Source organism: Macrotis lagotis, chromosome X (genome assembly GCF_037893015.1).
Source record: "Macrotis lagotis isolate mMagLag1 chromosome X, bilby.v1.9.chrom.fasta, whole genome shotgun sequence".
Taxonomy (NCBI): Eukaryota; Metazoa; Chordata; class Mammalia; order Peramelemorphia; family Peramelidae; genus Macrotis; species Macrotis lagotis.
In genome coordinates, this window is record NC_133666.1 from 48,031,395 (window position 1) to 48,092,342 (window position 60,948).

A 60,948-nucleotide genomic window follows, 5' to 3' on the forward strand; every position below is an offset into this window, starting at 1 on the left:
CCTAATGACCAGTCAGTTCTTTATGGTTCAAACACTGAGTGATTACAGCAGCAAGTATCCACTCATCACCTTCCCATTTCCTCTATCAGGGTCAGCTAGGTTGTTGTAGTGGCCTTGGAGTCAGGAGAATGGGAGTTTGAATCCAGCCTCACACTTGACCAGCTGTGTGATCTTGGGCAAGTCAACTTCACCCTGATCGCCTCAGATTCAGGACCACCTCCAGTTGTCCTGATTCCTATCTGGCCACTGGACCCAGATGGCTCTGGAGGAGAAAATGAGGCTGAGGACCTAGCACAGTGCACCCTCACTCAAATCCAATTCATGTGCATGTATGACATCAGCTCCCTGATGTCGTGGTCTTTAAAACTGAAGAACAAACATTATTATTTCCTCTATCACTGCCTTCAGCTCTTCAAGGAAAGGTTTCTGACTAACTCATACTAAACTACTTTGATGAAAACAAAGCACAAACCTCATTCTCAGTGTATGTTATTCCCTTCAGCATGTTGAGGTCTGGCACTCCAGACCCTAAGGCTCTTTCCTGAATACCTTTAAGAGGCCTGGGGAATGGTGGACAGCTGCAGGTCCCTAAGGGCTTCAGATGGTCACCTGCTCTATCATTACCTTTTGACTTCATAAGTACCCACCTCATCCTGGAGGTGCAATAGTCATATTGAGATTTTGAAAAATAAGAGATGTGGCCTGTAGTGATATCCATGAAACACTTTGTTTGCTATAACTTTTTTTTAATACTTACCATCTCATTAGAGCCTCCCAACAAGTTTTTCTTTTTAATAGAATTCATTTTCTTTTTTTGTTTGTTTTTTTTTGCTAGGCAATGGGGTTAAGTGACTTGCCCAAGGTCACACAGCTAGGTAATTATTAAATGTCTGTTTGCTTTTTTTAGGCTTTTGCAAGGCAAATGGTGTTAAGTGGCTTGCCCAAGGCCACACAGCTAGGTAATTAAGTGTCTGAGACTGGATTTGAACCCAGGTACTCCTGACTCCAGGGCTGGTGCTTTATCCACTGCACCACCTAACCACCCCTTTAAATGTCTGAGGTTGGATTTGAACTCAGGTCCTCCTGACTCCCCAGCCAGTTTTGATGGCAGGTACTTCAAATATTCCCATTTCACAAATGAGCAAACTAAGGTTACCCTTGATTATACCGCTAGAAAATATTAGAATCAAATTTCAACTATATGCTTTAGGGACTCTAAAGCACTACCTGGATTCTTTCTATGCTGTGTTGTCTCCATCGCCATCCTCATCCAGAAATATTGAATGAGCCACAGAAGGCCCTCCAGTATATTGGGAAGAGTATTTGTAAAGAATTCAGAAAAGGACATGGCTAAGAACAGGTTGGGGGTGCAGGCAATGGATGGGATAGGACTTGATGGGTAGAACAAAGGTGTATTCATGTGCCTGAGAGCACAGATCTACCTCATATTCATTTATATAAATGGATAGGGGTTGCCTAAGAAAAGGAAAACCTGTATGATTCATTTCTTGAACATCTTAGCAATTTCATTAGTTGAAATTGTCGCATTTGTTTTCCTACTGCTAATCCTGGGAATGTTGGGGGAGTAGAAATATTGCTTATAATTCTGAAGGAATGTTCTCAGATAATGATAACAAATTCATTTCTATATCATGCTTTCCTCACCAAAACCCCGTGAAGTAGATTGTGTGACTTTGACTATCCTCATTTTACAAATCAAGAAACTGAGACTCAGAGAGGTCACAGTATCATATTTCAAAGTTCTTTTAATGATCTCAAGTTGCTCACTTTTTACCAAAACCCTCATGTCTTTAAAATCATTATTCTGTTGGAGAGACAATATGGTATAGGAGATAGTGAGCTAGTCTTCTTTGAACTTAAGACCACCTGGATTCAAGTCTAGTTCACATATACACACACAGTCAAACACCTCCATTTTACAGGGGCAACTGAGGCCTAGAACACTGATCTTCCCTAAGGTCATACAGAGCTGGGCTACAGGCCTAGTTTCTCTGACTTCAAATCCAGGGCTCCTTCATCTATATCATAGTGATTCTATGTGGTAACCTTGAGATTTGAAGCTTGGGCTCCTGGGCCCAAGCCAAGGGTTACTTATACTCAAACACACTGCCAGTAGAGAAAGAGGTTTTGAAGATTCTCTGGGTACAGTTGCCAAACTTCTGTCACAGGAAGCCAATAAGAAGGACTGTTTCTGTATTATTTCCTATCTATAACATGGCTAAATGGGGAGTATCATAAGAAGTTTCTTCTAGAAAATGATCAGATATTTTCCCAATGACCTTTGGAGGCATCTAGAGATTACATAGGTATGGAGAAGTTAAACTGGAACACCACCCAAGTTCTAAGATCTTAGAAATTCTCCTCACTGGATTTGGAGGCAGGAGGGCTGAACTGACATTTATTCAGAGTGTGAACTTGGGCATGTCTCTTCAGCTTTCTAGGCCTAGGCTTCCTCTTCAATCAAATGGGGCCAATAATCATGAAGATCAAATGAGATCCCATCTGGAAAGCTCATTTTAAAGAGCATGATGCTGTAGAAATGTCAACTATCATTAATATTCCTAAGATGCAGGCAAAGTCAGAGTCCTGGGTGATCAATCTTCTACCTGTCAGACCCGTTTTCTCCTCAAAAGTTGACCAGCAACAGTCATGTCCTGGTGTGTGTGTGTGTGTGTGTGTGTGTGTGTGTGTGTGTGTGTGTAGGAGGGGCTATGTTTACATGCCTCAGCCCAGTCAGGAAAGTAGTGCAAAGGATCTGTGGATCACTCAATCAACAACCATGTCTTAAGCTCCTATTATATTGCAAGCACTGTGCTAACAAACTAGGGAAATAAAGACAGACAGGCCAAAAGAAATACAGATAAACACATGAAGATAGACACAGATAGACAGAGGGGCAGCTAGGTGGCATAGTGGATAGAGCACTGGCCCTGGAGTCAGGAGTAAATGAGTTCAAATCCAACCTCACACACTTACTTACCTAGCTGTGTGGCCTTGGGCAAGCCAGTTAACCCCATTTGCCTTGCAAAATTCTTAAAAAAAAAAAAGAGACAGCGACAGACAGAAAGATGGAGAGACATTCAGAGAGAAAGACATAGAAAGAGACAGATACAGAAAGATGAGACAAAGACAGACAGATAGAAAGACAGACAGAAAGACAGACAAATAGACAGAGACAGGCAAGCAGACAGACAGAAAGACAAAGACATTGAGATAACATCGAGAAGCTAGGCTTACTTTGAGAAACTCCTGGTGATCAGTAATTTATTTCAATAATTTTGGAGGTAAGTGTATATAAATTTATGGTCTGTACTGTCATTTTTTTCTAAGTCAAAAGCAGGATATTTTTAAATTATCTTGTTAATCCAATTCCTAGCAGGTGGTGGCTGAGGATAGCATTCTGCTTTAGCCCAGTCTCCTTCCTTAGAGTTCTTGGGACAATTTGGAATACCTGATTACAGAATAAGAACTCCCATCCCCAATACCTGAAGGTAAAAAGTGTTTTCCCTCAAAGCAATAATTCTAGGGCTAGGAATATTATCTGCATTTAACAAGAAAGAAAGAAGTGCTTAGATCAAGGAAGTAGTTGCCCAGGGTAACAGGATGCATGTATATAATCTCATTGGTTGCCCCCCCCCCCCAACAACCTGGAGAGATAGGTGGTGGTGTTGATAATATATTATCTTCCCCATTTTACAGACATGGAAACTAAGATGGAGAAAAGTAGTGCTTTGCCCAGGGTCACACAGCTCTTGTCTGAGATTTGATTGGGGTTCTAATGCAGACCTTCCTGATTCTAATTCCAAAGCTCTTACCCATTGCCCCACCTGGCTGCCTCTGATCCTTACAAATACTCTGGGAGGTAAGTTTCTTCTGTTTTTATTTTTTAAGTACCCCCATGTTCCAGATGAGGAAATTGAGGCTTATGGAGATTATATGACTTCTCCAAGATCACATGGCTAGAAAATTCAGGGCCCTTTTTATAGATGCTGTTGCCTTTGACCTTTGTTAAGGATTATTTGAACTAAAGTCGTCTCGGCCTTTTGCAGCTCTTACCAGGCCCTCCATGTGATACAGTTAGTCTGTGGTCTTTCTCTCCCTGAGCAAGGCTGATTATATCTCCTCCTTAGTGCACACTCCTGTATGCTTGCTTCCCTTCCTGAACACTTAGCCACACTTAGCCATAATCACTCATGCTTTCTCACTCATTCATCTTGATCAAACTCATGCACACTCCTCCACACTTGCATGAATCCTGATTTACTCACACAACCATGCATACCCACACACTAGCGAGTAGGTGTACATGTGAGTGTGACAAAATATTCCCACACACTTGCCCACAATCAAACAAATCATACCCATGTGCATACTCACACTCAGATCACCTTCCTAGTCAAACATCATACATACTGATAGATTCACACACTCAGGGGCTCACACTGACACCCTCCCACACATCACATTTTGCATATACATGGATTCACATACTCACACACATTTTTAGAAATTCACCTGGAAACTCCCAAACTCTCTTACACTCTCACATACTTAGGCAGACTCATGCACTTGACCCTCACAAAGACTCATGAGTGTGTGTGTGTGTGTGTGTGTGTGTGTGTATGTGAAGTATGTGTGTGAGTATATAAGTGTGAATTCTGAGGGTATACAAATGTGCTATTTGAGTACTTGAGTGGATTCTCTGAAGGTATGTGAATGTGCTTGTTTGTACTTGTTAGTGCATAAGTGTGAATTCTCTGAGGACATACAAATGTTTGTGAGTACATAAGTGTAAATTCTCTGAGGATGTGCAAGTGTGTGGAATAAGTATATGCTGTAAAATGCAGGAGTGTGTTGGAGTATGTTTGTGTTCATGTATGCATGCGTGGGAAAGATTCTGAAGATCACCTGGCAGGAGAAGATCCCAGACACTGAGGTCCTTTCTCAGCTATACTGCCTAGCATTCCAACATGACTACAGAGAGCACAACTGTAACGGGCTGGACATGTAAGAATGCCAGACACTTGCCAAAAAACTATTTTATGGAGAATTCCCACAGGGAAGCTCTCACAAGGGGGTCAGAAGAAACGATACCAGGACACCCTGAAGGTCTCTCTTAAGAACTTTAGAATTGACTGTGCAGAATGGGAGACACTGGCACAGGACCGCCCAGCAAGGCGTGCCCCCATCAGACTTTTCCTTTACTCTATGAGGAAGACAAAATTGAAACAGCTGAAAGGAAACATGACATCTGTAAGTTTAGAACACCCCAGGTGTTCACATGGACTATTTATGCCTGACCTGTGGTAGACATTCCGAGTTCATATTGGGTTCATCAGCCACAGTTGGATACACTAACTCATCTTGTAACATAGTGATGTCATTTATCCTTTGATAATGAAGGACAAGAACCAACCAAACCAACCAACATGTGGGAACCTGCATGGACACACAAGAGTATTACTAGGATTAGTGTGCGCACTGCATGAGTGTCCATCTGCAAACATAGCAAAGTGGACAGGAGTGTGCATGATGATGTGAATATGTATATGTATTTCGGTGTGATTTCCTTATAAGTGTGAATTCTCTGAGGGCATACAAATGTGTTTGTGAGTTGGTAGGTATGTGCATGTGTGAGAACATGATCTTCATACATGGGATAATTGAAATGAAATGACTTATTTATTCCTCATCATACAGATAATAGAGGCTGAGCTGGGACAGCAAGAAGCCACCTTCCTTCTACCAGCTTGGTCAAACTTTTTCCTTCTTCCTAGTTGAGATATGGGCCATCTGGATCACCATCACCTCTATGGAATCGGCAACAAATGGCAAAAGGTAAGCAGATATCTAGATAGAGATTGGGTTTTCTCAGAAGTTTCTGGTTGTTTTTCCCATTTCTGCCATCCCAGATAAGGAGAAGTGAGAGAGAAAATCAAATAGGGCAAGGAAAGTGAGTAGCTGGCTGTCTTTGTCAGAGGCCTAAGAGCAACATAGTCATTGCTGTCAACCTGGCCTTTGGTGATGCTGACGTCTAGAGGCAGAGCACATGATGACTTTTGTTGAACAAGAAGCAAATGAGAAGGCAGACAAACTATATGCGAAGGCAGAAGAGTTCAACATTGAGAAAGGTCGTCTTGTGCAAACAGAGACTGAAGATAATGAAATATTATAAGGAGAAAAATTGAGCAGCTGAAGAAAATTCAGATGTCCGACTTAATGAATCAGGCAAGATTGAGAGTCCTTAGAGCCAGAACTGACCTTATCTCTAACTTATTAAATGAAGTAAAGCAGAGAGCTCCAGTCTCACATTCCCAAATGTCTTTTGGCCACCTGGAACTCAACATGTCCAAAACCAAACTCATTGTCTCCATCACCCCCTCCCCACTGCCTGCTTCTGAACTGCTCTAGTAGTGTTAAGGGGCACCATTAGCCTTTCAGATGGGCTCTCCAAGTCACTGTCAAGACTCACTGGCAGGACCTGGGCTCCCCCACCCCCATGGTCATGGCTGATCCACTTGTCATTTCTACCTTCACAAGATCTTGCTACGTCCCTCTCTTTTCTACTTACTCTGCCACCACCTTCTTGTCCCTATTATTGGGCCTATTTTACTGCAGCAGCCTTCTTATTAGTCTCCCTGTAGCAGGTCTCTCTATTCTTCAGCTGTCTGCTCTTTTTGCCTATAGCATAGGTCTGCCCATCTCAAACCCTTTTTTCAAGAAAATCTAAAGTTTCATATTAGGAAGGAAACACTTATAAAATACCTACATGTGTCAAGTACTTTACATTTTTTTTGTTTTTTGTTTTGCAAGGCAGTGGGGTTAAGTGACTTGCCCAAGGCCACACAGCTAGGCAATTATTAAGTGTCTGAGGCCAGATTTGAACTCAGGTCTTCCTGACTCCAGGGCCGGTGCTCTATCCACTGTGCCACCTAGCCACCCCAGTACTTTACATTTTGATCCTCATCAACATGTCTTTAAAGTAGGTGTTAGCATTCCCCATTTTACAGATGGGGAAACTGAGGTAGAGGTTAGGTCACACGCTAGTATAATATCTCTGAGGCTGGATTTGAACTCAGGCTGTTTTCTTGACGATAGTCTCAAAGATCTAGCCACAATGCCACCTACCTATTACTCTCCCCTGCCCCCAGCCATATATAAAGTTGTCTCTACCTTTCTAGCCTTCTTCAGCTTCACTCTTCTCATATACCATATCTCATCTTTTGCCTCTATGCTTTTGCACTGTTTATCTTCTATACCTAAGATGTTTTGTCCCTTTACCTTACTTTATGGCTTCCCTACAGACTCTGTTCATATCCTATCTTCTCCCAGAAGCCTGTCCCAGTCCCCCCACCCCCACCCCCATCAAGTTTTCCCCTCTGAGATTCCTTTCCCTCTACTTTTTTTCTTTTGGTGAGGCAATGAGGTTAAGTGACTTGGCTAAAGTCACACATGAGTATCAAGTGTTTGAGGTCACATTTGAACTCAGGTCCTCCTGAGTGCAGGGTCAGTACTTTATCCACCAAGGCACCTTGCTGCCTCTATCTACTTTCTCTATGCTGTATATCTTTTATTTTCTAGGTCCTGTAACTACAAGTTCAATTTTATTGTATGTTGCCTCCACTCCATTCCTAAAATTCTCTGAGTTTATGACTTTCTTGCTTCTGCAGTTAGCAATGAAAATAACATCACAATGCTGGTAAAAGGGAACTGACCAGGGGCGGCTAGGTGGCGCAGTGGATAGAGCACCGGCCCTGGAGTCAGAAGGACCTGAGTTCAAATTTGGTCTCAGACACTTAATAATTCCCTAGCTGTGTGGCTGTGAGCAAGCCACTTAACCCTATTGCCTAGCAAAAACCTAAAAAAAAAAAAAAGGGGAACTGACCAAGAGGGCCAAGACCTAGGCTTCTATTGGCTAGTCCTCTTTCACATTAAGATGAAAAGAAGCAAAAATCCAGAATCACATGTATAGCAAATCAATCAGAAGGGAAGAATGATACATAATAAATCTATGCAGTATATCTTCACTGCACCTATTGGCATGTTGGCTTTCTCATTAGAATTTTAGCTCTCAGAGGGCTTAATACTTAGCACCATACCTTGGCCCATCCAAAGCAATTTTGGATTAGTTGTCTAGCTGTCACTAAGTCTCCTGCTTTTGAGACCTGGCATGGATTAGGTTTAGCTGGGTATGGCAGATTATTTCTCCTCTGGCTTTCTTTCTTTTTCTTTTTCTCTTTTTTTTTGGTTTTTGATAGGCAATGGGGTTAAATGGCTTGCCCAAGGCCACACAAGCTAGGGAATTAAGTGTCTGAGCTTGGATTTGAACTCCTGTCCTCCTGACTCCAAGTCAGTGCTCTGTCTACTGTGCCACCTAGCTGCCCCAAGGACCTGCATTTAAATCTGGCCTCAGACACTTGACACTTACTAGCTGTGTGACCCTGGACAAGTCACTTAACTCTAACAGCCTTATGTCCAGGGCCATCTCCAGTCATTCTGATTCCTATCTGGCCACTGGACCCAGATGATTCTGGAGGAGAAAGTGAGACTGGTGACTTAGCACAGCCCCCCCACTATCTCTCCCCCTCAAATCCAATTTATGAGTTTGTCTTCTTTGGTAATAAAAGACAAGCAGCAGCAGCAGCATCATCATCATCATCATCATCATCACCACCAGCAACACACATATTTACTATTATAGCAGGGGTGGTTACTCTGTTTTTGTATCATGGACCCCTTCTCAGAACAGTGTCCCAAATGCATGAGGTAAAATACAAAATGTTGTAAAAGAAACCAATCTAATGAAATATAGTTAAAATATTTTTTTAAAAAACCCAAACCTATGAGGTCCAGGTTAGGAACTCCTGGCTTAGAGGCTTTCCTTCAATGTACTTGTAATTCAGAAACAGTTAGAATCCTTAGCTTATTAGTTTTATTTATTAAAATAAAAACAGCTGTATCAGAAGGAGGAAAAGAAAGAAGAGGGGAGGAGGAAGGGGAGGAGGAAGAAAGAGGAAGGAGGAAGAAAGAAGGAGGAGGAAGAAGAGGGAAGAAGGAAGAAGAAAGGAGGAGGGATGAGAGGGAAGAAAAAAAGAGGAAGGAGGAAGAAGGGAGGAGGACTGAGGAAGAAGGAACAAGAAAGAAGCAGCAATTGGACACGTGGTAGGGAAGTTTCCATCAGAGACAGAGAAAAAGAGTGTGTCCAGAGCACAGGGCAGCCCTTTGACTCACAGGAAGGCTTTTTTGACCACTCTGATTTCTCTTAGACATCCCCCATAGAGTTACTGTCCTTTCCACCCTCAGAGACAGACTCTATCTTTGGAGGACCTGCCCAAGCTAGTTCTCTCTGACCCAGACTTTGTGAGTCAACAGTCCCTTCTCTACCAGAGAGTGGCACTGGAGGAAGACCTGGATGGAGCCCACTTGGCCCTCCTCACTTGGGAATGCTAGGAGTGGCAGTACCTGAAGGCCTCTCTCGTAAGTGTTTTTCTGCAAGTCTTCCAGACCCAGGACCCAGCCCACCCCAGAGACCTTCCTCTGCTAGTTTTCTCATCCTATAGACACAAGCGTAGCTCTTGAAAGAAGTTTTGGGCTTCTAATAAGCATTTTCCTTCCACAAATTAAGGGAGTTTTGTGCTTCTCACAGCAGAGTAGGAACACTTCAAATGAGAGTGCAGGGGAGATGTAGCTGACCTCTTGTTGGCCTCCCTTCCTCATTTCAATTCCTTTCTTTTGGTCAACTCCACAATTCATTAGTATAGTTTACAGCAAAGGTTCTTAACTTGAAAGGATAGGTTTCAGGGGGGCTGGGAACTGGGAAAGAAAAAAACAGATCTTAAATCTTTATTTTTCACTCTCCTTTGACTGAAAGGTAGCATTTCCATCAGTAATAAATAAAATTTTAATATCTATTCTCTTAGAAGTGGTCCCCAAACTCTGGAATCAGAGTTAAAGGAGCCTGGGTGACCTTGAGCAAGGTTTTTAACCTCTCTGGGTTTCAGTTTTCTCTATCCATCAATGGAGGGGCTGGACTTGATGAGTTCTAAGATCCCTTCCATAAACCTTAGCAAAAGGACAGGATGTAAAAATCCAACCTATTTCCCTTCTCAGGGCAAGTTGCTGACCAGTATTATAAATTGGGATCATCTTTTTGGGTTTCCATTAATCACATTGCCCCTGAGCCCTTCAGGTGCTCTCTGGATGGTGAATCATCCAACAAAAAGCAATGTGGGAACTTGGGCACATTTGGCTTCTGTAAATGAAGGGAGCATGGATGAGTAGAACTGGCTATCCTGCTGATGGCAGAAGCCGGGGGTGGGGGGGCTATTTCCTCCCTTTCAGATCCCTAGGGCAAGAAGACCTATTGTACTGCTTGGTCCCTACATAGGATCATTGAGAAAACAAGGCTATTTGTCTGATTAGACACTCAAGGAGAATGAATGTAGCCCAGTTCAAATCCTGGGAAGCCTTACAATGAGACCATTTTCAAATCATGACTGTCTTTAGCTTGGTGCTAATGAGACCAAACTATCTTGCTACCACTTTTCTCACAGCATTTATGGGCCAAGTAGCCACTCTATTTCTTTTGCCCACTTCAAGTCAGCAGGTGCAGCCTGGAAACCCCGAGATCATTGGCAATGCTTTGTTTGATTGGGGAGGGGGGAATGGGAAGGATGGGAAAGAGATGCTGCAGTTTCAGGCTCTTGGGACCAAAGGGGGATTAAAGTCCTAGGCTCCCATTCCCACTAGCCAATCACAGACGTGGCAGCTGTCTACTTCAGAAGGAGACTTAGCAGTGTTCATCCCTGGAGGGGCAGCCAGTAACTTGAGGTGGAAGCAACCAGCCACATCATCCCCCCCCCCCAACAGAAGCAAAAGAATTTAACTATTCATTTGGGCTAGTGTGACAGCAGCCTTTTGGGGATTCTATCTCCACTCTTTTTCCTTTACCAATCTGCCTTTAACACTGCTGCCAATGGTTTCTTTCATGCACAGATTTGGTCATGTCACTTCTGTTCAAGAATTTCAGGGGCTTCCTACTGCCACTCCACCAAAAATCAGAATGATAATAATGTTTAGTCGGGTCTGACTCATGGTGACCCCATTTGGGGTTTTCTTGGCAAAGAAACAGAAATGGTTTGCCATTTCCTTTGGCAGCTCGTTCTGCAGATGAGGAAACTGAGGGTAAGGCAGGTTCAGTGACTTGGCCAAGGTCACACAGCTGGTTTTTTTTTTAGTTTTTTTGCAAGGCAATGGGATTAAGTGGCTTGCCCAAGGCCACACAGGTAGGTAATTATTAAGTGTCTGAGGCTAGATTTGAACTCAGGTACTCCTGACTCCAGGGCTGGTGCTTTATCCACTGCTCCATCTAGCCACCCCATGTCCTTCCTTTTCCATGACTTGCAAGTGAGGGGGATTTAAGTGAGGTCCTGTGCAAAGTCACCAGCCTCACTTTCTCCTCCAGTGTCTGAGGCCACCTGGATGGCCAATAACAAGTTTGAAAAGGACTTAATGCATATTATCTCATTTGTTCTTCACAGAAACCTTTTGAGCTTGGAGGTTGTTATTATACCTATTTTATAGATTAGAAAGATAAGTCAGAGTTTTCTTGGCTCTAAGGCTCTAAGTCTCTGGTGCTATCAAAGAAAAAAAAAGGATCCCTGTTTTGGGTTGCATGCATATTTGACTTAAAAAACCACAAACGAACATTATCTAGGTTGCATTGTATTTTTATTTATTTTGTTAAACATTTCCCAGTTACATTTTAATGTGGTTGCGCCTCACCGGGGAGTTTGGGTTGGACACCTCAGTACACCACCCTGAATCAAAAAAACCACAAATAGGTTCTTGGCTAGACAAAGCTGACAAGAGCTGGCAAGAAATAGATTTGCCTGCAATGTTGCAAATATTATCAAGAGAGCTTTAAAGTGAAAGCAGAGATAAAACAGAGCCATTCCCATATATCTGCCAGGCCAGCTCCCACACAGTAGCAGCTACAGACCAAAGGAACAGTTGCTCTCCAGAGAGGTCCGATAGGAAAGAGGAAAGTATATTCAAGTGAGGAGTTAGAAAACATGGGAAAAATTCTTTGGTTAAGTGCTTCCTGGGGGCCAGGCATTGTGGTGGTGGTGGTGGGGTGAGGGTGGTAGGGTGTCCAAATCTAGGGAGGCAGGATAGTCCCTGCCCTCAAGGAGCAAGGAGTAGGGAGGTGGAGAGGAGATGTGCACGGAAAAAGACCCCAAACCATATTCAGGACATACATTTAACCTGCATCATCAACATTTTCTGTAGCACACCTTTTAAAGTCTAGACAATTAACAGAACAATAAATCAAGCCTTGATTTGTAACTTTGGTGGATTCTGGAGGTGTAAATGCTAACACTGAAAATTTAACAATCAGTTAGTTCTCCTTGAAACCTGTTTGGGCTGATTCTAGGATACCAGGGAGCTGATCAAGGACCTGTATCTACTAGGGCCTCAACCTCTGCCATGGAAGACAGACTGGTTGTTTCTGCTAAGGGGCAAGGAAATTGGCAGTCCCTTGGCATGATTTCTTGGTAGTCCCAGGCTGTTATTGATTTGGCTTCCTGGTCATGGAAGGGCATATGGAGCTGGGATATGGAGCTGGGCTCTAAAGACTTGCTCGAAATCCCTACACCCTGCCCTGTTTAGCCAAAGGCATTTTTGTTTGGAGAGGAAGCTTTCAATTCTATACTTCGTGTCTAAAGAGGAGGGGGATCTGGGTACATCCAGAGAGAGCCAAGCTCTATAATCCTTATTTAACCTTAAAGGTAGCTAGGTGGATCAGGGTGCTAGGCCTGGAGTCAAAAGACCTGAGTTCAAATTCAGTCTCTGAGACTTAATAGCTGTGTAATCCTATAGAAACCATTTGCCTCAGTTTGCCGCATGTGTAAAATGGGAATAAGAGTACTTACCTCCTAGGATGGATGATGTTTTGTCCTTTATTCTCCAAGAGGACCATGCCATCAGGGGAACTGATACCGTGACAAGCATATGAATTGGTTTTATGTGAGGGAGAGCTGTGCTCCGTGACTTTCTCCTCCAGAGCCATCTGAGCTTAGTGGCCAGATGGGAATCAGGATGACTAGAGATGGTCCCGCATGTGAGGCAATCAGGGTGAAGTGACTTGCCCAAGGTCAACAGCTAGTTAGCTAGCGGCACGTGTCTGAGGCCCTATTCCAATTCGAGGCCAGTGCTGTGTCCATGGCACCTCGTTGCCCTCTCAGAGATGATATCAAAAGCTCAAATGAGATACAGGAGTAAAGCGTTTTGGCACATAGCGGGTGGTGTATTGGTATTAGCGGTTACTGTGGTTACTAGCCCAGCTATTGGCAGCTCACCTTCACGCACTTCATCAGTACTAGGCTTTTTATAAACATCCTCATCCCATCCGACCCTCACAGCAACCCCGGGAGGTTGGTCTTATTATTATCACAGTTCTTTTACAAGTGGGGAAACTGAGGTCAAGTGCCGGGGCTCCCGCAGTCAGCTAGCTTCAGGTCTTGCCTCCCAGTCCCGGGCCCTAGGTATTTCTTCAACTCCTGATGTAGTCCAGAGTCTTTTCCAGAAAAGGAAACTGAGCTCCAGAGGAGATGGGGCTTCCTCTCCCCCTGGGTGGGGAGTGGTCAGGCGGCCCCGGCTGGCTGCTGGCTTCCATCGGGAGCTCCTGGGACGCTCCCCAATGCCTTGGTTTCCCCAGGCGGGGCCGCGGGGAGTCCTGGGAGGTCTTGGGGCTGACCCAGGCCGGGACAGAAAAGAGTCCAAGTTGTCCATCCGCCCACGTGCTGCGCCGGAGGGCCCCCCCCCCACGAAGGGGTTAAGGCAGAGGGCCCTGGAGTGGCAGGGCCCGCAGCCAATGGACCGAGGGCGGAGGCGGGGCGGACGGAGCCCGAGGCCACTGGGCTGAAGGAGCCGGCGGGGAGCTGGGCGGGGCTCGGCTCGGGGTGAGGGGGCATTGGGGCAGGGCGGGGGGAAGGCGTGCTGGAGCCGGGCCGGCCCGGGGCTCGGCGTGGGGCTGGGCTGGGCCGGGCCGGGCCGCGGAGGCGGAAGCGGAGCGCGGCCGCGTGCTGCCGCCGCCCCCAGCGCCCTCGGGCTCTCTCGGCCGCGGGGAGGGCCGGGCCGGGGCGGGGCTGCGGCCCCCGGTGGATGGCCCAGCAGCTCCGGCGGCCCGTCGCCATGCCCTGTCACAACCAGCAGCTGGTCCCCCCGGCGGCGGCGGGAGCCGCGGCCGCTGCCTCCCCGTGCCCCGAGCCGCCACAAGCCGGCGAAAGGCCCGGCCAGGAGCTGGCGGGGGGCCCGGCCAAGCCGGCCGCGGCCAACGGCGCCGTGGTCGGGCCGGCCGGGGACGGCGCCGAGGGCCCCCAGCGGGAGAAGGGGCCCCCCCAGGCGGAGGAGGGCGAGCCGCAGGAGCCCTCCTGCCCGCTGGGCCCGCAGCTCAAGCTGCTCCCCATGAACGACCAGATCCGGGAGCTCCAGACCATCATCCGGGACAAGTGAGTGCCCAGGGGGCCGGGAGGGCGTGGGCGCCCCAGCAGGGAAGGCCGTGCGCCCAGAGCCGCCTCTGCCAACCTTCGGAGGGCACAGCTCGGAGCTCTCCCGAGAGCCGGGACTCAGTTTCCCCGGGTGCCGCCGGGGAGCCACGTGGCACGGGCAGCAGGCCTTTCGGACGGAACGGGTGGGTTTGGGGACCAAAGTTAGCTCTTTCGTGGGCTTTTATCTTCCACAGGAAGCCCGAAACTTTCTCGTGGAGGACGTGGCTCTGTCACGTGGGGGGCTGGTCATCCTCAGGCCCCCCGCTTGGATTGAGAGAGCCCTTCCTCCCCAACCGACAGGACCAGAGCCTTAACACTTTAGTAAAAGAGGTTTGCAAACTCAAGTATATTTCAACTGGGCCGGGCCGCCGGCTGGCTGGGAAGCAAAGAAGTGGAGAGCATCCGAGCCCTGGAGGCAGGAGCACCCGAGTTCAAATTTTGCCTAGCACTGTGATCTTGGGCAAGTCACTGCACCCTGATTGCCTCCTATCCCAGGCCATCTCGGGTCCTCCTGATTCATATCCGACCACTGAATCCATTTCATGGAGGATAAAGTGAGGCTGGTGACTTCACCACAGGCCCCCCCCCCCCCCCCATCCAGTTTACATGCATATCATGGCATCCACCTCCCTGACATCTTCATCTTCTTGGAGCACCAAGGACAAACAATCCCACTGGCCCACCCACTAGCCTAAAACACAGTCTTAATTTTTAACCTTTGCATCTTTCCATTGGATAACATCTGTAGATCTAGACAGATGGTTAATGGAAAGGGTTCACCCATCATCCAGCTCCTCCATGCCCCCCCACCCCCTTATCCATGGGCTCTTCTTGCATTGAACTAATAACTATAAACATTTTCCAAAGGCAGTCTTTGGGAGTGTCTTAACAGTCAAGAGTACCATCCCTAGTCATAATAAAAATAGGGAGATCTAAAGAGGCCACATCTTTCAGACTTTGGCCCGAAGTAGGAACTTGTGAAAGATGTGCTGGGTGACTCACTGCTTCAAAAGGGTGTACTCTGTTTGCTTTGGAGAAGGGCAGAAAACTTGGCTGAAGCTAGACTCCCAGAGCTTATCAGGAAAGCTGACAGATGAGGTTGGAGAATCAGCTAGAAAGGCAGAACCCATTACTTCTTCCTTCCACCAAATGAAGGGTCAAAGTTATCCCTTGCTAGAACAAGCAGAATAGCCTAAAAAGAAATGTCTGCAGACCTATGTGCTAGCTTTAAGTGACTTGCCCAAGGACACACAACCAACACATTTTCTTGACTCCAGGGCAGACTTAGTTAGAATGCTGACCCAGAGGCAGGAATACTTAGCTGCCTGAGTTCAAATCCATCTCAGACACTTATTAGCTGTGCAACCCTGGGCAAGTCACTTTACTCTGTTTGCCTCACTTTTCTCATCTGTCAAATCCACTAGAAGAGGAAATGGCAAACCACTCCAGGATCTTACACAGGAAAAGTTCAAAATGGACCCAGCACAAACACTACTGACCAACAATTTGACTCCAGGCCTGTACTCACCATACCTTTCTAGTATTCTCTTCACTGTACCTACCAGTTGCCTCTGAAGAACCCCAAATATATAGGACTCCTAAAGAGAATCAAGCATTTGAGTCCATTTCTAGGCCATCAGACTGAGCTCAGAAGCACTTGGCAGACACTTCTGGAGGTAGCAAGACTCTGGGAGGTGTAGGGATTCTAGGGATACCATACTCATAACTGACACAACAGCACAGATACTTGTGCTTAAGGTGTTGGTGCCCCATTTCTAGCAGGGCTCTGACTTGTAAGGGAAATGTCATCAAAACTTCCTGGGTAAAGCAAAGCTACTGGGTTTTCCTTCAGGGGATCCCTCTTCTACATTAGGGCTACCAAGATACTCTCAAGGGAGTCCCCATCAATGAATAAGACACCCTGACCCGCCAGAGTAGCATTCCCTTTGAGGCACCTCATAGATCAGGGATCCTAGGGAACAATTGCCCCAGGTTCAAGGTACCCTGGAGGTCTACTCTCCTAGAACCATAGCTCACAAGTCACCACTGATATGTTTGCCTTTTTTCTCTACTCCAATAGTCTCTGTCTCTGTCTCTCTCTCTCTCTCTGTGTCTCTCTCTCTCTCTCTCTCTCTCTCTCTCTCTCTGTTTTTCGCAAGGCAATGGGGTTAAGAGACTTACCCAAAGTCACACAGCTAGGTAATTATGAAGTGTCTGTGTCTGAGGCCCAGTTTGAACTCACATCCTCCTGACTCCAGGGCCAGTGCTTTATCCACTTCGACACCTAGCTGCCCCTCCAATAGTCTCTTATTTGAGACCAAAGAATGGTTCAGTGGACTATTAGTAAGTCCTGAGTTCAAAAGTGGCCTCAGATACTTGATAACTCTGTAATACTGAAAAAGTTACATTTCCTCAGTTTCCTCAATTGTAAAATGGGGAACACAATAGCACCTTAAACTCCCTGGGTTGTTATAAATATCAAATAAGATAATATTTGTTAAGTGTCTGGCACATGGTATTTTGTGGTAATAATGATAGTAACAATAACAATACTCCATTGTTCCCTTTAGATCGAAGCAAAGGCATTTTATGGAATGATATAGTATGAAAAAATGGGAGCAAAACCCTCCCATACCCAACCTTGGCCCACCTTCCCATAAACTTGCGGTATTGGAGGTTAGGGTGAGTAAAGACACCTCCTGGTGTGTGGATTTTCTCCACTGACCCTCCTGGTCATTTTTCTGCTTTTTTTAGATTCCACTGGGAAAACTCTCCTAGCCCCATGGCTAAGTCTCTGAATCTCCCCCCACCTTTCACTCAATTAGCAATCCTCCAGGGAGGTTCCTGGTCCTTTCATATGCAAATATAGCAATCCCAGCGTGAAAGAGGAACACCTGTTTACGAAGTGCAAATGGACCAATCAGAGTTTCACACCCTTGATTAGCTGCAAATGTGGGCCTGGGAAAATTGAGGTAGTGGTTCCCAGAGCTCCTCTCCTCTGTTCCCCACCCCTTACATTTAGAGTCTATAATTTCATCTCCTGGATTGAAGGAGTGTAACTGAATTGGAATCCTTGGATCAACCCTCCCTCTTCCCTACATACACATACCACTGTAAAAACTGTTGTTTAAATACTGGCAGGAATGCATGCATCAAAAGTTTGAAATTCTCAGTTTGCCTATTACAGATTATTGCAGTCAGAGGCAGGTCACTTTCTATTTTGCCAAGCCTCAGATTTCTTTTCTGTAAAATGGGGTGGTAAGAGTTTATTAACTAAGGATCCCCTGCTTCCCATCATGTTGGGAGAAGAGTGGTTTACAAAGCTTCAGGTTTCACAAATCATTTGCCTGAAAATAGCCCAGTGAGGTAATTATTGGAAATCTTATCCTTATCTTGCAGATGGGGAAAACCAGAGAGATAAAGTAATAACTTTTTCGGTGGTGTCTGGACTAGCTGGGATCTGAATGAGGCAGGAGTAAGTCCACCTATCTTGGGGGGGGGGGGATCTTGACCCTCTCCCAGAAGTGGTGAAAGTGACTTCAAGTGGCAGGAAATGCAAGAAGTCTTTGCAATTGGATTCTGTCCTACCCAGAACTTTTTTCCCTAGGACCTTTTGTGTTGCAAGAATAACCCATAAGAATGACTTTAACCACTTAGGAAAGTTGGAGTGTAGTGACTTCTGGTTAGCTTGTTTCCAGAGCCTAGGTGGAGCAGTAGATAGAGCCCTGGCCTTGGGAATCACACACTAGCTATGTGACCTTGGACAAGTCACTTCACCCTGATTGCCTCCCATCCAGGGCCATCACCAGTTGTACTGATTCCTATCTGGCCACTGGACCAGATGGCTCTGGAGGAGAAAGTGAGACTGGTGACTCAGCACAACCCCCACTCCAATCCAATCCATGTGCTAGTCATGGTCATCCTTGAGAATGAAGGACAAACATCAATTCAGAGGTATAGGATCTCAGGCTGTACCCGTTGCAAATATCATGGGCAACAGACAAACACAATAAACCAGAGATCAGATCACATTTCCAAACAAAGTCAATCTGTGCCCAGCAGGGATCCTTCTGGACAATTTAGTGGCCCCATTTCTGTTTCAGTCTAACTGGTGTAATGGACAGGGCAGCAGTCTAGGATTGCCTGTCAACAAGTATTTACTTCAAACAGTCAATTTTTATTAAGAGCCTCCTGTGTGACAGGCCATGTGTTAAACCCTGGGGGCAACAAAAAGAGGCCAAAGACAGCCCCTGCCCTCAAGGAACTCACAGTCTAATGGGGGAGGCAACATGCTTCCAGTAAAAGATGGGAAGAATGGAGGAAGGAGAGCATGCCAAGAAGGAGGAATGGCTAGAGAACTGGGATGTCTTGTTTGTAGAATTGCCAGGAGGTCAGTGTTACTGGATCAAAGAGTATGTCTTTGGAGAGGAAGGTACAAGAAGACTGGAAAGGGAAGAGGGGGTTAACAGGCTGTTGGAGGTGATGAGGACCTGTGCCAGAGGGATACCAGTGTCAGAGGAGAGAAGGGGGCGAAGTGAAGAGATGTGAAGTTGTAATTTGCAAGGTCTTGGCAACATTTGGATGAGGAGGGATGAGAAAGAGAGAGAGGAGTCTGGCCTGACTCCTATGTTACAAGTCTGGGGGACTGTGAGGACAATTTTGCCCTCTATAGGGTTTAGAGGGAAAGATAAGAGTCTCTTTTGGACATATTGTATATAAGGTTTCTATAAAACATCCAGGAGGGCAGTTAGAGATACCCCATTGGAGGTCAGCAGACAGATTGAGGCAGAAATGGTAGATTGAAGAATTGTCAGCATGGAGATGGGAACTGACAAGATCAACAAGTGAATTAGTATTGAAAAGTATAGAGTAGACTACAAGAGAAGAGGTCCCAAGACAAGACCCCTAGAGATACAAGGTGTGATCTGGGTGAGGCTCTGGCAAAGGAGACCAAGAAGCAGTCAGAGAAGGAGGAATAGGACTCGGAGAGAGAGAGGTGTTCTGAAAACCTAGAGAGAAGAGAGTGACAAGGAGGAGAGTGTGATCAACAGTCTCAATGACGACAAGATGTCAAGGAAAATGAGGATTCTGAAAGAGCAATTGGATCTGGCAATTAAGAGAACATGGATAACTTTAAGGAAAGCAGGTTCAGTGGACAGGTAAAGGTAGGAACTAGATCTTAAGGAGTTAAGAATAGGAGTAGAGAAACTATTGTAGATCCCTTTTTCAAGGAATATAGTCCTCCAAAGGGCAGAAGAGATGGACAGTGATAGCAGGGATGGAAGGATCAAGTGAAATCTTTTGCAGAATGGGGGAGACATAGACATATTTGTAGACAGTAGAAAGGAAGAGGTTGAAGAAGAGAAAGAGAAGGGGTGGCTAGGTGGCACAGTGGACAGAGCACCGGCCCTGGAGTCAGGAGTACCTGGGTTCAAATCTGACCTCAGACACTTAATAATGACCTAGCTGTGTGGCCTTGGGCAAGCCGCTTAACCCCATTGCCTTGAAAAATCTAAAAAAAAAAATTGTTCTTTTGGGGGTGGCGCAGTGGATAAAGCACCGGCCCTGGAATCAGGAGTACCTGGGTTCAAATCTAGTCTGACACTTAATAATTACCTAGCTGTGTGGCCTTGGGCAAGCCACTTAACCCCATTGCCTTGAGAAAAAAAAAAAACTAAAAAAAAAAGAGAAAGAGAATTTCTAAAATTCCTTTAGAGAGGAGGAGATTGAAAATCAGTGAAAGAATGGGATGACAGAGTGGCAGTCTGTTGGAGGAGGTGGGATGGAACAAATAGGGGAGTTATCCTTTGTAAAGAGTAGGCTGCATCATCATATGAGACTATTGAAGGAGGAGATGATGGCAGAAGGCATATGAGATAAAGGAAATGAGGAAGAGGGGAGGAGGGAATTCTGTGAGGAATCTTAATCTTTTTTTTCCTGTAAAACATGAGGCAAGGTTCTCAACTTTAGAATGGGGTAGGAGAGCCATGGGAAGCTTGAGGAAGGATGAAAGTCTCCAAATGCTGCTATGGAAAGTGAGATACTGAGTTGATTAGGGAGGTATAGTAGGATTGCCTCCAAGCAGTGAGAGCCCAGTTAAGGTTGGGGTAATGAAAATTTGTAATAGACCCAGTCAGAACAGTTGTGTGATTTCCCCCCCACACTTCACTTTCACTAGCACTTATGTAAAAGTGAAGATGATGAATGATCAAATTGATCCAAGACTGAGGCTTGGCTGAGGGTATGATAAGTGGCTTAGGGATTTAAGAGAGAACAGCGTAGCTTTGCATTGCTTCACCAGGAGGTCAAGATGGAGAAAAGAAAAAGTGGTTAGTTCAGGGGAGCTGGTCTGGTAGAGAATTGAAGGATCAAGGGGTTTGAGGTCATGGTGCAAATGAAGACTAGGGTTTTGTAAGAAAGACAGAAAAGCCATTAGATTCTGGTAAGATTTGAAGTTTTCAGAATTCTTGAAAGTAAAGATGATATATCTGTGGGTGATGGAAAGACCAAGGGTTTGACTATCTTTGTGTGTAACTGGAGTGGAGTGGAGGAATAGCTCCTGGGGGTGAATAGATTGAGGTACTGAGTAGTTAGGATGCTTGAGAATCATGGGTCTTGAAGTTCCATAGTAGGAGGGCAGGAGTTGGAGAGGAGAGAAAATCATCAACCAAGTTCTAAACTCAATGAGAAAGGAACAAGGGTGATCTTGGGGTCTCTAGACAACAACTACCAGGATCTCCATTAGATGATAGATAGGAGTAGTAGGAATCTCAATTATGTGTGGGCCAGGCACTATGGAGTCTACACTATATAAATGGGAGCTAATCTTAGAGGGAAGCATTGGAAGGGGTCAAGGGCAAAGGAGGCATATGGGGAAACTAGGAAAGGCCTCATGCAGAAGTGGGATTTGTGCTGAGTTTTAAACAAGTCCAGGGGAACTACCTGGTAGAGGGGAGTTGGAAGGAGCTGTCTAGGTTTGGGAGATAGCCAGGCAAGGGGCGCATAGAGGTGAGCAAGTAAGCATCATGTTGCTGGATTGTGGTTGGGAAAGATTTCAATGGTCAGAAGACTTGATTCTTTATCTTGGAGGCCTTTGGGAGTCACTGGAGTTGATGGAAGATGGACTATAGAGAAGAGACTTGAGACAAGGAGATGAAACAGCAGGCTGTTACAGTAATCTGATGATGATGACGACGTTTTGTCCTTCTTTCTGGAAGATCATGACATCAAGGAGCTGTTGCCATGACAAGCACATGGATTAGATTTAAGGGGGTGCTGTTTCTCTTCCAGAGCATGTGGATTCAATGGTTTAGATATGAATCAGGTCCTGGGTGTGAGGCAATTAGGGTTAAGTGACTTGCCCAGAGTCACACAGCTAGTAAGTGTCAAGTGTCTGAGGCTGGGTTTGAACTCCTGTCCTTTTGTTTCAAAGAACCCACTGTGCCACCTAGCTGCCCCTTGTAGTAATCTAGATGTGAGGTGATTGAGGGCCTGCACCATGTCAGTGGAATAGAAGGAGGCTTTGAGGTTGGGAAGGTAGAATTTGGAGGTCTTGTTATCAGATTGTTGGTTACATGGGGTGAGTGCAAATGAGAGGTCATGACTGATATCAAGGTCTCAAGTCTGGTAGACTGAGAAGGTGGGAGCACTCTGCACAGTAACAGGGAAGTTGGGAATGTTAATGAGTTCTGTTTTAGACATGTTGATTTTGAGATTTCTATGGGACAGCTAGTGCAAAATGGTCAATAGGCAGTTTGTAATGGGAGACTGGAAATCAGGAGAGAAGCTAGGGGTGAATAAATATATTTGAGAAATTATTTTCATAGAGATGATGATTGAGCCCAATAATTGAGCCGATGAAATCATCAAATGAAATGGTATGGGGGAAGAGATGAGGACCCTAGTGCAGAACCTTGGGGGGACCTCCAGAGTTATTGGGCATATCCCAGAAGAAAATCCAGCAATGGAAACTGAGGCCTGGTAAGAGCTAAGAGGGGAACTAAGAGAAAGAGCGATGCCATGAAAACCTAAAGAGAAGAGAGGATCCAGAAGGGTGATGGACAGTGGCAAAGACAAAGAGAGCTCCAGAAGGGTGAAGCATCAGAAAAGGCCATTAGACTGGACAATGAAGAATTCATTGATTAAGGTGGAAAGAGTAGTTTCCATTGAATGATGAAGTGGGAAGCCAGACTACAGAGAGTTAAGAACAGAGTGAGAGGAGAGGAAGGAGGGGCAGCTATCCTAGATGGTGACTACTGATGGACAACTGATTATATTATAGATAGATAGCATAGAGGGAGTTCTTGGAAATCTGGGCTGCTTAAGGCAGAGGCTTATGTTTCTTTTCACTGGGACCAAGGGCTTTGCTTCCTTGATCCCCACACATTTGCATTTCCCTTTACCAGCAAGGTGTGGCTTGGACTCTGGAGAACCCAAGTCACAGCTGAGTCCTGATTACCTTTGCTGACCTGGGCCTCACATGCTAAGCCTTAGGGTATATGGGCAGAGGAACTAGTTTCGTGAAACTAGTTTCAGAAGATGCTAGCGTTTGTTTTACTCCTCTGGGGCTGACAAACTGCTGGTATTTTGATGTGCCATCATGTATATGGATGATGGTCCTGTCTGCTGGTGTTCAGGTCATTGGAGCATGGCAGCCTCCCTTTTCTATCCCCTGGTCTTTGGGAGCTAGGGAGGGATTAGCTGTATAAATTTGCTTTGGCTCTGGTGACATGGAGAATTGAAAATAGGCAGCCCTTCTAGAATTGTTTGAAAAATGGAGAGGGTAGTTTGGGCTTTTTCAGCTACATCCCGATATAGACCTTGCCTCCAAGATGAGATCTCTTTGAAAGAAAAAAAAAATAGCATGTGTCCTGAAATACATCAAGGGATCTGTGATCTTATCTATATGGGTATTCTTTGCATCACTGCACACGTCTCATCTCATCCATGTCTTCTCATGCTGTATGATCTTGTCCGTGCTCTCTCATAGATCCTCCTGGATGGTCTGTTTTGTTCCGTAAATCTTTGTAGTTGTATTTCCTCTTTCTTTTTAGGGGATCTCTAGATTTTCAATAAATTTTTGGGTCTGGTCAGTGGTTTTTGTTTTGTTTTGAATTACTCCCCTCCCCAACTTTAGTTCCTGAACTGGGGCAGACTCTTTATTTATTTTTGTCTTTGGGTCCCCTGGCTTCCTTCTGGGGTTACCCTAGCTCTCCAATTTTTGAGATTCAGAGCCCTCATCTTCAAGGTCTGCTTTGGCATCTCAGGGCAGATTGTTAGGTACCTCAGAGCTCTTGAGCTTGGGCAGCTTGTCACTAGTTGATGCCCATGCCCCACCCCAAGGCTTCCAGTGTTTCTATCCTGGGGCTTTCTAACCCTTTCTGACCATAGCATTTCAGGCTCCCCATGTGGCTAGTCTCTGGTTGGAACTGAGAACCCTGGGCCGGCACTAGTTTTGCTGGTGGTCACCTTTCCTATTGCCTCTGGACTTCTCCTTGGATTTCTGGGCATTTTGGAGGTGGAAGGAGTAATTTCCTTTGGTTTTTCCCTTGGGTTTCTTGAGGATGATTCTCTAGAGGAGGTATGTGGAAATTCAGGGCAGCCTGCCTCCCATGCAGGCCAGGAACTCCTCCCTGAAATCTTCTCCAGCAGATCTCTCTAGTTGGCCAGTGGCCTCTTCTCACCCTTGCTGGAGCCCCCTGTCTGAGATCCCTTGCTCTTACTATAGGGCCTGGCCTACTCTTGTTTTCTGATCCTTTTCTTTCCTTTCCTGGGGGGTGGTGGTGGTGGAGAAAGTATGTTTACCTACTCATACACTCATATCTATATCTGTAATATCTTTTGAGTAGGCCACATGCAGTGTCTACCTGGCCCACAATGCAGCTCTTCATCACCCTTTGGATCACTATAGTGTTTGTTCAGCTTGGGTTTTTACACCAACCAGTAGCTTGAACTCCTTAAAGGCAAAACATTTCTGTGGCCTGCTCTCATTTCCCTAGGTCCTTGGGTCTGGAGTCGGAAGGGACCTGAGAGGCTGTCTGGTCCGACCCCTTGATTTTACAGATGAGGCAGTCTGGCTCAGAGGTAAGATCTGAACCTAGGCCCTCCAGCTCCAGGTGCCCTGTACCACCCTGCCTTTAGCTGGCCTTTTTAATCAGGCCTTCCATGAAAAGAGGGAAAGGAGGCTGTGGTTGAAGATTGAGACCCAACTCTGAAACTAACTAGTTGTGTGACCCTCAGTTTCCTGATCTGTAAAAGGACAATTTGTGCCATCTCCCATAAAATGCTGCATCTTAATGCTCTTACCGCCTCATTGCAGGGGATCAGCAAGGAAGTGGCTTTCAAAGTAGGGAACATTGATTTCCAGTTCTTTGTTCTTATAGATAAGCTTTCTTCTGGGGCCTAGAGAAAAATCTGCATGCAATGCCACGAATGTAAGCTTTCCTTGAGCACCCTTGATAGTCTTTGTAGCTGAAGGTCTGGTCCAGTATGATAAAAAGCCCTTTCCTCTAATTTTTAGCTCTCCCCTTTTTCTCCTGAAGCAGGAGGTGAAGTATATTTTCATGTTAGCAGCACTTCCTTTGTCCTTCCCTCCTAAGTAAGACTGGAGGGTTCTGCCAGCACTTAGCCCCTACAAAGCTCAGTGATCTTGGAGTGTTTGAAAGACAGTGAAATGGAAGGGAGAACTCACTCCGCTTGGTGGCATCCTGGGCTTATTTCCTCTCTCACTCTGGAATGGAGAAGATCAAAAAACAGTCCATTTTGAGCTCAAAGGGACCTTCAGGGTCATCTGATCCAGCCCCTGCCAGTTACTGTTGAGGACTTGGCCCAAGGTTGAACTGAGAAGCAGATTTGGAAACCAAGTCCTCCAACTCCAAAGGCAGCAACAAGTATCATTTCTACTGCAGGGGGCTGACCTCTAAGGAGAAGCCAGTCCATTCAGCCCCCCATGTATTAAGCTTTTATTAAATTGCTTCAGTCTCTCTCTCGCTCTTTTTTGCAAGGTAGTAGGGTTAAGTGACTTGCCCAAGGTCACACAGCTAGGTGGTTGTTAAGTGTCGGAGGCCGAATTTGAACTTGGGTCCTTCTGACTCCAGGGCCGGTGCTCTATACATTGCACCACCTAGCCGCCCCGGGTTGTTTCATTCTCAAAGAGGAAAGTGGCATCTGGGAGGTGATACTGTGACATGCAAGTGAATTGTGTTAAGTGAGGTAGGACTTTGCAGAGTTACCAGCCTCACTTTCTCCTCTGGAGCCATCTGGACCAACGGCTAGAAATGTTTCAGGCCAACTGGAGATGTCCTACTACATGAAAGGCACTGGAAATAAAACCAAACCTGCAAATGAAACCATCAATATCTGTCCTCAGAGAACTTGTAAAAGCAACTTTGGGAGAGTTGATCAAGTTGCTGCTTTTTGTATTCTAACACTCCAATGATCTAGCTACATGAAGGGCAATTGGGAGGAAAGGAACAACAGTAGTTACCATATATTTCCTGAACACAGCTATGTTGGACCCTGAGGGCCTATAAAGTTTCACTGAATGTAACTTCCGGTCTATTAGGGTGACAAGACTCAAACTTAGAGCTTTAGTATTCATTATGATATGATAAGCTAGGTAAACTGGACAGAGAGAGACCATTTAAAATTTTTTTTAATATATTATTTTTTCCAATTACATGTAAAAACAATTTTAAATATTCATTTTTTTAGTTTTTTTGCAAGGCAAATGGGGTTAAGTGGCTTGCCCAAGGCCACACAGCTAGGTAATTATTAAGTGTCTGAGATCAGATTTGAACCCAGGTACTCCTGACTCCAAGGCTGGTGCTTTATCCACTACGCCACCTAGCTGCCCCTAAATATTCATTTTTTTAAAGAAAGTTTATTTATTTTGAGTTTTACAATTTTTTCCCCATTCTTGCTTCCTTCCCCCCCACCCCCCACAGAAGGCATTCTGTTAGTGTTTACATTGGTTCCATTGATCTCAGTTGAATGTGATGACAGAGAAATCATCCTTAAGGAAGAAAAATAAAGTATGAGATAGCAAAATTACATAATAAGATAATGCTTTTTTTTCTAATTTGATGGTAATAGTCTTTGGTCTTTGTTCTAAGTCCATAATTCTTTCGCTGGATACAGATGGTATTCTCCATTACAGATAGTTCACAATTGTCCCTGGTTGTTGTACTGAAAGGGATGAGCAAGTCCATCAGGGTTGATCATCACCCCCATGTTGCTGTTAGTGTGCACAATGTTCTTCTGGTTCTGCTCATCTTGCTCAGTATCAGTTCATGCAAATCCTTCCGGGCTTCCCTGAATTCTCATCCCTCCTGGTTTCTATTTTGTTTTTAGGTTTTTGGAAGGGTTAAGTGGCTTGCCCAAGGCCACACAGCTAGGTAATTATTAAGTGTCTGAGGTCAGATTTGAACTCAGGTACCCCTGACTCCATGGCCAGTGCTCCATCCACTGTGCCATCTAGCCATGCCCCTCCTGGTTTCTAATAGAACAGTAGTGTTCCCCCCCCCCCCACAGAATGCACTCTGTCAGTCTTTACTTTGTTTCCATGTTGTACCTTGTTCCAAATTGGGTGTGATGAGAGGGAAATCATATCCTTAAAGAAAAGAAGTCTAAGAGGTAACAAGATCAGACAATAAGCTATCTGTTTTTTTTTCTAAATTAAAGGGAATAGTCCTTGCACTTCGTTCAAACTCCACAGCTCCTTATCTGGATACAGATGGTACTCTCCTTTGCAGACAGCCTGAAATTGTTCCCGATTGTTGCACTGATGGAATGAGCAAGTCCTTCGAGGTTGAACATCACTCCCATGTTGCTGTTAGGGTGTACAGTGTTTTTCTGGTTCTGCTCATCTCACTCAGCATCAGTTCATGCAAATCCATCCAGGTTTCCCTGAAATCCCATCCCTCCTGGTTTCTAATAGAACAATAGTGTTCCATGACTTACATATACCACAGTTTGCTAAGCCATTCCCCAATTGAAGGACATTTACTGGATTTCCAATTCTTTGCCACCACAAACAGGGCTGCTATAAATATTTTTGTACAAGTAATGTTTTTACCCTTTTTCCTCATCTCTTCAGGGTATAGACCCAATAGTGGTATTGCTGGGTTAAAGGGTATGCACATTTTTGTTGCCCTTTGGGCATAGTTCCAAATAGCTCAACAGAAGGATTGGATGAGTTCACAGCTCCACCAACAGTGTAATAGTGTCCCAGATTTCCCACATCCCTTCCAACAATGATCATTATCCTTCCTGGTCATGCTGGCCAATCTGAGAGGTGTGAGGTGGTACCTCAGAGAAGCTTTAATTTGCATTTCTCAGAAAAAGAAATTTAACAAGCCATTATTGAACTCCCTAAAAAAAATCTCCAGGGCCTGATGGATTTACAAGTGAATTCTACCAAACATTTAAGGAAAAATTGGTTCTAATTCTATATAAACTCTTTGGAAAAATAGGGAAAGATGGAACTCTGCCTAACTCTTTCTATGAAACCAATATGGTGCTGTTACGTAAACCAGGAAGAGTTAAAACAGAGAAAGAAAATTATAGACCTATTTCCCTGATGAATATAGATGCAAAAATCCTAAATAAAATCTTAGCAAAACGATTACAACAAGTTATCACTAGGATAATACAGTATGATCAAGTAGGATTAATCCAGGAATGCAGGGTTGGTTCAATATTAGGAAAACTGTCAGTACACTCAATTATATCAACAACAAACCCAACAGAAATCATATGATCATATCAATAGATGCTGAAAAAGCTTTTGACAAAATACAGCATCCATTCCTATTAAAAACACTAGAGAGTGTAGGAATAAATGGACTGTTCCTTAAAATAATTAGCAGTATCTATTTGAAACCATCAACAAGCATTATATTCAATGGGGAGAAGCTAGAGGCATTCCCAATAAGATCAGGGGTGCCCATTATCACCACTGCTATTCAATATTGTATTAGAAATGTTAGCATCAGCAATTAGAGAAGAAAAAGAAATTGAAGGAATTAGAATTGGGAAGGAAGAGACAAAACTCTCACTCTTTGCAGATGACATGATGGTCTACCTAGAGAATCCCAAGAAATCATCCAAAAAACTACTGGAAACAATTAGCAATTTTAGCAAAGTTGCAGGTTATAAAATAAACTCTCATAAATCCTCAACTTTTCTATATATGTCTAGCAAGATACAGCAGGAAGTACTAGAAAGAGATATCCCATTCAAAGCAACCTCAGACAATGTAAAATACTTGGGAGTCTATTTGCCAAGACAGACTCAGAATCTTTTTGAAAACAATTATAAAACACTTCTCACACAAATTAAATCAGATTTAAATAACTGGGCAAATATCAACTGCTCATGGATAGGTCGAGCTAATTTAATAAAAATGACAATTCTACCAAAACTAAACTATCTGTTTAGTGCCCTACCAATCAAAATTCCAAAAAATTACTTTAATGAGTTAGAAAAAATTGTAAGTAAATTCATATGGAGAAATAAAAAGTCAAGAATTGCCAGGAGCTTAATGAAAAAAGTGCAAAAGAAAGTGGCTTAGCCCTACCTGATCTAAAATTATATTATAAAGCATCAGTTATCAAAACTGTGGTATTGGCTAAGAAATAGAGTGGTGGACCAGTGGAATAGACTAGGTGTAAAAGCAGGAGATGATTATAGTAATCTGCTGCTTGATAAACCCAAAGAGTCCAGCCACTGGGATAAAAACTCCCTCTGATAAAAATTGCTGGGAAAATTGGAAGTTAGTATGGAAGAAACGTGGATTAGACCAACACCTCACACTCTTTACCAAGATAAGATCCAAATGGTTACAGGACATAGACATAAAAAACAATACTATAAGCAAATTAGAAGATCAAGGACTAGTCTACCTGGCAGATCTATGGAAAGGGGAGCAGTTTATGACTAAGGAAGAGTTGGAGAACATCGCCAAAAAACAATTAGATGATTTTGATTACATTAAATTAAAAAGCTTTTGCACAGATAAAACCAATGTAACCAAGATCAAAAGAAATGTAGTAAATTGGGAAACAATCTTTACAACTAATGATTCTGACAAAGGACTCATTTCTAAAATTTACAGAGAACTGAGTCATAGTTTTAAAACAAAAAGCCATTCCCCAATTGACAAATGGTCAAAGGATATGCAAAGGCAATTTATAGATGAGGAGATCAAAGCAATCCATAGCCATATGAAAAAATGCTCTAAATCATTAAGTATTAGAGAAATACAAATTAAAGCTTCGCTGAGGTACCACCTCACACCTCTCAGATTGGCCAATATGACCAGGAAGGACAATGAACATTGTTGGAAGGATTGTGGGAAATCTGGGACACTATTACACTGTTGGTGGAGCTGTGAACTCTTCCAACCCTTCTGGAGAGAAATTTGAAGCCAAGCCCAGAGGGCAACAAAAATGTGCATACCCTTTGACCCAGCAATACCACTACTGGGTCTATACTCTGAAGAGATGAGGAAAAAGGGTAAAAACATTACTTGTACAAAAATATTTATAGCAGCCCTGTTTGTGGTGGCAAAGAATTGGAAATCAAGTAAATGTCCTTCAATTGGGGAATGGCTTAGCAAACTGTGGTATATGTATGTCATGGAACACTATTGTTCTATTAGAAACCAGGAGGGATGGGATTTCAGGGAAGCCTGGAGGGATTTGCATGAACTGATGCTGAGTGAGATGAACAGAACCAGAAAAACACTGTACACCCTAACAGCAACATGGGAGTGATGTTCATCCTTGAAGGACTTGTTCATTCCATCAATGCAACAATTGGGAACAATATTGGGCTGTCTGCAAAGGAGAGTGCCATCTGTATCCAGATTAGGAGCTGTGGAGTTTGAACAAAATGCAAGGACTATTCCCTTTAATATAGAAAAAAAAACAGTTATCTTATTGTCTGATCTTGTTACCTCTTAGACTTCTTTTCTTTAAGGATATGATTTCTCTCTCATCACACCCAATTTGTATCAAGGTACAGCATGGAAACAAAGTAAAGACTGACAGAGTGCTTTCCGTGGGGAGGTGGGGGGAGGGAAGCAAGATTGGGGGGGAAATTGTAAAACAACTCAATATCTTTAATAAAAATAAATTTAAAAAAAAGAAAAGTAAGTTAAAAATAAAAAGTATGCTTTGATCTCTCAGTCAGACTCCATCAGTTTTTTTCTCTGGAGGTGGATGACACTTTTTTTTTAGGTTTTTGCAAGGCAAACAGGGTTAAGTGGCTTGCCCAAAGCCACACAGCTAGGTAATTATTAAGTGTTTGAGACCAGATTTGAACCCAGGTACTCCTGACTCCAGGGCAGGTGCTTTATCCACTATGCCACCTAGCCACCCCTAGGAGCTTTGTATTGTTGAGATACTGAAGTCATTCACATTTGATCCTTGTACAGTATTGCTGATATTGTGTACAGAGGTCTTTTAGTTCTGCTCACCTCCTTCTCAGGTTTATCTGAAAGCATCCTGTTCCTCATTTTGTATAGTACAATAGTATTCTGTTACATTCATGTATCACAGCTTGTTCAGCCATTCCCCCCAATCGATGGGCATCCCCTCAATTTCCAATTCTCTACCACCACAGAAAGAGCTGCTAGGAATATTTTTGTATATACAGGTCCTTTTCCCTTTTTTCAATCTCTTTGGGTTACAGATCTAATAAATGGTATTGATGGGTCAACAGGTATTCACAGATTCATAGCTTTTTGTGTATATTTCCAAATTGCTCTCCAGAATGGTTGGATCAGTTTACAATTCCACCAAGAGTTTTTCCACCTCCCTACCCAACATTTGTCATTTTCCTTTTCTGTCATTTTAGCCAATCTAATAGTTCTGAGCAGAGTTGTTTTAATTTACCTTTCTCTAGTCTAATCAGTAGTGATTTGGAGTATTTATTTCATCTGACTATAGAGAACTTTGATTTCTTCATCTGAAAATTACTTGTTCCCCATTTATATTTTATTTTCTGGGGAATGGCTTGTATACTTATAAATTAGACTCAGTTCTTTATGTATTTTAGGAATGAAGCCTTTATCAGAGAACCTTGCTGTAAAATCCCTCTCCCCCAGTTTCTGGCCTCATTGGTTTTATGTGTGCAAACCATTTTTTTAATGTTATTTTATTTTATTTTTTCAGTTCAGAGAGTAGTCAACATTCATTTTTTGGTAACCTTTTGATTTCCACATGATAGCAAGTAATCTGACATAGATTGTATGTACAATCATATTTAGGTTGTACGTTCATATTTAACATAATTCCGTATTAGTAATGTTGTGAAAGAAGAATCAGAATGAAAAGAAAAAAATGAGAACAAGGAAACAAAAACATAAAACAAGGCAAATGCTTTTGAATGTAATATAATCAAAATCATTCATTTTACATCCTGTAATGTTCTCTATCTCTTGTTTCATCATAAGTTCTTCAGAGAGGCAGAGTAGTAACTAATCTACAGGAGTAGAGGGAGTTTCCACACTGGAAATATCTTTCTGCCATAAAATTAAACATCCCAGACCTTTGAGGTTTTGACCAGACCTTAGGCCTTAGGGGATGACCGTTTGGAAAAGGGTTTACTGACTGGTTCTGGGATTGTCCCCAGTCTAGGTGAAGCAAGGAAAATTTGGTTGGCCTTCCCCAACCTCTCTTTAATTATTTCCCATTTAACCTGTGTATAGCTTGCTTTATTTCTATTTGTTTGTATGTTGTCTTAACCATTAGATTGAAAGCTCCTTGAGGGCAGGGGCTGTCTTTTGCCTCTTTTTGTATCTCCCCCCCCCCCAGTGCTTATCACCTTGTCTAGCACAGTACAGTGGCACTAATGAATGTTTGTTGATTGATCTGAAGACCCCAGGGGTACAAGGGGACCTTTCTGAGCTTTGCTTTTCCCCATCTGTACCTTGTGGGTATTGGACTAGTTGTCTTTCAAGGTCCCTTCTGCCTTAAAATATTTGTGTGACTCTCAGGATCCTGTTGTGTTCCCCCTTTGGGTGGGCTTCTCTCTAATTCCTACCTCATTCCTTTACTCTTATGTCTCCCCCCCCCAAAAAAAAACTCAAATAATTCAACTAGGAGCTTTAGTTCATTTAACTATGGTTATTAGTTTGGGTTTTGTGTACTTTCTGACTGACTTTTAGGCTTATGACAATGTCACTAAAAACTCCTTAAAGTTTATAAGACATTCTCCTCTCCAGTTTGTAAGTTCTAGAGGGCAACTATTTCTCATTAGCATCATTGTGCAGATGAGAAATTCATATTCCCAGAAGTCAAGTGACTTAGTAGTAGCAAAGTTGGCATTGCTGCCTTGGTCCTTGGAGCTACTTTTTCCATTAAACCAGGCTGCTACTTGTGGAAGAGATGTAGAAGAGGTCTCTGAGGAGATATTTTGGGCAAGTACAAAGAAGCCATTTTGCCGGGGTTTTTTTGTTAGTTGTTCTTTCCCTAATTTTGAGTGTTTACACTGGGCCTGGCCATACTGGCTAGTGCAAGTAAAGAATTAATGTTAGTTTACTAATCTGTGATCTGGAAGACTTGACAGGTAGTAACAGTTATTTTTGTCTGACTTTCACATCTGATTAGGTTTGCCAAAATCCACTGGGGCGCTTTTATGAGGGTGAGGGAAGGAGGAATCCCATAAATATTTATGAACAAACAGTCCACGATGGCCTTTGAAACAAACCAAGAGTGAGCTTTTTGGAGTTCTGATTAAACTTGAAATGAAACGTTCCTTTGATTTAAACAAGGAAGCCTATTTTTCAGTGCCAGGAGGAAGGCCTTTCTGATGGACCTTCCTTTAACCTGTTGTGTTGGGAAGATGTCTGCTTTAGAGCACCGTCTTTAAGGCTCTGGCTTTTTTCCTGCCCCATGACTTGCTGAAATGATAACAGCTCACTTGTCTATGCTGCTTTTTTTTTCTTTCCAGTGTACAGAGGGCTTAACATCCATTATCTCATTTGATTGTTCCACCAACCTTGCACTGGAGGTAATGATTAGAAATGGGAGCAATTATTAGTTAGGGTTTTGCAGTTTCCCAAGGCTCCTCTCATCATAGCTCTGTCAGCAGGGCAGACATCTCATCCCCGTGCCAGGCCCCATGGGAGGAGACTCTTCAGGTGCCTTGGTGAAGCTCTCGTCTTCTGATGTTGGGTTGGAGGCCCCCCTTTCCTCTCCTCCCAACTCAATGTTGGGTCATCTTTCGGAGAGGGACAGTCATGGGATGTGATGGTTAGAAGAAATCTGGTGGAGTCTGACAAGTTGGTGAATCAGGAGTTCTTCTACAGCAGATTTAAGTGACTCTGTGGGAGGGAGAACCCCCGGCTCCTAAGGCAACCCTACCTACTTCTGGACAGCCTTGGGAGGGAGGAAATTGTTCTTGGCATCAAACCAGCATCAGTCTCTCTGCACCTTCTGCCCATCGTTTGTGGTTCTGTCCTTTGGGATCAAGTAGAACAAGTAGAAACTCTCTTTTCCAGGCTAGTCCTAATCTTCTAAGACTTGAGGATAAGATACCAAGTTCTTCCCCAACTCTGCTCTGTCTTAGACTGAACATCCCTAGTTTCTCCAAATGATGTTGACATGACATGATCTCACCCTATAACATCATGATCTGCTTTCCCTGAATGTTTTCAAGCTTTATGAAATGCCACACCCCAAACAGAATGCTAGATCTGGGCTGATCAGGCTGGAGTACAGTAGAGACATTGGTTCCCTGGCCTTCTCTTAATACAGCCCAAGCTGACATTCACTCTCTTGGCAGCCATATCCCACTCATATGGTGCTTGTGATCTACTCAAACCCCTAGACATTGTTCAGATGAACTGCTGTCTAGCTAGTCCTTGCCTGTCTCATCCTTGTGACAAAGCAAAATTTTCCCATTAGACTTCACAGGGACAAACTTCTGAGCATAGCCTTGAGTGATCTGAGAAGTAGAGGAGGGAGGAAGAGAAGAGAAAAGGTGTTTTTTTTTAAAAAACTAAATGGAATGTTTTAACAGAGATTTTGTTTTTCTTGCTTTCTCAATGGGGGTGAAAGAAAATGGATCTTCATAAAAAAATTAATTTAAAACTCAAATGAAAGACTTGAAATTTAATAGGGATAAATGCAATACTATCTGATTTGGATCAGGGCCCAAGGTTGTTAAGAATCCTGCCTTTGGCATCCTGGGTGGAAGTTATCCTTCACTCCCAGCTCTGTGTCTTCTATGACCTTGATCTGGGTGCCCCCTATGCCTTTATCCAAGCCATTGATAAAATGCTTTGATCCTTTCTTAAACAAGACAAGGCCAAGCATAGATTCCTGGAACTGATCCACTAATGATAACTTTTTTGGGTGTAATCTTTCAGCCAGGTCCCAAGCCACTGAGTTCTCTTGTCTAGTGAGTTGTCCCTGAGTTGGACCTTGGAAGGATGCTCTCCCAGCTTATACCACCACTGGGATCTCTTTGATGTCATACAAGTTTTGGAAATACAGTCTTGTGTAGATATTGCCTGGGCAAATTTGATTGAAATCAATTTGATTTAATTCACTCTCTTCAGGGCTTGATTTCATCAGTCTTTAATCAGTTTCCACAAAGGAACATTTTTGCTTGCTCTAGCTTAATATGTCCTCTTCATTGCTTAGATATGATTTGCAGATCAGCTCACACCTGAGAGGAATCACTAATGCTTCATTTGGACCTGGCAGAGAACATGCCTTGGTCGCCCTGCTCACATTTACCATGTGGGTCAGTCATGTCCCCAGGTAGAACAAGATCATTAGGATGTTCCCACAGGGCCGAGTAACCCAACTCTTCCTTCCTTCCTCCCCCACATCTCAGATCACTCAAGGCTATGCTCAGAACTTGGTCCTTGTGAAGACTGATGGAAATTCTGCTCCACAAGTGTCTTTTGATTTTGCTGCCCTTTGAGGAACATTAGTATTGGAGTCAGGGGGACTGAGTTCGAGTCCTCCAAGTCATTCGAACTGCCTAGCTAGCTCTTGGTGGCCCTGGTTTCCTTTACTGTCCAATGGCAGTTGTTAGAGTGGCTGCTGGCCTCTGAGGTCTCTTCTAGCTGGGATCCTTTGCCTTTTGGCCTGCCATCTGGTGGCCCCCACCACAGTCTGATGGCCCCAAGAGACAACTCAGTAAATAATGGTTGAAAACCCTAACAGAGGATCATGTCCTCCTCAGCAGATTTCTTTTTACTTTTAAAGAGAAGTAGAAAGAGATCTAGACCCTGCCGATAAATTTTGGAATCTTTGAAGAAATGATCTTTTATCCCCTAGACCCAGGTTCTTCTGGTCTGTCTCCTGGGCCCAAGCTCCTGGAGGGCAGGGTCCATGCTTTTGCCTAATAAAAGCTTGTTAATCAAATGACTTCTAGGGCTACTACTATCTAGAGGAGGGCTGGGCTCCTGAATCCGCCTTGTAATTATAATAAGGATATCTCAGCTGTCCTTCTTTGTCCTTGGTGCCCCCCTTTCTTTTTTTTTTCTTTTTTTTTAAATTTATTTAAGGCAATGGGGTAAGTGATTTGCCCAAAGTCACAGAGCTAGGCAATTAATTAAGCATCTGATGATGCATTTGAACTTGGGTTCTCCTGACTCCAGGACCAGTGCTCTAACCACTGTGCCACCTAGCTGCCCCCCCTTCTTTTAAATGCTTTTTGATGCTATTTTCTTTGTTTCCTTCACAATGGGGGACATCCCCCTCCCTCCTTGCATCCCAGCCTAGCAAAACATATCAACCTTGGAGACATTCTTTGCTTCCTCCAAACCCTTTTCAGACTCAGTCCTCTGGTCTGCTAAGAATCACCTTTGAGCAGAGTGACTGACTACCCTAGGTTTACTGGTTGTGAGATGGTACTTTATTCTGTTTAGTAGCAGTGATGTTCATCCTTCCTTTTTGAAGAAGATGATTCCATCAGGGAGGTGATGCTATAACAAGCATATGAATGGGATTGGAGTGTGTGTGGGGGGGGATGGGGGTTGTGTTAAGTCACCAACCTTACTTTCCCTTCTGGATTCAGTGGCCAGATATGGATCAGAACAATTGGAGATGGCCCTGGATGGGAGGCAGACAGGGTTAAGTGACTTGCTCGAGGTCACCCAGGTAGTGTCAAGTGCTGAGTCCACATCCTCCTGCCTCCCAAGTCCAGGGTTCTATCCACTGTACCACCTTGTCACACTATTTAATAGTGTGAGACTTGGGATTAAGTCCCAACTCTGCCATCTCTACCTGGGTGACCTTTCTCAACCTATTTCCTTGATTGTAAAGTGGGAATAAGATGTGTCATATGCAAAGATCAAATGAGATAGCAGCTATAGTATTTTACAAATATTAAATATTAAAAGTAGAGTCTAACACTGTAGCATGGCATAATGTGGAGAGAGCTTCACAACCAGGAAGACTTATGTTCGAGTCTTGTTTCTGCTCTGTAATAATGTCTGAGTGGCCCTGGGAAGTTACTTTTTTTAATGTTTCATTTATTTTTCCAGCTACACGCAACAGTAGCTTTCTTTTCTTCTTAAACAGTAGTTTTCAATAATCTTTTTTTTGCAAGGTTTTTAGTTTCACAATTTCTCCCTCTCTCCTTTTCCCTTCCCCCTCCCCAACAGAAAGCAATCTAATAGACATGTATAATCATTACCTTGGCAAGTTACTTAACTGATATTCCATAGCACTAGGACCTGTAAGTTGTGGAGAAGGGGCTGACCTGCAGCATCACCTGAGAGTTTCCTTGACAACGAAATCCTGAGTCTAGTCCCTGTGCCTCACATTATTAATCAGAGGGACCATTAATTCCACTGACAAGAGTCTGGGCTTATACTGGTCTCTATAGTCTCTAGTGCTAAATTGATAATTCTATGATCCTATTTCACTCAGAATTCAAACAATACCCCCTCCTCATCTAGGCATTTTAAAATATAGTGAACAAACCTCACGATTTTATAGACTTCAGTCCTGTTGTTTTTCAATTTTTGATTTTTTCAGGCTGAAGAAACTTTGACTTTTTATTTTTTTATTTTTGGGGGAGGTTTTTGCAAGGCAGTGGGGTTAAGTGGCTTGCCAAGGCTACACAGCTAGGTCATTATGAAGTGTCTGAGGCCAGATTTGAACTCAGGTACTCCTGACTCCAGTGCTTTATCCACTGTGCCACCTAGCCACCCCTGAGACTTTGGCTTTTTAGAAAGTTCCTTCTAGCCCCCCCCCCCCTTTTCTTACCCTGTGCTATGAAAGCTTCAGAAATACATGTTAGAAAAAAAGCTTTATGAATAAGTTACAACAGACCATGAATGGCTATGTAGAAAAATGGAAAGAACACCAGATTTTGAATCATAGGACTTGGGTTCAAACCTTGCATCTTTCACTTATTACTCGTGATCTTTAGCAAGTTTCTTCTCCTTTCTGAGCCTTAGGGCTGAACTATCTGGCCTCTGAGGTCTTTTTTAGCTCTAAATCTCTTTCCCTGTCAGTCAGTTGCAAGTCTTCTCATCTCTCTTCTTCCCACTGCCATCCCAATCCTTACTGCCACCCAGCTGGCCCATTGCCACAGCTTTCTAATTGCTTCTCCACACATTATTTTGTTGGCTGTGGGTAGTATGTCGGACCAATGTCATTAGATTAGAGAGTTGGAAGGGACCTCGATGGCAATCGACTTCACTCTGTACCTGAAAATGGGTCCTGTAGCTAGGAAGCATCCCTCCTGAGACAACTCTTTCCACTTTTGCATAACCCTAACACTTAAGAAATTTTTTCCTTCTTAAAACCTAAATTTGTCTCTTTGTGCTTACAACCTTGCATTGTGGGGCCATACTAAATTAATCCAACACCCTAGATTCTCCCCAAAGTCTTCCTTAGACCAAAGGTCCCTAATTCCTTTACCCATTCTCACATGGGATGAACTCAAGACTCTTCACCATCCTGGTTGCCCTTCAACTCTCTTGAGCTTATCAAAGCCTATGTTCTGTCTAGAAGGGAATACAATTCTCCTGATGTAGTCTGATAGAGCAGTGCAGAGCAAGTCTATTTCCTTCCTTCTTCTAGAACACTACAGCTGCTTCTTTTAATCACTCTATTCTGACTCCTTCCTTTTGGTCTTCAAACATTCCTTATCCCTCAAAAATTCCTATCATTCAATGGCTTTCTTCCCTTTCTCAGTGAAACTTTTAGAAAAAGTTGTCTACACTTGTGTCTATACCATTTTATCTCCCCTCACTTCTCAGGAGTTTGCAATCTGGCTTCTGACCTTACAAGATTGATATTGCTCTTGCCAAAGTTACCAGTGATTTTTTTTGTTTGTTTTTTTTTGGATTTTTACAAGGTAATAGGGTTAAGTGACTTGCCCAAGGTCATACAGCTAAGTAGGTATTAAGTATCTGAGATTGGATTTGAACTCAGGTACTACTGACTCCAGGGCTGGTTGTTTTTCATCCTTTTGGACCTCTCTGCAGCATTAGACATTGTTGCCCACCATCTCCTCCTGAATACTTATCTTCTCTCTGGGTTTTGGGGACACTGCTCTTTCTGATTCTCCTACCTTTTGGCTTGCTCCTTTTTAGGCTCCTTTGCTGATTCATCAGTCACATCATTCCTCTGTTGGTTATGCCAATGTTATGCCCTGGGCCCTCTTCTCTCCCTTCTCAGTCTTCTCCCTCAGTGATCTTATCACCCTCCCTTGGATTTAACCTTCACAGATGACTCCTCAGAACTGTAGTTATCTCTCCTTCAAGTTTTAGTTGCACATTACTCCATGTGCATTGATCATTTCCAAATGGAGGGCCTAGAAATATCTCAAACTCAAAATGTTCCAAACATAACCTGCTATCTTTCTCCCTAAGCCCTTCCCTCTCCTATGCTTCTATTTCTCTCTTTTTTAAAATTAAAGTTATTTATTTGTTTTTGAATTTTAAAATTTCCCCCTAATCTTGCTTCCCCTCCCTCACCCCCCACAGAAGGCAATTTGGCAGTCTTTACGTTATTTCCATGTTGTACATTGTTCTAAGTTGAGTGTGATGAGAGAGAAATCATGTCCTTAAGGAAGAAACATAAAGTATAAGAGATAGCAAGATCAGACAATAAGCTAGCAGGTTTTTGTCTAAATTAAAGGGAACAGGTTTTGTCTAAATTAAAGGGAAAAGTTCGGACTCCACAGTTCTCTGGATACAGAGATACTTCTCTATTTCTCTTAAAAAGCATCACCATCAGTTTAGTGCTTCAGGTTCCTCATCTCAGTGCTGTGCTCAACTTCTCAATTTCCTCACATTTCAATCTTCATGACATGTCTCTCATTTGACCCCTTCTCTCTGCTCACTCATCTACCTTAGTTCAGGTGATCATCACCTCTCACCCAAGTTATTGCATCAGTATTCAGTCTCTTATCCCTCCAGTCCATCCTCTGTACTGCTGCCCATTTGACTCATCTATTCAGTAAGCCACTGTAGCTCCTTCCTGCCTCTGGGATCAAATAGAAACTCTGCAGTTGATCTCTTTAAGCCCTTTACAACTTGGCCCAGGAGAGCCTTTCTTCCCCTCCAGCATCGTGTGATTTGGCCCCATGGACTTTCTTTGTGTTCTTCCATCTTGTGTCTCTGTTTGTTTCTTTACATTGTCCTCCCCCCTCTCTCTATGTATAATGCACTCCCTTCTCACCTATGTTTCATAGAATTATTTATTAATGATAAAGATTATTATTAGATAGTATCCTCATTTTTCAGATGAGGGAACTGAGACAGACTGGTTATGTGACTTGCCCAGGGACACATGTCTGTAACAGGATTTGAACTTAGATTTCCTGACTCTAGGTTTTTTGCTCAAGCACCATCTTCTGCAGAAAACCTTTCTTCTTATTTCCTGCTGCTAGTGCCCTTTCTTCCAAGTGGTCTTGTAGTTCACTTGGTAATTATTTGTATTTAATCTCTTTATGCTTACTCTGCATATACTTACATATGTCCTTATTGTCTCCCTGATTATAATATAAGCTCCTTTCCATTCATTGTATTTGTGCCTCCAGAGCCCAGCACAGTACCTTTGTTGGATACTATATCACACAGCTGACTCTTATTGAGCTTGCAATCCCCTAAAACTTCTCATTTAGACCTTTTTCAAATGGCCTGCTGTGTAACTGGGCCTTTCCTATCTTTCCTACCCACTACTCCTAGGTGGTGCAGTGGATAGAGCACTGGCTGGCCTTGGAATCAGGAGGATGGGGGTTCAGGTTTTGTTTTTGTTTGTTTGCAAGGCAAATGGAGTTAAGTGGCTTGCCTAAGGCCACACAGCTAGGTAATTAAGTCCACCTAACTGCCCCATGGGAGTTCAAATCTGGCCTCAGACAACTGACACCAACCAGCTGTGTGACCTTGGCCAAGTCACTTCACCCTGATTGCCTGGCATCCAGGGCATATTCAGTCTTCCTGATTCATATTTGGCCACTGGACCCAGATGACTCCAGTGGAGAAAGTGAGGCTGGTGACTTAACACCCCCCCCCCCCCCCAATTCACGTGCTTGTAATGGCATCATTTCCCTGATGTCATGGTCTTCTTCAAGAATGAAGGATGGGGGTGGCTAGGTGTCGTAGTGGATAAAGCACCGGCCTTGGAGTCAGGAGTACCTAGGTTCAAATAATTACCTAGCTGTGTGGCCTTGGGCAAGCCACTTAATTCCATTTGCCTTGCAAAAACCTAAAAAAAAAAAAAAACAAAGGATGAACATTATTATCTTAGACTTGGGAAGTCGATTTTTCTTTGGAACCCAAGTATTAGACTCTACTTTTATCCCTATTAAAATTCAGCTAATTTGATTCCTCTCAATATTCAAGTCTTCTGACTGTGCCATACAATGTGTCCAACTTTGTGTTAATCTGAAGATAGTTAAGATTTTCATGTCTGCCTTTATCTAAGGCGATGATAGAAATGTTAGCACAGGGTCAAGCAAAGATTCCTGAGCCATTCCACTGGAGACCTCTTGCTAAGGTGACATAAGATCATTAATAACTATTCTTTAAGTCTGACCAACTCTGAATATATCTAATTGGGTTCTTTTCTCAGCCACATCTTTCTGTCTATTCCCCAAGAATCACATGCTGTGCTAAAATTTAGGCAAAAGATGTCTGTAACATTTGGATCATCTGCCAGTTTAGTGACCCTGTGAAAGAAGGACAGAGGGTTAGTTTGTCATAACCAGTCTTTGATGAAGCCAAGCTGCTGCTTTGTTATTGGTGTAGATTGAGGGAGCATTGCTTCTTCTTCTCTTCCTCATTATTATCTGACCTCCATTCCTTTAATAACATGTTCCAGAATTTTGCCAGAAAGAGAATTTGGGCTCACTGACCCAGAGTTCAGCCTAAGTTGTTCTAGTCTCTTTTTGGAAAATGGTTACGTTTGTTCTTCCCCAGGCCCACTGAGTTTTGTAAAATAAGGAATGTCAGGGGTGTCATTGGATGTCTGAAGTGGAGGGGCCTTTGGCATTGTCAAGCTCTGTCTGCCTCCTTTTACAGAGTAGGGAACTCTCTCTGAAACAGTGGTCCCTTTTCTGGATTAGTAATGAAGGGCTCAGAGCCCTTATTTCATATGTAAATCCATATACTCATGTGTGTTATCTCTGGAGACATGAGTCCACACAGGAACAGAAATGGACCATTGTTTTGCTAAATGGGATTTTCTGTGCACACTCTGAGCATCAATAATTTTTGGTTATTGTCATTTTCTTTCACCTTCCAAACCTATAGGGGGCCCCCTGGGAATCCTTAGGTTTGGGACTCTAAAGTAGTCTCTGGCCAGTTGTAATTTAAGGGAGAAAATTGGTCTGTTCTCTAAAAAGTTTTTCTAAATTTTTTCATATTATTTTCTCTTTTAACAAAATTGAACATTGTTATTTACAGTTCTAAATTTTCTCCTCTCTACCACCACCCCTACTCATTGAGAAAGCAAGAAATATGATATCTATTATGTCTATAAAGTCAATTTCATATTATTTTCAAGGGGAAAATTTCAAGAACAAAACTTACACATGCCAGTTCACTTAAAAACAATCCAATTAAAATATTGAGTCTGATAAAAATCTGCTTTGGGGGTTTGAGTAAACATCTTAGAAGAGTATTGTTATTTTGTTTTTATTTGCTTTGATATTCCAAGATCTTGGGAGTTCTACATTTTAGCTCTCTGGATTTCTTATAAGGCACATCTATTTTCTAATAAACCCACAACTACAAGCATCTTAACTGCTCTCTTCCGAGTTTTGAATAATTGAACAAGAGTTCCTTTTTGAGAAGGGAAGAGGCCCATTTACCAACCAGGGGAGCCCCAAAGCTGCCATCGGCTTAGCTCTCGGACTCGGGAGTAGCCAAAGAAATGTGAGGCGCTTTCATCGCCAAATGGCTGCCTTTGCCGTTCCACTTATGCCTGCATGTGGGGCTCCGGGAATTAGAGGCAAACGGAGTATTTTCAGTGTGGCTGCTGTGCCTTCATCAATCAGGATGTACAATTGAAAGGGCACTCGGCTTAAAGTTTAATTTGATTTCCATGCTATGAATTATGAGTGTCTGGATGTTCTTGTCTGTTTAAATATTAGGCAATATTGAAATGGTTTTGAGCATTCTGGGTGTGTATCTTGCTTTGCACTGGATGTTCTCTGGGTTGCCTTTCAAATAGAAGATGATTAAAATGTCTTTTTCAAAGCTTTGGTCCCAGTAGGAGAAATGCAGTTTAGTGATTCCAAGGCGAAAAGGAATCGAGTTAAGCTTTTCCTCCAAGGTTCGGTGGCTAATGAGGCCTAGGGTTAGTTTTCATAAAAGCATCTCCATTAACAGAAGATCCATACCACAGCCAAGCTTGGAACTGGGCAAATAGAAGGTAAACAGTTGTTGATTGATCAGCCAGACAAATCTGTGGCTCCACTCGGTTTAACAGTGTTGGCCTTAGCAACACAGCTCAGAATATAAATGGAGGTACCGAAGGTGACTGTGGATTTAAAAAAAATGTAATCAACTTATTGTCTTCTATCTATATTTGAATTCCGAAATTGATTTAAACTGAAACGGAGCTGATCTGGAAAGCAGCAGGGGATAGGCCAGCGAGAACTGTTTGAAGCAGGCCGCCTTGCCGCAGCTGCCTCCTGATTTCAAAAGCTCCATGATTTCATCTGCATGGGCGACACAGAGCAGGCTCTTCATGCTTTTGTCAATGGTTTCAAGGCATTGCTGTGGCCAAAGAAATCCTCACCCGTTGGCCTGTCTTCTGGTGATTAACCTCTCCCCTCTCACTTCTGAGATGACAGAGGCTGATGGCGGCACCTGAGTCTATATCCCTTGGTTTCTTGGGCTCAGGAGGGGCTCAGGAGAACCTGGCCATGCCGAATCCTGCTGCCCCGGCCTTCCCAGAGGTCAAGGTCCCCACCAAGAGGCTCACAGCAGATGTGCAATAAATACTTGTTGATTGATCTGTGTGTTTATGAAGTTTGGACCAGGAACAATAGAGCTATGGATTTAATAGAGATGTTGGCCATTACTGTGGGTTTTAAAAACTGTAATCACCTTGTATCCTAGCTATATGTTAATTTCTAAATTGATTGAAAGTGAAGAGCATAGATTTGAAGTCTGGAGAGCAGCAGGGGATAGGCTAGTAATTACTTGAATTACTAGTGATTATATGAAGTAATGCCGACTTGGTACGGCACAAATAAGTCTGCTTGTAGGGCCCGTCAGGGCCTGAAAGACAGCAAGACTGTTCTGAGCTCTGAGCCCGCATATATGTGTGTCTGTGGGGGGGGGGGGCAATGCAGAATGGGTTGTTTTTATTTGGAGGATGGGGAAAAAAAAGGGGTTTGTTCTCAGGCTCAATGAAGTTGCTATTTCCGGGTGAAGGAAGGAAAAAATTCTAATGTAAAAACAAAAGATTTGTGAGTTTTTGGTAACTCGACAGAATGAGAGATGATGAACTAGAGGAAAGGGAATATGGAAATAGATGGATCAAGGGCAAGGGATATCGTCACCCTATATACATTCCATGTTTCTTTAAGAGAATTATAGAAATTATTTTTTTAAAGACTCTCCATTGTCTGGACAGGGCTATGTTGTTAGTAAGAATTCTTCCTTAGAAGCCAGTCCAGACCCCAGCAAATAGAGCAAGGGTGCTGCACATTAAATTTTTTTTCACTGTCCTTTCCTGCCTTAACAGAAATGTTTTAAAGCTAGATTATAGAAATGAAAGACGGCAAGGTTTAGCATGGCTGTAGAAAGTCGATACTTGATGTGGGGCTCTGATTCCGTGTGTGTGTGTGTGTGTGTTGTGTGTATGTGTGTATATGTTTTCAGGTCCCTAGGGTGAGAAGCTGAAGGTTGATTATGAATATATGACCTATATTCTTGTATATTGATTGTTTTATCATAGTTAATATTGTAGAAGACTTATCTAAACAGTTTTGTTCAGTGTCATTAGGAAATTAGTGAGAAATTTGGATCTCCTTCAAGAAACAGGAAATAAATAAGAAATCATCTCTTTAGTACTTGTTTTGTGGATACCCTTCCCCAATGAAGACTCCCTCTCCCCACCCTCAGGCTTCCTGTAGCCTGGCAAAGGCTCCCCTTGGTGACTGAGCATCTGCTTAGTGGTGAGCCAGCCTGGGCGTTTCCAGAGTGACAGACCTACCCTAGTTCGACTCTGAGAATCTAGGCTTACCTCATCAGAAGAGGACTTTAATGAAGGGAAAAAAAATAGGACTTTTTTTATATGTGTATGCCTATATGCATACCTGTTACTTGCAATATATATTTTTTTTAAACAGATGTAAGTTTACTACTGCATAACACTTGTTGGGTTAATTTATAAAGGGGATTATTGTTCAGATTGGGGTTGTGACTGGTTTCTGAAATTTTTTTTAGGCTCTGTAATTCTTTTAATTTGCTCCAAAATCTCTTTGACTTTTCTCTGAACATTATCAATAACCCTAAATGTCCTCCCTCCCCTTCCCCTGGTTCAACATTCCTGTGGTCCATCCATAGATTTCAAGCCCCAAAGCATCCTGGGGCCCTTGCAGTGGCTTCGTAGACCTGTGCAGCATTTCCCTGCTTCTCCCAGTGATAGGAAGTGACCATGGTTTCTACCGCTGGCTAAACATAAATGGCATGCTTGACATATGTCCTTTTGGGCATCTCGGCCTGTGGGTTTAGGGACTCCTATGGACAGGACAGTTGGGGGTTTATAAATACACAGAATGAAAATCAATTCCAAGAGTCACTCACAGCATGGCTGTTTAGAGAGAAGCCAGTTCAGTGGTGAGGTGGGGCTCCAGCCACAGATTATGAGAGCAAGTTTTGACTCATGGCAATAACCCGACCTTTCATTTGGACTTGGGCCTGCCCCGGTCTAGACAGTAGGAGGGCAAACCTCGGTTGCACCATGGGTCAGCACTGCAGGTTGAGAGAACAGAGCAACATGAAAACATTTCTTATGAAATGAAGGGTTTGGTTTTGAGGAAAAGATGGGGCACTTATTTATTGGGGAATGGAAGGTTGGTTTTGGAGCTAAAAGCTCTTGAAAGGTATGGGCCAAAGGAGGCCTTTGTTTATTTCTTGTTGAAGGCTTTTAGGAAAGAGGAAGAATGGAGGAAGGCAAAGGGGGAGCATTCCAGTTTTATTTGGATAGTTTTCTTGACAATCTGTTTTCTGCATAGATTGAATGATGTTGCATGATCTTAGGCAGCTTTTTTTTTTTTAACCAAGAATGGGGACTTGAATTCCATATTTTTCTGAGTATACTGGTCAAAACATTTTTATAGTGCCATTTATTCAATAAAAATGGTTTCCTGGACATTTGCACATAGGAAATTTTAACTGGGGGGGGAGGGAGGGAGGGAGAGAGAGAGAATGAACACGAGTGAGAAGGTGTTGCAAGCAGTATTATGACTATATGTATAAATTCATATTTTACCCTAAAGTTATCATTGAGACTAAAATTGTCCTACTTTCTTTTAGGACAGCCAGTCGAGGGGACTTCATGTTTTCTGCGGACCGTTTGGTAGGTAGATGCTGCCCATTTCCATTTCATTGTTGTGAATCAGCGACACGTGCCAAGTGTTGCCCAAGGGGGAGGGGGAGGGATTGCCAGTCAGTTGCCAGCCTGGTCAGTCTCCTGAAGTTTTGCTTCTATGGTTGAAGGAAGATTTGGCCTTTAGACCCTTTCATCCTAAAGCCCTCAGGGTGAACTCATTTCCTGTAGCACTGAGTAAGATGTGACTTTGAGTCTTGGCTCTCTCACTCTTTGGCTTTGAGGCCCCTTCCCCTCTCTGGACCTCAGTTGGACTTCTCTGTAAATTGAGGCTGGGCTGGCTCCTTCCTCAACTGCCAGGGAGAACCATGGAGCTGGGGATTCAAAGGGGGGCCGAGAGTAGCCTAGGGAGACTAGGACTAGGACTAGCTAGCTAGTCCCCAGGGATCAAGACCTTTGTTTAAAAGACAAAGGTGGGGTTTGATGTTGGGAGAGAAAGGGCTTTAGCTCTGTGTATTTCTCTCATCTATTGGGGTTTTTTGGAAGGCATTTGGGATGAAGGGACTTGCCTAAGGTCACAGCTAGTGACTAAGGTCAGATTTGAACTCAAATCCTCCTGACTCCAGGGCTGGTGCTGGTTCATCTGTTTTTTTAAAATTGTATTTTTATTGGACTCTGTTTTGTTTTTTAGGGGGTTTTTTGCAAGGCAAATGGGGTTAAGTGGCTTGCCCAAGGCCACACAGCTAGGTAATTATTGTTAAGTGTCTGAGACCGGATTTGAACCCAGGCACTCCTGACTCCAAGGCTGGTGCTTTATCCACTGCACCACCTAGCCGCCCCTTGGTTCATCTGTTTTTCTCAAGGCTATGTTGAATATAGTGGGTTGAAATAGGTTGAATAGCAGATTAAAATGCTTTCCCAGTCCCATCCTTCTAACGGGGAATTATTTCTCTTCAGTGATTTTACTTGAAAATCCTAGCCTGGCCGAATAACTCTGATTTCATATGGAGAAGTGTTTCTTAGGCAACAGTTGTCTTTTGCCTTAACTCTTCTTCATGTGACCAGATTGAAAGTTGGGAACTCCTATTGGGTTGAGAAAAGCAAGGGGTGACGATTACTTAGCATCCATCAGCAAGCATTTTGGACGTGTCCTCTGAGGTGGGGGGGCGGGGCAGCTGGCCAGGGCCTTCTGCCAAAGATGCTTCTTGGATGCCAGGACAAAGATGCTGGTGGTAGATTAAGAGAAGCAGCAACACAGGGTGTTTTAGCTTCTTAATTTTAACCAGATCATAGACAGTAAAACTGACTTTGCTTTAAAGATTACAGCCAGGGCAGCTAGGTGGCACAGTAGATAGAGTACTAGCCCTGGAGTCAGGAGTACCTGAGTTCAAATCTGGCCTCAGCCACTTAATAATGACCTAGCTGTGTAGCCTTGGGCAAGTCACTTAACCCCATTGCCTTGGGGGGAAAAAACCTAAGAAAACAAACGATTACAGCCCCCTATCCTCTCTTGTGATGTTACTTACTCTACTTGAGATTTACTCAAGGCTAAAAGAGCACAGTCCACTTTGCTGCATTTGGCCTCAAAGGACCTGGTTTGAAATCCTGTGGGACCCTGGCAAGGGGCTCACTGAGCCTAAGTTTCCTCAGATGTACAAGGGGTCTTTCTAAAGCTTGGGCCTCCAGGAGCCATCTCAAGCCCCACCAATTGTAGTTGATGTCAGTAGTGTTTCTCAGTGCTATCAGAAATCAGCTCAACTGTCTTCTTTTTTAGACCTTATACGAAGAGAGTCTAAGTGCAGGATACTGGGAGGAAGCCAAGTGATCCCTAAGGAGAAAAGGGGCTCCTCTCTCACCTGCCTTCGTTTTTTCCTCCAAGTCTCTTTCCCTGCAAAGTCCAGGCCACATTCATTGGGAAATAGCTTCAGGGACAGGCATACTGTCTCCCAGAGGAATGATCTTGGGAGGGAGAATGACTGAGGGCAAGATCTTTGGCTTCTTCCCATGTTCATCTGAAGTTTCTTGGGAAGGTGACCCCTGTTCCTAGTGAGGAATTCTAGTAGCTTCTGGATCAATGAGAGCCCCCGCTAGCAAAGTGTCTCCTGGCTTTGGGCAGCTGCCTTGGCCATCTTAGTCACAGTACTCGACTCTGACCAGGACCTTCCACAATTTGTTTGTATCCGGTTGAGCTTGGTGTGGGGGGGCACCTTGGAGAACTGCAGAGAACCCTGGGCTCTTCAAAGAAGAGAAGTCTGGCTTTGCCTTCTCATTTGCTCCTATGAAACAGACATTTTCCTCGAAAGTGGTGGCTGGAGGCTGTGACATCCTGAGATCCTGGGGTTTCGGGCCCTCTGCCTAGCACTCAACATTGATCATTTTAATGGCTGCTCAGCCTTCCTTGGGCTGACATAATGGAGCCTAAGCCCAGGTTTGTCTCTGGTTTTTCCTTTTCAATCAGTAGTGCTATATTGATTGTAGAAAATGAATGGTGCAAACTCTTAACTGGCTTTTCTTGCCAGAAGTTCCCTTCGGGTAGCAGCTGATCCCCTTTGTGGAGACTCTTCTCAGTCTTTTCTCCCACATCTTTTATAATAGTCACCAGGAAGCCTATTGGGATAGAATTGCCCTCCTCCTCCTCTCTTTACACAAACTGTGTGTGTGTGTGTGTGTGTGTGTGTGTGTGTGTGTGAGAGAGAGAGAGAGAGAGAGAGAGAGAGAGATGGATGAGAGAGATGAGATGAATGAGAGAAAAGAGAGAAGAAGGGGAGAGAGGAAGGGGGGAAAGAAGAGGGAGAGAGAAAAAGGAAAAAGAGGAGAGGGAGGTAAGAGAGAGGTGGGCAAGGAGAAAGGAGAGAGAAAAGAAAAGGAGAAGAGAGAGAGGGGAGAAAAAAGGAGAGAGAGGAGAGAGAAAGGAAAAGAAAAAGGAAGGAGAGAGGAGGGAGAAAAGAACAGAGATTGTTTGAAGTTATCACCCAGTTGCCATAAAGATTACTTAGTCCAAATCAGGACAGTGTACCAGCAGGTTTGGGGCCAGAGGACCCAGGTTCAGATTTTGCCTCTGCATGAGCTTGGACAAGTCACTTAGCTTCTCCTCAGTAAAATGAGAGTGTGTGGTGGGATGGACTGAGCAGGGCTCTGAGCCTCTTTGCCTTCCTAATGTTCTGTGCTTCTAAGAGCAGAGAGGAGTGGGCCCATGTTGGGCCCTCCCCCTTCCTCCCAGCTCCCCCACAAAGGCTCCTGGTGTTCCTATGGATGGTCCTGAGGTGATGCCTGACCTTCAGTGCATGGGACCCACGTCTTCATTCTGTCTAAACGAATTCTTTCCTTTGTTCTACAGATTAGGCTTGTTGTGGAAGAGGGACTGAATCAGCTGCCGTACAAAGAGTGCACAGTGACCACTCCGACAGGTGAGTCTGCCAGGATGGGGGCGAGGAGGGGGGACCAGGAAAGGAAGAAATCAATGCCCACAAGGAGGCATCTCTCTGGAGCTGGCCTTTTTAGCGTCTTAATGAACTCTGTGAGACATTTAACGCCATGACTTTTTCTTAATGGTTTGCCTGTCGATCCGAGTTAAAGGTTAATAAATATCCTTGGCTAGGCAGGTGTTGTCTCCCCAATGGCCCGTGGGGACATGGCTAAGACTCACACCTTGGTGGGGAAGCCACCGGCTGGTAAATGGGGGAGACTGGCTCAGCATTTTCAATCAAATGCATTAGGTAGAAGAATGATAATTAGACAAAACAATGAAGTTGGAGAGAGCTGAAAAGGTGCCTTAGTTCCCCCCACTTGCCTTCCTCTGGAAAAGACAATTTAGCAATTTAGGGCTCTGGGCGGTTTAGGGCAGCTGTTGACCCTGGCTTACCTTGTGAAGGTTGGGCACCGAGCCCTGAGCCCCCACAGGCCACTAAAGTGCTCTTCACACCTTCAGTCCCTGGATAAATGCTAGCCATTATTCTGATTGTTGATCTTGGCGGTGGGTGTGGCGGCAGTGCTGGGCACTGGCCTGGTAATCGGAGGTTTCCATGCTGGGTCTGCAATTTCCTGTAAAGTCAAGGGCAGAGGACTGGAATATTCTTGCTATAGTTTTCCTGAGTGTGGCTGAAGCTGATTAAATGTAATGGGGCAATAGCGAGCAAAATAAATAAAAATCCAATAGACTATAGGACATATTCATTTGGGGTTCTTGAAGTCCTGCGGCTGCAGAGATCCTTGTATATGGTTCAATGGCCCAGCTTTTACTCGAGTTGGACAAAACTGGAGAAGGCAAGTTGGCCCCTGATTCTTGCTGAGCCTCAGTTCCCTGTCTCTCTAACAGAATTGAGATACTCCGGATCACTATGGGGCAGGGTTGTTGCTCTCTGATCAGAGGGGCAGCTAATGGGCCTCATATTGGCTATTACTTCACAGCCTTGTGGTGAGGAAAATACTTGGGGAATTGTCAGGTGCTTTTAGGAGGCAAAGTTGTCTTATCAAGAGCAGCCTAGACATCTGGCCAAGGTAGTGAGGGCTGGGAGGAGGGCCCAGCAGTTGAGTTGACCGTGACGATTGCTTCATCTTCTTCGGATTTGCACCATTGGGCCTGTGTTCAAGGTAGTTTAGCTGGCAACCTGAATAGACTTGTTGTCATATTCACTTTGGTGGGGAGAAATGACAAAGAGGGACTTGTGGGATCCTCGTCAGTGGACAGGAAGGGTGTTGGAATGCCATTGGGAGGACCAGTGCTTTTCCATTTAATTCACTTTCAAAGAAAACAGGTCTTTTCCTCATGTTCTAACACTGACAATGAATACCTATAGGGCTTTAAACTTTAGAAAGCTCCTTATAGCCACTTGCTGATCCTTAATGAGCCTTATGTGATTTATTTGAGCCTTAAAGTGGGCCTGTGAGGTCAGTACTATGAGTATTAGCATTATTGCCATTTGTGGATGAGAAAACTGAAGTTCAGACAGCTTGAGGTGGAATTTGAACCTAAGTCTTCCAGATTCCTAGTCCAGCCACATCACTATGAGAAGAAATCCTGTCTATTCGATGAACTCCCCAGGGATTTATGGTGGAAATTTGAGCTATTATCCTAAGAAGTTCTACTGTTTTCATTGTCTCATGTAGACGGATCATAATAAATAGGCTTTAAGACTTGAATGGCTCCAGGTCAGCTTATTGGTTTAGATCTCAGGCTAGTCAGGTCCTGCCTTGAGGCCTTCAGAAAGGTCCTAGAATGGAAAACCAGGTTGCATCTTGGCCTGTCTGGCCCTCTCTTCGTTATCACTTTCACTCCTTAAAGCAACAGATGATCAGACCCTGCTTCAGGCAGAGGGCTGGACCCCAGTGCTGACAAACCATGTTTGGAGAAGGCAGCTGCTCGTCTTTTTGCTCCCCCAAACCAGGAGGGCCTTCTCCAAGAAATAATCTGCTTCATCAGTAAAATCTAACACTCTCCACCCCCCCTCCCGTTTTTTTTCTGTGACAGGTTATAAGTATGAAGGAGTGAAATTTGAGAAGGGGAATTGTGGGGTCAGCATAATGAGAAGCGGTAAGTCTGCGTGGGGTTGGGCCCCCTCCTTCCCTCCCCCAGGGTCCTGTTTGTCTACTGTAATTGCAGCCTCCCCGAGCTCTCCCTCCTCTCCTGGAGCCTCTGCAGTCCTGGCCGGCATGCTGCCGAGCTGGGCTAATTTTAGAGGCAGTTTCTTCCCCAGGGGCCTGTCTGCCTGTGCAAGGTTGTGTTCAAAGAGGAGCAGGGGAAGATGGGAGGATGCTGGGGTGGGGACTGCGGAGGCATGGAGATGGTGATGGAGGGAGATGCATGCTCCAAGCCTGCAGAACTCAGCCCCAGCCTGGAGAAAAGGTGGCACCTTTTGTTTTATTGGGGGGGGGGGAGAACAATCCCATGCAAGCCATACTGGATGACTTGTTGGGTCTTTCTCAACACTGAAATGATTCTGTGACCATGGAAGCAGTAGCCTTTATTTCCCCCTTGCTGGGCCTGTCGATGCTGTATTCATCCATAAGTGCTCCCTCCCCAGAACCGGCCTTGAACCATGGTCTCCGGTACTGTGCCTCTCGCCTGTCTCTCCCCCCCTTCCCCCCAAGGGAGCCCATGGAGTTTTGTCAATTCCCCCATGGCTTTTCTTCACAAGGAAGGGCTAGAGGATCTATGAGCAGTTTTCACAAAAATAGGAGGCTCAGATGAGATAATGAACAGAAAGCACACTACAAATTTCAAAGGGCCATATACATGCACGATGGTGGTATTGGTGTTGGCCTTGTTGGCCGCCAGCTCCCAGATCTCTGCTCTGGTGATGGCTCCTTCTCTGAACCTTCTATTGCCCTCCTTCTGAGCTCAAATTCAGGTTTGTAGAGCAGTGAAAGGGTGTGCTTGTAAATGTTTAACAGTGGGATTTGGGGGGGGACTGGAAATGTAGCCTCACACATATTACAACACTTTTAAGTTAAATTAGCATTGTTACTCTTTTCTTTTTTGTTTTTGTTTTTCAGTTGCTATTTTCTTTTCTTTTTCCAGTTACACGTTATGAAAGTTTTTGAATATTCAGCCATGCACATGTATAGTTTTAAGTTAATTATTATTTTCTTAAGTCCAGGTAGTCCTAGGAAATCAAGTTCTGATTTGTTGAGGTTACCAATTTCTGAGGTAACTAAGGTGGTCAACTGACAGTTTACCAGTTGGCCCTCACTGGTTCTAAGTGGTTGTCTGATCGATAAGCCATTACTGAAGTAACTTAAGCTGCCATTTTTGTAGTCTGTTGTTGAGTCAGTGAATCTGAGAGAGGAAGGCTTGTCCAGTGTTATTCATTCCACAATCATGAAGAGTCTTGTCCTGGGCAAGACTCGGCCCAGTAGCTCAGCTCCTTTTTTTTTTTAAGGCTTCTGCAAGGCAATGGGGTTAAGTGACTTGCCTAAGGTCACACAGCTAAGCAATCATTATGTGTCTGAGGTTGGATTTGAACTCAGGTCCTCTTGACTCCAGGGCTGGGGCTCTATCCACTGCCCTCACCTACTTTTTAAGTTTGTTTTTTGTCTCCCTGATTTTGGATAACAGCATTTTCCTTTAAAAAAATTAAAATTCCAAAATGACTTTTGGCTCCCAGGCAAAGGTGATGACTGTTGGGGGGTATTCTATTTCTCCTCCATCCCCCCAACAGCAAACACAATAACAAAAAAGCTGAGCCGCCAGTCAGACGCTCCTTGTTCACTGTGTTCTAGGAAAGCTTCCTCAGCACTAAATTAATTCATTGCTGCATCGAGTGACAGTCTTTATGACATTGTGTTGTAAGAGCCAATCATCTTTGGTCTCTAACACCCATTCCTTTCCCAAGAATCTTTCATTCTTAACCTTAATGAAAAGGACATTGTCACATAGATGAAGTGCCAGTTTTTAGTGATTTAAGCATCTGATTTAAAATAATGGAGGAAAAAAGTGTTAGGAATATCACAGAAGCTCACAAGCCCAGAGAATCCAGGCCTTTTTCTGCTTTGCTAACCCCAGAAGCACAGTGTTACTAGACAGGAGAACTAAGAAATCAATCCTCTTTTTATAGCACTTTCAAACCTTATGACCCCCCAGTGAGGGCAAGGTTTATTGCCTTCATCTTAGAGATATGGGAACTGAGGCATCACAAGGTAAGCATCCTGGCCAGATCCCCACACAAGGGCATCAGAGCTAGGCAATGAACTTAGGCCCTTTGGACTCTAGCACCTCATTTCTTTCTTTTTCTTTAGAAATGCTTTCTTTTCTGGCAGGCTGAGACACTGATAACCAAAAGGGTTCCATCCTAGAACATTCTACAATGCTGATCTTTGTTTTTTGGAGCTCTTGCTCTGGGCAAGGCACTGGGAGACTTCTTAGACCATGGCAGGGGAGGTCTTTCTATCTTGTATTTGTATCTTCTGTATTTGCAGTAACAGCAGGGGGGGGTACTTTTTCCATCTCATCTTGTTTTTCTCATCTCTGACCCCAGGAGAGGCCATGGAGCAGGGTTTGCGGGACTGCTGCCGCTCAATCCGAATCGGAAAGATTCTGATCCAGAGTGATGAGGAGACCCAAAGAGCCAAGGTCTATTATGCCAAGTTCCCCCCAGACATTTATCGGAGAAAAGTCCTACTGATGTATCCAATTCTAAGTGAGTGCTTGCTCATTGTGCCCTGAAACTTTTGGTGGGGGAAGGCTCATTTTGGTGAAGGACTGCTGGCTGGGAAACCCTCCAGGCAAAAACAATACCAGCACTTGATACTCTCAGGGCTTCTGGGTTATCATGAATAGTGGTTCATGTGGGAATTGATTGCTCAATATTAGAATATACAGTAGTCAAACTTCATTAACTCCAATGGACATATTGAGGCAAGGGATGTTATTAGGCAAAATCAGTAGCATGCAGAGAACATTGCACTGTCCTCCAGTCCAATGAAGAAGGTGGCGGGGGTGGGGGTGGGCGGAGCTTTCAAAGATTTCTCTTTATTGGTCATCTTCGTGATCCCTTGTTTTTCTGGTCTTCACATTTTCAGTCATTTTGCTTGCAACATGGACCAGTGGGCTTCTGCAGGGTGACTTTGGGAGGGAGATTCTGAAGTTACAAAGTGAGATCCTGCCCCTTCCAGTGTAATTTTGCCCTAGGTCAGGGGACTGCAGAGGCTCCTTCAGAGGAATTAGGTGACCATCAAAGGATTTGAATGACCTTGGGTTCTATTTTATTTCAGGCACTGGAAATACTGTCATTGAGGCTGTAAAAGTCCTTATAGAGCACGGTGTTCAACCCAATGTCATCATTGTCCTTAGTCTCTTTTCTACTCCTCATGGTAAGTCCTGACTTGGCTAATGCCTGGGGTTCCAGATGAGGTACAGAGTGGGGAAATCTGATTAGCTTCTCTTATGGAAAGCCCTGGTTTTATTTGCTTCATTGTTAAGACTGTCCCCAGTGGGTGTGTTTAAAATAATGGTGTGTTAAGTGCCTAGCCACCAGAGGAACCAGCACTTGGAAATGGAGAGCCAGATTCTGCTGTAGCAACCTGTGATTCAGCTGGGTGTTGTGGAAAGGACTCTGGGCTTGGAATCAGAGATCTGAGGGTTCCGTCCTGGTTCTGCTGCTTGGTAGTCTCTTGGAGTGACCTTTGGGGAGCATTCTACTTTCTAGTGCTTACCTCAGAGAGTTGGAGGAAAAACTTTGTGCAAACTGATCTTCTCTTAGGATGTCTGTGTTTCTGGCAGCTTGGCCATTACCTCTGTTGCCTCTCTGCCTTGCAGGTGCATTCTGTGAAGCTCTGAGCAATAGAACCACATCAATCTTTGGCTAGCCTAGAGATGAACCTCTTACCATTTGCCTAGGCTGCTAGTCCATTGTTGGACCTGACTTAGAAGCTTCTCTAGCTTGGTAGGACCTACCAGAACTTGCCTAAGCTCATTTCTAGGACACAATGACGATGCATTGTTGGGGGGGGCGTTGCAGGGAATGGTGCCAAGGAACACTTTGTCAAGGACAAAATACAGAGTGCCCTGTCAATGTGAGCAGCAGGGATTAATACGAGTTAATTTGAGGACCGGAGGCATTATTTTGAAATCCCATAGCAAGGGAGAGAGAAGTTGATGGTAGTGGGCAGGTGGAGGGAAGAGATTGCTGCTGGCTGGCAGACTTCTGGAGATATATGGTGGAGGACAATGACCTTGGAAAGTCAGCTCCCTCTCAGGATGAAGAAGGCAGTGTTCTGATAACTTTATGTTTCATTTGATTCCAAACCTGGAAATATTGTCATTGAGGCAAGTGTTGATCCCATTGTACTGCACTTTGGTGTACAGCACTGCATTTGCTCATCTGGGTCAGAACACTTAGAAATGAGGGGGAGATACAGATGCTGTTCAGTGAAAAATGAGAACTCCACAGGGTTTACCAGCAGGAAGGTTCATCCATTTCTAAGAAGGCAGCATTTCATTCCATCAAAAGTAAAGTCCAAGTGAAGCTTAGAGAGATGCAGGCCTCTTGGCTCAGCAAGAAGGCAATCCCTTTTTGTGCAGATAGTAACATTCTAAAGTACTCTTATGACATGCTGAAGGCGATTTGAGGACCCAAGTTCTAAGGTGCGTCTCAGTTCCTCAGTGCTGATGGAGCTGTACTGATTAGTGAAAGGGACAGGATCCTGGCGAGATGGGCTGAACACTTCCATACTGTTCTTAACAGACTGTCATCAATCAATGCAGAAACCATTGACTGGTTCCCTCAAGTTGGAGTCAATTCATCCCTAGCTGAAGTTCCAACTGAAGAAGAAGTTTTGATTGCCATTAGACTCCTTTCAAGCAGCAAATCATCTGGCGCTGATTGCATTCCAGTTAAGATCTACAAGGTGTGTGTGTGGGGGGGTCCATTGCTCATCCAAAAGCTGATTCAAATTTTCCAGGTTATATGGCATAAGGAGGATATCCCCCAAGAATTCAAGGATGCCTCCACTGACCATCTCTATAAAGGTAAAGGGAATAGATTGTCCTGTGACAATCACAGGGGTGTTTCTCCTTTAATCATCGCTGGTAAGATTCTTTCCAGAGTCCTCCTCAATAGGCTGATCACCTGGAAGATGATAATCACACTGAAAACCAGTGTGGCTTTGGAAAGGTTAGAGGTGTTTGCTGCCCAAGGAAAAATATCAGGAGCAGAACCAGAGGTCTACAGACAACATTTGTACATCTGACCAAAGCCTTTGATACTGTCAGTTGCAAGGCTTTATGGAAAATTATGTCAAAATTTGATTACCCAGAGAAGTCCATCAGTATTGTACATTACTTTCATGATAGTGTGCTTACCTGGGTTCTGGATGGTGGACAATGCTCTCGAGATTTCCTGGTCACCAGTGGAGTAAAACAAGGCTGTGTCCTTGCTCCTATACTTTTTCGAATGATGTTCTCATCCATATTATCAAATGCCTTCACTGAGGATGAACATGGCCTCAAGATCAGCCACCTCTTTGGTAGCAAATTCTTCAACTTGAAAAGGCTACAAGCCAAAACTGAAGTGGAGGGAGTGTTGGTGCATGATCTTCTGTTTGCAGATGATTGTGCCTCAGTGCAGCCTTTGAAGCTGAGAGTAACAAAAAATGAATCGATTCTCTGCTGCTTGTGCTCATTTTGGTCTTACAATGAACACCAAAAAAACCCAGCCAGCACCACACCATCCATATGTGAAATCATCGTTTACAGCAAATGGAGAAGTTTTGAGTCCTGTGGACAAGTTCACTTTCCTTGGCAGTGTCCTTTCCAAGGAGGTACACATTGACCATGAGGTTGACACACGCATTGCTAGAGCTAGCTCAGTATTTAGGAGGCTCCGAAAGAAAGTATGAGAGAGAAGAGGTATTAGAATGACTACCAAGCTGAAGGTCTACAAGCCATTGAGTTGACCTCGTTGCTGCATGCCTGTGAAATCTGGACAGTCTACCAGCACCATGTCAGGAAACTGAATTGCTTCTATTTGAATTGTCTTAGGAAGTTTCTGAAGATCACCTGGCTGGAGAAGATACCAGACACTAAGGGCCTTTCTTGAGCTAAACTATGTAGAATTCCAACATGACTACAGAGAGTGCAATTTGGACAGGTTGGGCATGTTGTTAGAATGCCAGGTGTAAGCTTGCCCAAAAGACTATTTTATGGAGAACTCACACAAGGTAAGCACTCACAGGGGGTCCGAAGAAGAGAGATAAGGGGACACTCTGAAAGTCTCTCTGAAGAACTTTGGAATTGATTGTGCAGCATGGGAGACACTGGCACAAGACTGCCTAGCATGGTGCGCCCTTATCAGAGAGGGTGCTGTGCTCTCTGAGGAAGGCAGAATGGAAGCAGCTCAGAGGAAACGAGAGATACGGGAGTGTAGAGAACCCACAAATAGTCCACTATTTGTGCCCATCCTGTGGTAGAGAATGCTGAGCTTGTGTTGGTCTGATCAGCTACAGTCAATTCAGTACTGTAACTCATCTCTAACATAATGATGTCATTTAGTCATCTTCAATGATGAAGGACAAGAACCAACAATCCCATTTTACAATTACAGTTTTGCAATAATTTACAAGTATTTACCCTGAGGCTCAGGGGGAAAAATGATTTTTCCAGACTGAAGTAGCCAGTGAGTTATCAGGACTCAAACTTCCTGTACCATTCTTTGCTAGCCCATTGCTCTGCCCTCTCCCTCAAACCAATCAGTTCACTCATTCTTGGTATAATACGGTTTTTCTTTGTTTTTTCCTTTTCTCAAGGTGCTACGTCGATCATTCAGGAGTTCCCAGACATCACCATTTTAACCACAGAGGTCCATCCTGTTGCACCAACACATTTTGGACAGAAGTATTTTGGAACAGATTAACTTCAAGGAAAACTTAGTTTCCCTATATGATATTATAAGAGTGTACCGAGTTTCCTCTTGTCGCATTTTGGTTGGGGAATGAATGGGATGAGACAATGCAAATGGAGGGGCTATTTAAATGAATTTCTCTTTCTGGGCCAAACAGAAAATATTGGTGGTATCTTCATTTAATTTGGGTTTTTTTGACCATTGGAACCAAGTGCAGTAATAAGGCACACTCAGCTCTTAGAATTGATGGGAATTTTAATAATGTGCTTATGCAAATTAATGGACTCTTCAATGAATTAATGTATTCTCTAGTTTCTGAACTGCCCTGCTCTGAAGTTTCTTGTAGTTAGAAATAAAACCAAAAAGAGTCAGTTCTCTAAGACCCATTGGGATTTGCTTTGTGTTCTGTATGCTTTTTGCTCCCCTGAGGGGGCGTGTGTGTGTGTGTGTGTGTGTGTGTGTGTGTGTGTGTGTGTCTGCACACGTGTGTATGGGCTAAGCCCACTTTCCACCTTCTTCTATTCTTCACTTTCCCAGTTTTGGCTTTTTCTGGTGACTCATAAACAAAACTGAATGCCTCTGGAATTTTTCATTTTCTTTCCCATCCAGCTGGCAGACCCAAGATGTCAGCCCTAGAATGTGTGCTTGACTTTTCAGTTGGTCCATTTTTTCTCTCTGTGGCTCGCTTCCCAAGCAATGTGTACCTGGCTGGGTAGTGAAGGAAAAGGGGACCATTTTGGCAACTGGGCTGGAGCAGTGACCTCCCCCCCCCCCGCCACTGACCAGCCCAGGGAAGACAGAATGGCGACACAGGAGGGCTAAATACAGTTAAATACCATCCATCCAGAAAAAGGAAATGATGGTTGGGTGTGAGTGGGGCAGGGTAGGGGGTGGTGACAGACAGAATGGTTTTTTGCTTGGTCTTTTAGCCAATAAGTAAATTAAAATGATGTGATTCATATTGATGTTTTTTAACTAGGAGACTAGGACTTGGAAAAGTCCTTTGGCAAGTTTTGTCGATTGTAATGTGCCGAAATGGGACAAAAGAAGGTCATGCTTTGTATAATCCCAATAATTTGTGGGTGTTGCTATTCTGGCTTCCCAAATGGAGAAGGAATCATTTTTGAAACAAAAGCTTCTTGGTCAATTGCTTGTAAAAACCTGTACCCTATTTTGCATTGATATTAAAAAAAACAATTCTAACAGCAGTGGTTGGCTGGTTACTTGACTCATTAGGGATTTGTGGGAACACAGGCTGAGGTGTGACCTGCTGCTTTTCTGAAGTGGAAGACTTAATCTCCAAAAGAACTGAGATGCTGAGAGAAATGTCAGCCATGGCTGACCGAGAGGGAGGGGAGGAAGGAACTGTTGGGCTGTGGGAGCAGGGAGGGCTTGAGAACCAGTGCACAGTGTGAGTGTGGAGGAAACTTGCTTGCAGTCACATGGGTAGAAAGCAGCAGAGACTATATCTGAACCCAGCTCCTCTGACTCCAAATTCATTGCTTCTCCCATTGTACCACCATGATTCTGTAGCAGAAAGGCAGCAGTCCCTTGGGATGGGATGCCTCTGATGGCCAATCAACTGGGATATGGGGAAGGAACATGAGATGGAATTGAAAGACCTATTACCTATTATTACGTATTAATCTTTGTGTGCCTCAGTTTGCTCATCTGTAAAATGGGGCTACTACCTGTGCTTTACTTCACAGGGTGTACCTTGTTAAAGGCCTGGGTCAACTTGTCAGTCATCATAACTGTCACTTGAATACATCGATATGTTCAGGACTTTGGTTCAGGATTGCTTCAGGGAAGATGGGAGCCAGCAGGGTTACAAAGCAAGACCAGTGATGTTTAACTCTTCTTCATTGTGGCTGTGTCGTATTGGTAAGAGTAAATCCCCAGAGTGCAGCGGCATCCCTATTCACGTGCATATGAAAAATGCATTTCAACTAAATGATGACCTGCCATTTTGGTATTCGACACATCACCGTCCTTCCCTGACTCCAATTAGGCCCTTATATCCTAAAAGCAGTAGTCACCAAACTT

At 44.0% G+C, this 60,948-nt stretch overlaps 1 protein-coding gene across 1 annotated transcript; it reads left to right on the forward strand.

Annotated features, from left to right (window-relative positions):
- Positions 1 to 14,138: 14,138 nt before the first annotated feature.
- UPRT (uracil phosphoribosyltransferase homolog) lies at positions 14,139 to 60,270 on the forward strand. Its single transcript, XM_074200493.1, has 7 exons — positions 14,139 to 14,534; positions 46,555 to 46,597; positions 49,905 to 49,974; positions 52,035 to 52,097; positions 54,541 to 54,702; positions 55,277 to 55,375; positions 58,808 to 60,270. The coding sequence occupies exons 1-7, from the start codon at positions 14,188 to 14,190 to the stop codon at positions 58,912 to 58,914; spliced, it is 891 nt and encodes a 296-aa protein (XP_074056594.1). The 5' UTR covers positions 14,139 to 14,187; the 3' UTR covers positions 58,915 to 60,270.
- Positions 60,271 to 60,948: the final 678 nt, after the last annotated feature.

Coding starts and splice junctions, on each gene's coding strand:
- UPRT (XM_074200493.1), top strand. CDS start 14,188: ATGGCCCAGCAGCTCCGGCGGCCCGTCGCCATGCCCTGTCACAACCAG. Junction 49,975..52,034: donor CACAGTGACCACTCCGACAG/GTGAGTCTGCCA, acceptor TTTCTGTGACAG/GTTATAAGTATGAAGGAGTG. Junction 55,376..58,807: donor TCTCTTTTCTACTCCTCATG/GTAAGTCCTGAC, acceptor CCTTTTCTCAAG/GTGCTACGTCGATCATTCAG.